Source organism: Pecten maximus, chromosome 7 (genome assembly GCF_902652985.1).
Source record: "Pecten maximus chromosome 7, xPecMax1.1, whole genome shotgun sequence".
In the NCBI taxonomy this organism is placed as follows: Eukaryota; Metazoa; Mollusca; class Bivalvia; order Pectinida; family Pectinidae; genus Pecten; species Pecten maximus.
Genome location: NC_047021.1, coordinates 27,353,957 through 27,421,583, shown reverse-complemented (window position 1 = coordinate 27,421,583; position 67,627 = coordinate 27,353,957). Strand labels below are relative to the sequence as shown.

Below are 67,627 nucleotides of genomic sequence, written 5' to 3'. Positions count from 1 at the left end.
TTGCTCACACGAGTCTAAAGTACAAAATAGGAGCATTGGTTTGACTAGATTTGGCTTTATGATATGTATAAACACGATTTTATTTTGACCTTGAAATGCAAATGGCGGTTGTGAATAATATAACACAATTATGGCATATAAGAAGGTATTTCAAACGTCAAAAATGCCCTTATTAGATACAATAAAGAACTCTAGACATGGCAGGAAGACTGTTTTTAGGAACAAATGTTCATCCGTTGAGTTTGGGGTAAAATATATATATTTCTGAAAAAGGCCCAAAACTCACCAGTTTGACAATTTGTCTTAAAAAGGTCATTCTTACTATAATCAGGTGTCTTAAAAGTATGTTATAGGAGCATTTTTAATGGCTGAAATGCCTCCCTTTATGCCATATTTGTGTAATATCATCCACAGCCGCCATTTGCATTTCAAGGTCAAAACAAAATATGTGTTTATACCTACATAAAGTCAAATCCGGTCAAACAAATGCTCCTACCCTGTGCTATAGACACTTGTGAGCATGACAGCTGGGCTATTTTTCAGGTTTGGTTATTTTTGTGACTTAGAATTATTCCATGCTACAACTTACCACAAAGTAACTCTATAGAAGAAATGGTTAACATCTACATCAAATTATTTGTGATTTTAAGACACTACATGTCCAGACAAACGTTTTGGTATATTATATGACTATTTTTGTGCAAATTTTAAGATATTTATTCATGTTTGAAATTCAACATTATTCTGCTATATAGATGACCCTTAATAATAAAATATTTCAAATCATGAATACCTGAAGAAAACGTAAAAAGTAATGACAAAAGAACAATGAGATTGGGGTATGGGGGATATATTATTGTTATTATATATTACTTGTTTAGTCACTATCGGTCGTGTTATATATCGTATTTAACAGCTTAATTATAATAAACAGGCATGGTCATTTAAAGACGTGGTCTACACGTGCCAGCATTACTTGTATGCGTGCTGCGGATTGTTATATATTAGGAAAGGCACATGTATTCATTAAGGTTAGGAGTGTAACAGGGTGGTCTGTTACATCTACTATCGTTCAACAAGTCATTGGGTTGACAAACATCAAGCACAGGCGCCTACATTGAAAATATTACCTTTAATTTTTGTATCTGTTAGTGTCATAGTTTGTGTCTACGCCAAAATTTAAAGCATTAAGGGCTAACACCAGAAACAGTCGTATATAGTATGCGCCGTGCCAGAGTTAATGCGTTTTTTTAGTCGATTGAGGTGAGATGGGGTGCCGTTTTGTTCGTGACGGAGTTGCCAGCCTTATAGTTTTCACAGTACACATATCCCTGCCATATCATTTTTTTCAATTTAAATTTTCTATACAAGCGCTTGTGACATCAAAGACAAAAACACTTTTCACAAATGGTAAAGATTTGATCTTTGGACAAGATTAGGGTGAATAGATAAATGATTTTGAATGGACTGAATATAGAAGACTTTCAAAGTGTTATTTGTTCACAAAATAAACGACGTTTCAAAGTTTTTTCTTAAAACTATAAATAATAATAACACTATGATTTGGGTAACAATAAGGTAGCATATATCATTCCAAGTCATGTACATTGTGATCAGAATGGATGAGTATCCATTCATCCTTGTCAGAGTCTGAACTATACAGGGGAGGGTTTTTGTTAATTCGTTAGAAATCATATGGACTGACTTGTACAACTGGTAGAATTTGAAAACAAATAGACAACCAACAAAACAGATAGAATAAGAGTTGTGTTGTATACTTACGTAGCATTAGCCTTTCGACCTTCTTTGATACTTTTACCGCCTCGAAAAACCCTAATAGGATGAATAAAATACAACATATCAATTTGTTTCGTTTGTAATGTTAGATAAAAGAAAAATAATCGGTCTAATGTTTTACCGATGTATAGTATATTACATGTTTGCTGATAAGATATTAACAATTATCGCTTTTATAAAATCGGATGTCTCAGCTGAAGTCTATACGAAATAGACTTTTCATGATTTTTAATATTCACAAAATGTTGCTTTTCATCTATTGCATTCAGATAAAGTTACGACGGTAAAACTGGTGTTATATCATTGTAATTTTCTTCGTACAATGATTTGTTTATTTACATACTTCATATTTTATGTTCCTGTAAGTAAAGCCGACGATGTTACCGATAACCATAGAATTTCTAATTAGTGGTCTTTTATGACCGAAATAGCGTCGATGTAAACTTCATTTATTTTACAAAAAACAAGTTATATAAACTTATATCAATCACTCTTGTCGAGTCGGATGGAAGCGCGCGTGGGGTCTTACTGTGGGAGGAAACCGGAGTAACCAGAGAAACGTGGTCGGGCAGGTGACCCCATATCTTTTTACTTCCAATCGGGGAGTCGATCCCAGCCACCTAAGTGAAAGGCAAGTGTGATTCCACTATGGCACCCGACCATGACCACCTCAATGAGTCGGTCATTAATTCAATCACCGTTCCGTTGGATTGATATACTCGTTGCTGTGCTTTCAATGTAAAAATAGGACATGTCCTGTTTCAACGTTGAATACCATATTCATAAAATCGCTAGAAGGAAGAAATACGCCGATATCATTCAGTTGGTTTTGTAGTGCAAACAAATATCAACATGCTGCTAGGTTTCCTCTGTATATTCAATAAGTAATTATAACTAATTCTGCATCTGATTTTAAAACAAAACTGATGAGAATCTAACCAAAATCTACATTGCAAGTACAAGTAAACAGAATTGACTTTCATTTGGATCTATGTTGCTCCAAAGAATGTAACGTTCTGAAATTTAGAACAAAGCCACCTGGCATACTTAAGCCAAGTCGAGATCGTTACATCAAAAAGAGTATTCAATAGCCCCAAAGACACCAAGATACGTATCTTGTACTTCTCAGTCGCGTTTCACTAGAGTTTATTCCTACTGTTTCGAGCTCTCTAAAAACAAATAATTTCATATCTGACAGACTGCTTTCACTTTACCCATTGAAATGAATTGGTGAATATAACACAGGCTATATGATTAAATATCACCACTTTCAAGGAATTTAATTGTATATGACTCTGTTGGTTGCCATCTTAGAAACTGCTCTTTACAAATGGATGGGAGAGAAACACGGTGATACAAACTAGCTCAATGACCACCAACACCACTTTGCTATACAGACAACGAAGTATGACAGATGCAATTCAAAATGTAATCGTTATGCATTGGAAACATGGAATTCATAACAATGTTATAAAAAAGTGAATGCAAGATTCTTAAACATGAAATAAAATAATTGATCTGAATTTGCTACCAAAACTACACAAAAGAAATTCTCAAAATTTATCTTATTTTGTCAATTTAAATTTATTTTATTTTGTCAATTTAAATTTATCTTATTTTGTCAATTTAAATGTATCTTATTTTGTCAATTTACCTTTTAGATAATTTCAATAGTGATCGTGTTGTCTTGACCATTGCCGTGGTATTCGCCGTAAATACCGTAACTGGAAACAAAGTGTCTCTTCTGGGGACATCACATGTCCTGTTCAACCTTATTGGTAGGGGCTCCCTCTCCTCCTGGCCCCAGGCCACGGCCACAAGGCCAACCATCAGATACAGAACCTGTTATGTAAATGTCATTAAAACTACTGCAGACTTACAAACTAGTGATCAAAACGCCATGAACATGAATAGAATAACATATATGTATGCTGTACACCGTTAATAGAGCTGCAGAAGGGCAGAAATAGTATTGCTGTATATCTGGAATTTTCCTTGTTTTAATTGCGGTATCGCTATACTCTCGGTTATTAAACATTGCCAAAAATAAAGTCTTTTGTAAAGAAGCGTTTAAAGCAAAAAGATTACAAAGCGTGTAATTGTATAGCCGAGAACTAGGTCGGACTGGGATAAGCGCTGTGATTCAATAACTATCTTAGCGTGCTCGAATTTTAGCGTAAATGCTAATTAAAACGGACAGGGGCAATGATAAATAAGCGTACCGACAATGCCTGCCATATAAAATATTGAAGATAAACTGCCATTAACGAGATCAAAGTTTAGCGAAATTCTTCTAGTGCGAAAATCGCTAAAATAAGATCACCGCTAAATGTGTACTTTTACAGTATTCAACAACTATAGAGTACTACTTACCATGACTCAACATTGCTATCTAAAGATGGGAAGATACGTCATTGATATTAGTTCCGACTCAAGATTTTAACTCAACAAAATGCTATTACTATTAAGTCCTAATTCAACACTTATTGCTAAAAAATACGGTTAAAGTTCATCCATGCAAGCTCAATTCAAATATATCTACCCATTTTCAGGAATAAAAAAAGAAGACTTGTAAACTTGAGCTTATCTGGAAATTCAACAAAAATATGCTAGTAACAGAATTACGAATTGATACATATTTAACATCTATTCATAGAGATTTTAACAAGGGTAAAATGAAAATTGATACCGTTTGAATTATTACATAGTAATATAAGAACGAATAAACCATGTTTAGCTTCAATATCAATTTCTACTATACATAATGGATCCATGCCATAAGAGGCCCTTTACCTTTAGATGTTGATTTCTCGTTACAAATATATTGACTTTTAAGGCAAATGGCAATATACATCTGCTGACAGTTATGTTAATTCAATCAGCTAAAACGGCTATAAATACTTTGATAAATACATTGATACATTTACTTCACAGATAACGATAAAGTATTTGTTCTCATCCTATATATTCCAGGCGGATATATAAAATCATTTAAGAAACATATATGATTTCTTTATTATACCAGAATATTTTAGTTACTAAGATGAATTATAAATAAATGTGCAACGCACATTTTAGCGAGAATAATAGATTAGCGCTATTCGCGTGGGAAGCATTGCTCTATATCATAATTGCGCTACTTTTTAAGAAGATAGCAAACCAAATAAAAAAGCATGATTCTTATATATGAAGTTCGAGTCTACTTACCAAACCATTCATGTTGCTTTTCATCTCAAAGCGTGGTAAAAAAATACCGTTCCCGTTTATATACAGACACACATCGGATGACTTTTACGATTCATTAACTGAACGATTCAATTTAGCATAAGAGGATTTTTAAGACATTGCTAACGTTCTGGTTGTCAAATCTATCCAGTTCAGTAAACAGAGTGAGGATTTATTCTCTGATTAAGATTATTTCTGTTACCATATGTTGCAGGTCAACGAAATAATGGCTATTTTTAGACTTTTTCAGTTGCTGAAAGGTCTCATTCTTACTGCATTTTATTATCTTCTGTGATAATAAATGGTGTTTTTTGGGTTATAATTAATTAACCCCAATCTTACTAAACTCTTTCCAAAACATATATTAAACGACTAACCCTGTTTTGATAAAGTCTCTCGATCAAATCGTACTATATGTCACTAGACTTTGGGCTATAGCGAGTGTAACAAGTTCAATCTACACTAAACTAACCCGAGTGTTACGTTCTGTGATTGGTTCGATTTATCTAAAACAAGAGGCCCATGGGGCCTGTATCGCTCACCTGGTTGGATTTGACCAACTGTCAAAATAATGTTCAATCCGTTAATACGTAGCTTTATTTGTCAATATCGAACAATGGAATATATGGTTATAGTGTGGGGATCCCAACTGCTTTAAAGAAATAACAAAGTCCAGACTATTTAATTGTATAAGGGTGTGAAAGAAACTAAGTCCCTTAGGGTGGGGGATAGACCATTGGGCCTATTTCTAGATCAGAATTGTGTTTATCCCTTAACATCCAGCGATGCTATACATGGTTATGGGATGGAGGGTCACAGCAACCATTAATGCAAAATCTGTTCCCCTTTCCCAAGAAGGATGCTTCTGACTAAATTGGGTTCAAATCCATTCTTAACTTTATGACAAGTAGGAATTAAAAGAAATTACCTCTATTTCCACTATTGGGCCATGCCCCTTTAGCCCCATTGGGAATCATAATCAACATTTATGCAAAATCTGTTCCCCTTGCCCCAAGGATGTTTCTGAGCAAATTGGGTTCAAATCAATTCATAACTTTATGACTAGTAGCGATTTAAAGGAATTGCATCAATTTCATCGATTGGGCCCCACCCCTCTGGCCCCTTTTGGGGTCAGAATCTTCATTAATGCAAAATCTATTCCCCTTCCCCCAAGGATCTTTCAGACTAAATTTGGTCAAAAGGCAATAAGAACTTTATGACTAGTAGCGATTTAAAAGAAATTACCTCTTTTTCCCCTATTTGACCCCACCCCTCTGGCCCCTTGGTGTTAGAACCGTCATTAATGCAAAATCTACACCCCTTCCCCCAGGATCTTTCAGACGAAATTTTGTTGAAATCCATTCATAACTTTATGACTAGTAGCGATTTAAAAGAAATTACCTCTTTTTCCCCTATTTGACCCCGCCCCTCTGGCCCCTGGGGGTCAGAATCGTCATTAATGCAAAAGCTATTCTCCTTCCCCCAAGGATCTTTAAGACTAAATTCTTTTGAAATCCATTCATAACTTTATGACAAGTAGTGATTTAAAGGAATTGCCTCAATTTCCCCTATTTGGCCCCGCCTCTATGGCCCCTTGGGTGTCAGAATCGCCATTAATGCAAAATATATTCCCCTTCCCCCAAGGATCTTTCAGACTAAATTTTGATGAAATACATTCATAACTTTATGACTAGTAGCGATTTAAATGTTTTGCCTCAATTTCCCCTATTGGGCCCTGCCCCTCTGGCCCCTGGGGGGTCAACGTCACCGTTTATGCAAAAATCTGATCCCCTTCTTCCTAGGATGTTTCTGACCAAATTTGGTCAAAATCCAATCAAAACTTTATGACAAGTAGCGATTTAAAGGAATTGTCTCAATTTTCCCTATTGGGCCCCGCCCCTCTGGCCCCTCGGGGTCAGAGTAACCATTTATGCAAAATCCGATCCCCTTCAGCCAAGGATGTTTCTGATTAAATTTGGTCAAAATCCAAAAAGAACTTTTTGACTAGTAGCGATTTGAAGCAAATGTTGACGGACGACGGACGACGCGCCATGACATAAGCTCACCGGACACTCGGTCCAGGTGAGCTAAAAATGATATATTATTGCAACAATTCTTTTTCAGAATATCAACATTTTATATTTTATTTTTTATTATGGAAGATGATTTATCCCCGGCATTAAACTGTGTTTTATACTTTGTAACTATATACATTTGTACTTGTATAATGTAATTGTGATATATGACACTTAAATAAACAAAATTGATTGATATATCATAACTCTATATGAGTAATTAAGAGTGTAAGTCCCTTAATTTTATTTGTCCATCGGGAAGCGTTACAGAATTTAAGGAAGTTCCTTAACTAAAATTCCCCCTTACATGTGGATATAATAAATCATTTTTCTATGTAATATTTTGAGTAAAAGAGTTTCCTTGAGAACATTGATTAAACTGAGGCTTCTGGAAAAGCATTTCCTTTCCGTAGACATTCAGAATATGACTCGGGTATCACGCTACCGAGATAGAGATGTGGCGTTTATAATACCACAACAGTGTTGTTACACGTGACTACATGGCATGGCCGTGTAATTAGACAACAGTATATCGATGCTACACATATATTTGATTCTACCAGGTCGATGTAACACCTTACTGAATTCACTTTAATTTTTATATTAGATATGAAACTTGTTTGGGAAAATGTGGAATTGCATTTTATTACATTTTTACCAGTGAAATATCAAAAATTATTCATTCTATAAAAGTGATATTTTTCACTAGTGAAGAATATCATATTTTTCACTAGTGAAAAATATCACTTTTGCTGATTTGACCAATCAAATTAATGATTAGAAAATACCACAATAATTGACCAATCAGAAAGCCCGACATATATGTCAGCACCTGGACAGGGGGAACTCCATTTTTTTGTGTGCAAACTTTCGCTGTAGGCCTAGTTAGCATACGGGGTAGGTTTTTCGTTGATAAAAATGTAATAAACAGAATATCTAACAGTGTCTTCAGTAATACCAAATATATTTCACTCGTGTGGCTAATATTTTGATATTTTTCACTCGTGCTGCGCACTCGTGAAAAATATCAAAATATTAGCCCCACTCGTGAAATATATTTGGTATTACTGAAGACACTGTTAGATATCCTCTATATATTTACCTTGAAAAGAAGGAGTTAACACAGGGGAATTCAATGTGACGTCACAATAATTATGACGTCATACACGAAATCTAAACTCAGTGTTTCTGAAAATAGAAACATCGGGATAATATCACAGAATATTAACCTCCACGTGCCCATGTTTAAGTCTACGAAAATTGAGAAATATTTGACTATATCTAATATCTATCATTACAGATTAATAAAGACATAAAAAACAAATCCACATTAATCTATCAGATAATTCTGGCACCATCTCTCAGACCAAATTCGTATTTGTTGCGACGTTGCAAAATGTGGCACCTTGTCCATCAATAATTAAATATTTCATACTTTTCAACATGTCACCGCTAGGTCAGCCTCAAAGCTGCTTACATCTGTTTTTTTATCAAATCAATCACTGTCGTTGTCAATATACATTATTTGCAGCTGCCACCTTATTTACCTTAAAAAAAACCTCGGCGATGTCAAATAGCAAGTGACTCATCTGGTACATGTTCAGTTACAAGTAGGTATTGAGGAATTTCCTTTGAACTAACATTGACGCAATGTATGAATGTTGAAAATTATTAAAATCCATGCATTTACAGAAATAAAATTATAAGAAATAGATGAACCGATAAATGCTTTATATATAGGCAGGGACGTGTATATCATATATAATAAATATATACACGTCTCTGATATAGACCTATGTTTAATAAATGAGTCGTACTCAGACTTCGAATACTATCTAAACCATTTTCTATATTACAACTGTATTATTTTTTTCTGAAAAAAAATGGTATGACCGATGGCTCAAATAAGCTTCATCTAGATATTCAATTGAAAAAAAACCCCAGTTAAATCGGGATTAACGAAAGGCAAATTATGTTATAAAGGTATGGCATTTAATATTTTTATGTATTTTTGTGTATAGTAATACAAAATTCAATATGCAGCTTTGAGCATTATTACATCCGCGAATTTAAACATTTTTCCTGAAGAGTTTAGGTGACAAACTGCTTTATGCAGATCATCACGACACGAGATGTCAGGAATGACAAGAAAAGTAAACGGGACGACAGCCATCTACAAAAATATATAAAGGGCCTGTTTCCAAAATGGCCCCTTCTCTGATTCAAATTTCCTGTTGGTGGTGCATTGCCCATGCCGTTGTGGTCACAAATCTATAAAGTATAAAGATTTAGGTCACTTGGTTTGTTTTTATGGCTCCTCAAAGTTGTACCTTTCAGAAGCTGTCTAAGTGTTGATAAAATGTGCATGTTATGTAAAATATTAATGAAAATCTAATCAAATGATGGTCACCGTAAAAAATACATTCATGGCATGATTGTGACAAAAAATCATGTTTCCATCGCGCTATTTGGCTGTTTTATGGAAGAAACAATCTCAAAAATGCCATTTTCGATGATAACATTTTAGACACAAAAACTGTGTTTTTTTTAGAGAATACACCCTTTTATGGGCGTTGGATGCAAACCAATTTTTATCCTATTAAACAGTACGTAATATGCTATTGATGAGAGGAAAAATCATCAACATGTAAGTGGTGGAACATTTTCAAATCTTGGGTTGAATTAGCCTATGGTTGAATTGCCGATTTTCGACTTTCTTTAGATAATTAACAAAAACACGAGAGTATTTGCTCGGTATGTTGAGAATATGTACACAAATATGAAAAAAAGTGAGAGAAACACTTTTTCATAAAAAAAATCCAAGATGGCTACTTCACAAGTCCCCGTGGTTGAAGACATTGGCTGACAAATAGACAGAACAACAAACAAAACGTGTTCCTTATGATTTTGGTTGGTTTTCGCATTTACTGGAGTGTTCATAGCTACGGGCGATTGTATAATACCTATATTTATAAGTTTGGTTAGTCACATGGTAACGGGGATCTTTCATATCGAGCCCCAAACATACTTTCGACATATGCACTCCGTTGCCGCATGGAAAACTATTTCAAGTTTTGCCGGAATTTCTTCACCTGTGGTTGTAATGGTCCAGGGTTTTCCAGTGCCCTCAAATACCCAAAGTAGTACAAGATACTGGAGATGTGCGCACACATTCCCATCGTTCTCTCTCCAACTGGGCACTGGCAGTACTAGTAGTAGTCCTTTATTGGGGCCTCATCATCGGGTGAAACGGTGAACCGTATCCAAACGTTATATTTCGTTTGGCTTTTGTGTCGAGAATGTATTTGACATCGGAGAAGGTCTGGGGAGTGCTGGTAAAGCCACACCTCATAGTCTCCGTCATCACTTAAATGTTCGGCGATGTAACCAGGAGCCAGAGATATCTGATACGTTCCACACGTAATGGTTCTCAAGTAATCGAGATCGAGACGGGGAAACAGTACGGAAGATGCATCCATCTTGACAAACTCGGACCTTGCCCGTCTAGATAGATCCGGATCTGTCTTGACTCTCTGAGCTAAACCATTCGGTGTTGTCAAACGGTCCTTCATACGTTCAGCCATTAGCCTATCTTTGGCATCTCTCTCTGGAGATCTCTGGTAGATCGGTCCTCTAATACCATTCAGACAGGCTGTGACGGCTCGAAGCAAAGCCTCGATGACATTGATAAAGCTGTTAGACACCAATTGCGTTCGGAAGAACGTCCAGTGTTTCAGACGACCATGATAGGATTCCACAATCCACCTCGATTTGGTGATAGTTCTGTCAAGATTTGCTTGGACGTCAGAATGTTGACTTTGACCGGGTTTCAGGTATGACGGCATGCTAGCATTGAGGCCAGAGGCTTCGAGAACTGGTAGGACATCTCTAAAACCTCGTTCAACGACAACATTGTCATCTGGTTGTAGCGAAGTAACTAGCTTGTCCATGACCTTTTTTGTAATTGTAGCATCATTTTCGCTGCCAGTGAATGGTCCTACTGTGTCCAGAATGTAGCCATCTGGTAAGGCGATGCTCATGAATTTGAGATAGTTTCTCTTCTTCTGGCCACAGTAGGACATTCTCTGGAGCTTGTGGTTGGAGCTTTTCTGGATATAAATATAGGTGCCATCTAATATGGCAGTAGCTTTATCTCCAAAAAATGCTTCTGAAAAGACAGTATTGTGCCCGAGCAACTGTTCTCTTGTCAAGTGATCCGGACCTAGAAATTGTGGGACTATCGATGTGTCTAATGCCTGTACTATGGAGTGGAAATTTTTGGACACACTTGACTTGGAAATTCCAAAAAGAGAAGAACACTGACTCTAGGAAATGTCGGTTTTCAGTTTTACCCAGAACAGTAATAGAGCATCGTGTATAGTCTTGGTATATATACCAGATGAAAGATATGGGGAACAGTGCGAGTGGATTTCGCGGAACTGATCTTTGGACCAACCTGTCCAGGCCATGCATGCCGAGTCATCAAGAGAAGAAAAGCTTATTGCAAACGCAGACTGGTTCTGTGAAAGGACGTGCGACACCTCTAGGAGGTCATTAATGATTTCGGACGACTTTGATGGTAACTGAGATTCCAAGGAACCCCTACCATCAAGGACAACCTCTGTAGACGGATCTAAGTCGTTACCAATAAGGTGAATGGAGCAGACGCGGGATGAAGTGGGACACCACAGTTTGTGTGAATAAATCAGGTGATGTCTTGCACGTTTTGGTAAGACTGGTGATTTTGTTCCATTTATTGCAAAGGTAACAAGACAGAGACAGCATTTTTTGTGTGAAGATGATCCATTCAAAAGATCATGAAGGGTCAGTAACGGCAGGATATGGGACGGGGAGTCGTCTTCTTCCTCTATTTCCTGGTTCTGCTCGGGTTCAGGTTCAGGCTGATTTTTGTTCCGAAGATACTTCATGTAGCACTTCTGGCAAATAAGTGCTTGTTCCTTTGCTGACATCAATCCTTGTTGCACCAGCGTATCTAGGAGCCATTTATATTGTGGACTATTTACATTGCGTGCACTTGTGTTCTTATTGCCACTACGTTTCTTGAAGTATAGTTGACAGCCTTCTCCAACACATTTACCCTCCATCTTGAAACAATAACGATTGGTTTATGAAGCGTCGATAAAGTAACAAAATAGCAAGCCACCGATGATTGCTGTAAACAGCTAATACTTAGTAGTTTGGTACAATTATGCGAAAATGTGTGATAAATAACGAACAACTAATTACACAAAATAACTACACAATATAATAAATCACATTCAATACCTCCAAGAAGCGCAGAATTGATTGATTACTTAGAACAAAATAAAGTATTTCATATGGATAATCTATCTATTCGATGTGGCGTGGTCGGCAGGCACAAAGAAAGTGAGACAAGTCAGGGTCCCAACCCTGACAGAGCCACAACGCTTTGGAGATGGGACAATAAAACAAGGAAAGTGAGACAAGAATAGCTAGCGTCGAGTCAATGATTCCGTAAACGTATAGACAAAGACTAGAAGATACGGATAAATGTACAAGGCCACACGATCAGAAAATTCAAAAGAGGACAACTTGAGATAGAACAGTATTCATGTATCAGGGTGTCCTCAGTGTAAATCTTTATATCGATACTGTTTATTTAGTCGTTAGATATCATAAAACTGTCATGAAAATATCCGCTCTGATATTCAATATAAAATTTTGTATATAATAAGCTATATAATAGGGTTTCAGACAAGGTTGTTACTCATTTCCCATTTTCTTTCAATTTACAACCACATTCAGGCGGCGATATGAGAACGTTCCACCACATGGAATTAGCTGATTTTTGGTACAAGTAAAGCTCTATCCGATTTTGTGATGGAAATTTGCATCCAAAACTATATAACGGGAGAAAATTGCAATTTTATGGCATTTTTCTTCATAAGTGTGTCTCTGCAAGTGCATTTTCATCCGAGAAAATTTTTGTTTTATGTTTTATGAATAAACACGATGTTTTGGAAATATTTATCAAAAGAAATTTATACTATGTTGCGAATTACAATTTCGAGATAACCTTCTTTTATTTACGACCTTATGTCTTTGATGCTCAAAATGACAACTTTATAAAAATACATTTTCACTGACATTATGAAATCTGGGTGTCGGAAAGGTGTAAAATTATTCTTCGGAAAAGAAAAAAACTGTAGTTGAGCTAGATAAGAAATTATACGGGGGCAGGCTCCTATGGAGAATTAACATTACTGGAAATAGGCCCTTTATTTCCCAATCAAATGCATGCATAACGTCATTGTAAGACTTCATCACGAACTCGCATGCCAAAAACGAGTACAATATCACACAATCTGATTAATTAAGAAACCTTCCTTTAATTCTGTGATCCTTTCATATGGAAACTTTTAAGGATTATTGATGAATTTAGTCCCTCAATAAGTTTAATCTGAATACATTTTTTTTAAGTGTTGCATAAACAATATTTGAATAACAAATTTAAATATGTATTTTGTTATTTTGAGTTCATAATTTATTTACATTAAGAAAATTGTATGTCAGGTTATATTATCTCGGCGAATTTCATCTGTGAACCCTTCCATTCTGTTTTAACAACGCAGAACAATATACAAATCTCCAGTACCGTGCTTAAACCATACAAATACCCAAAACAAATTCCGGAAATGAACTCTTTATTTTTCCTTCCATTCTAATGACATTGTGCGTATATCAAATCACATATCTTAAAAGCCGTTCGAGATAGTGAACGAGTGTTCCTATCAGGACAAACACTAGTTACATTTGCTCAATAGCATAATAGAATGATTGGCAAATCAATAAATCAAACTTTTTCTTTTTCTCAAATATTTTGTTTTGGCTTACTTTTGGCGATTACTCCGGACGAGCAGTTCATTCAATATCAAGTAATGCCCGATTTATCAGTTTTCGTAGATAATACCGAGTGAAACGATGGACGCTATATAATACTACAAATCGCTATTTGTTTTGTTTTTTATATTTTGAAAATATTAAGAGTCTTGTTGGAAAAAAAGAGAATTGTAAGAAAAAAATCAAGCCGAATAAAATAAATGCATGTAAATGCGCGTGGAGTAGTCACCAAAAAGTACGCAACTACATGTACAAAGTAAACAGACAGCATGCAACTCAAAATAAACTTTAAAGCGACTATAATTGTAAACATCACCGTTACAGATACAATCTGGCGCAATTTAATAAAAAAAAATAATAAAAGTAAGACTTTACCTTTTTATACGAAAAATTAAAGTGTCTGCAACCATTTGTTGATACTTAAAACAGCGCAAAACCATAACATTACAATTCTGTAGGTCCTACAAGAATGCTTACGATGACGGACTTTTTATTTTATAAGTTGTGAGCCTCGTATTGAAGGAGGTACTCAGGGATGTTCTTTTAGTCCTACTATTCCCTGGCTATATAAAGCCGTGTACCCAAGGACTAGTCTCATTTGGTTTGTTTATATCGATGAGGTAGCACTCTAAAAGTAAACAAAGCAAGCAGCTTTTACAAAAAGTAAAAACTCGGCTAGGTTTAGGGTTAGGGTGAAAGAGTCTGTCATTGCCATGGCTGCCACTCACGATTGTGGCTTTAAATTGATTGAGCATCCGCCTTATTCACCTGATCTCGCTCCATCAGACTTTCATATATTTACAAAACTGAAAACGGCTGTCCCAGGCACCCTAACCCCAGCACTAACCCTAACATGCAGTGGGTGACTTGGGCGACTTTCTGAACAGCCAAGAAAAGAAGTTCTATAAAAGTGGCATTGAGGCCCTTAAACACCTCTGGCAAAAGTGTGTAGATACTGAGGAAGGTTATGTTGAAAAATAATACAATATGTCTGGCAAAATTCAAATCCTTCAATACGAGGCTTACAACTTATCAATCAGCCTCATATATTACCGCTCGTTAGCAGGATGCTGCGCGGACACGCATCCATGTGACTCCATACGTTTTTTTTTTCTTTTTCGTGTAGCATTTTTAACAAACATCAATCGAGATAAACAAAGTTCTAAAACCCGAAAAGATACCCTGAACATGTTAACGGTATTGGCTCGTGTAACGCTATATTCTAAAACTATCTCACTAATCATCAGAAGAAAAAATAGCACGAAATCTACAGTTATAGTCGCTTCAAATGTACACTGGAGAAGAATTTGGAAATGTTGAGCACGCTCAATCTTCTCAACTCGGTAACAAAAACGTGTAGCCTGTACACACACTCACACGTGTACATCACTTACAAGTTTCGTAAATCAAAATAAGCCAGTACAGTATAATAATAAGCATAAACATTGTTTTACAACACACTGAGTAAAATATTTAAAAAAAATACTGTACAAAATAACAAATTTAATGACGTAATGAGAGAAAGAATGATTTGAATCTAAATACTAAGATGTACAATGTAAATGCTAGCTGCACGTGAGTGGAATCGCTGCCTGGTGATAGTGTTAATATGTTTCGATAATATTAACACCTTTGGACTATGTTATTTTATACTGAATAAAAATACCGTGACAATATATTTGGTAAAACGATGTGAAGAAATTAGTTGAATGATGAAAGTAGTTTAACTTCGCTTAGACATGATTTTCTTGCTACCTTTCATAAGACATATTTAAAATAACAAAATCCGAGAGTACTTTACAGGGTATAGACTCTTAGGGTTATCAATATGTTAAGACAATATTATTCTACAATTTAATGAATGCATTACACGAGAAACGCCCGAGGACTAAAATAGGTTTATCCTGACAAGTAATTAAAGGCTTACGCTGTAATTGTAATCGATGGGTCATAAATATAATACCAAGTGCGAATATTACAATTCATAGGTTTTTCATAAGTTTACTTAGAATGTAGCATCAATTACAATGAATATGAATCTAATATATAAATAAATTTTAATGTAGGGATAAGGTCACGTGTAAAAACGCTTTTAAACTCTCAGCATCATCACACTTGAGAGTTCCCCCTTCTAATTCCCTCCTGCCTCAACTACTTATAAAATATGAGAAACAAGAGTTAAATTCACGGGCAAAATCATATTCCATTATGGTATTGCACATATCTGGAATTTAACCGAATACATGGCAGGACAAAATCCAGTCTACATACGGACGGAACCATAATTTCATGGAAGGGGTATATCAGTACATATGCAGACACCATGGTCGTTACATCACAAACTAAAGGGGGAGCGCTTATACGTTACGGGGAGAGATGGTAACAAAGAAATACATGCTTAGATTTTCGTCCGTCATCTTACAGGCAAGTAAATATTAATATTTTTTCTCCAATATGAAATGAAACAATTCTCAATGCAGATGTTATGATTTCTTTCAAAATAAAAACATGATATCAATGATGTGTGCTGTTAAGTATTGATCATCAAATCACACTTTCTCTCTGGTAAATTCAATAAATATATTCATCTTGATATCTGAGATCATAGCGTGATACAAAAACATACAATTTCATAAAGGTTAAAATAACACCATATAATTGTATATAGAGATCTATCAATAAAACCTATAGCTATCAATACAATTCTCCAATACACAATTCTACATTTGGAAGAAAGCAATGTAAAAGCTTGTATCTCTGTTGGAATGGTTTGCACATCAACTGTAATACTTTGATATATAAATAAACCAATCTTTTGTCACAACGCAATCTAACAACAATGAGTATATGAACACATGTCTCCCGTATAGAAGTTACGGATTTGAACAGTAACATTAGTCAGGGCAGACGACAGATACCTCTTAAATTATAACTTAATAAAGACCCATTCTTGTCCATTTTTTTTTTTAAATAAGAAAGCAATAACATCAAAAGGTCCCTGGAAATGAAGATTAAAACAAGACGTTACTATTAAAGTTATCTAATCAATTATAAAATAAACTGTAGTTTTATTTAGATAAATGAAATCAGGAGTATTTGGCTTTTTGCTTTAAAAAATTACCGCCCTTGTTTTACTATTCAAAACCGTATTCGATTATAAGCAATACGTTTCAATGAAGAATAATTTCCAAAGCCATGACATTACACACAAACCTGATCTTAAAGAACTTGTCAATCGATCTACGATTCAAAAACTGCATCCAGTTCATAATCATATCATACATATGATAAAAGTATGTGTCAACACGTGGTTATCCAGGCTTCTTTTCATACTTGTTTACTATTCGAATAACACGTTCATTTAGAGTAACAGATAAAGTATCATTTGCGTAATTTTATTAAAACATTAACATATGCAGATTATATTTGGCAAGACTAATGAGTATATGATGTGTGGTATATCTCTATCCAGATATGTATGGTGACAAAATAAGTGTATGATTTCTTTATGGTGACAGTCTCCATTCCAAAGTGTGTTTTTGTGGTAAGCCTCCGTTGTTAATGAAAAGTATATTTGTTGAAAATGTCCGTTGATAAGGCCACAAAAATAATTAATTAGTTGGTTCTCGGGCCCTCCATCATCTGCTTTGAAGAAGAAAAAAAATGATCTCATTTATTTTTCCTAGTTGAATTAAAAATCCCTCATTATTTCTTGGGAGACGAATGTGTAGAAAAAAGCATCACCAATAACCCTTGCTCCTGTAATATCCATTATTTTCAACCATGAAACTAGAGAACATGTTCATTAATGTGAAACAAAAACAAAGATCTATGAAAATTGTTTGCTATTTTGAAGCAATTTATATGAAAAAGCAAAATGGTTTGGAAAAATAAAAATAAAAACAAAAACAAAAAAAAACATGCCCTCATCTGTTTTTTCAACAATGAAATTATAAATTTAACTCTCCATCTCTTTTAAGCAAAAATGGCCCCAGAAACAAGTAATTACTTTTTATTAAGCTTAATGAAATGTACATTTGTCTCCGGGCATGCAGGCCGTTTGTAAATGTAGGAGTTTTTTTCGTTATCTCCTCTCAAAAGTGTATGATACTTGAACTAAATCTGTCAATTCAAATGTTTATATGTTTGCTAATTTAGTGATATTTTGTCAGGCATGAATTTCATTTATTATTCCTTTCTAAAATAATCATGCATTTATACGAATTTTTTACCAATAAGTTTTCAAGTGTATTTTAAGTAAATAAACAAAGAATTTCATACTAATTTCAAAAAGGTGTGCTAGTAAGAGGAAACATAAAACCCCTTCACATTTCGAGCTGGACACTAACAATGAAAGGGAAAACATGTCATCAGAATGAATCACAAACAATTTCCTACTAATTGATCACTATGGATTCCACAATCCGTCCCACAGTTTAAAAAGATACAATCTATTGTTTGTAATGACTATGCTTGATAAAGTTCTTATATCATGACTTGCAACATAGTGAAAATTAATATCTCAAATTCATTTTTAAAAATCTCTTATGACATCAAATAATATTTCATCTCATCTCGTTGCACACAAAATTGATATAAAATTGTTTGATTGATATTTGGAAGACATAAACGATAAATTAATATTCAATATTTGAACTAAGCATGCTTTGCTTTCAGCAACAAATAAACAATTTCAACTGCAATAATCATTCTCGACATTCATTGACAAAATACTACATACAATATCTTTGTATCAAACTTGTTTTAAGGTTGTAAAAAGAAACAATTCCTACAAACAAGATACACCCGGACAACTAACACGTATTCCAGTTCAACCAAAATATATGTCAACACGTAAAAAGTAATGGACAAGATGTTTATAGCTTTACAAAATTGTTTTCTTTCTTTTTTTGTGATTTTGTTTCATTTTCCTGTTGCAATAAAATTAACATACACGAATGAAATTTCTATTACAATCCAATAAAAAAAATAAATGAAAAATTAAAAAAAAAATTAAAAGGACTTAAAAAGTCCAGCACAAAATCATCAAAGATTTCTATAAAGAAGCACTGTAAATCTTAAACAAGCACTGATACCCTACGTACATATACTTACTTATAATGTCTTAACAGGACAATGAATTATTGACATGGGATTAATAACATATGGCACCAATAGATTTTATGTGAATCCATTTACGACTAGAAAATCTGAAACTTAAAACAATTGCAATCAAAATTTTAAATGGACAACCATTATAGAATACACGAAAATATTTAACATTTCTTATTTACAAACGAAGCACAATCTATGCTTAGAGTCATCAGTTCAACTTCACAAATGACTTTTATATAAACTAAAGGCACTTACAAGAAAAACAGGATTTGCACATTTTTTATTTTTTTTTTGCACAAAATATATAAAATTCGTAACTGATATAAATAGTATATAAATATTATATAAAGTTCATAAAATGCTTCAAAACTGGTGTAGACACCCCACATAAAACATCAGGAATGTTGTGTACACCCCTATGTAAAACATTAGGAATATTCACTCCCACATAAAACGGGAATGTGACATTTGTCAAATACTGAGCAATTCATGTGCGTATTGATGTGTAGTATTCGCACTAACTCCAAAATATAATATAATAATAATAAAAAAAAAAAAAATTCCGTCTCCTTTCCACACAACAGTTTGTTTACAAACTTAACCAACTGTTGTAAATAATTTCTCTATTTCAACCTTTTGAAACAATATCTTAACAATATGTAATAACAGAAATTCCAATCTTGTTTTTAGTTTAACTGTTTCTTTATTTAAATTTAATTCTGATATATATTTTATGTCTAATTTTCATTAATTAGGTAAGTTGCCATTAATAATTGATATCGTTTTATCTATTTCATTGTAATTTGTCAACAATTAAAAATCAATAAAAAAAGTCGCCATACTTAACAAATGAGTGGAATTAGATACTGAAATCGTCAGTTTGTGATTATGATCAATATTTTCTTCTAGATGTTCTATCTTATCTTAAAGTATACATAGTAAGGAAACGAAACAAAAATACCAAAGAGTCAGTCAAAAAAGACTGGTCACATCAGATTTGAATTTAACATGAAATGTTCATTTCAGGTTATCATACTTCAGCTGCCCCCAAAATGGTAAGAACAGAATACAAAATGTAATGCCACTGAATGTCACCATTTCACCGATAACTTTTGAGTTATAGATTTACCATGGCTCCCTAGCTATATACATATCCTCTCAACTGATATTGTATTTTATTTCAACAAATGCATAAGAGGGAGATAACTCTGATTACGACTTCCTCCTATAAATCAAAATACTTTTTTAAAGTATTTATTTCACTAACTCTGGTAAGTCAAACTAGGCATGGCCACTACTTACCTGGAAAACTTGGAACTTTCATTGACCAAATAAGGCATGGTCACTACGTAGTATACTTTATACCTGGAAAACCTGGAACTTTTACATCAGTAGGAGTCTAGAGACTGACAACATTTATGGAATTCAACTCAAAAAAAAAAACAAAAAAAAACCAAACACACGCAATCACATTTTGTGGTGACAAAATTTGAATAAATTATCTGTCTCTAGTTGTTGTATCAAAACGAACAATTTACACATTAATTTGTTTAACCATTAAATGCAATCAGCCCTTCCATTGGGTGCCATAAAGTTTGCTGCCCAGGCTAAAACCCAAGGAATTGGCAGTGATACATGTAGATGAGATCAGATGTCAAATTGTCTTCACATCTGTAATAAAATCAGAAATTTGTCAGATAATGGTTCTGAAAACTGCAAAATTAACAAGCATTCTGTAAGTATTGCTAAACCAATACATGTCCCCTACTGGCGCCCTCAAGTTAAAAAACTTTAGCCAAATTTGAGTAAAAAAGTTTAGCCAAAACTGAAACATGATCATTTTATGAAAATAAGTTCATTCCAAACAATGTGTAAATTCAACTCTATTGGGTTGAATAAACAATGTTTCCTGCCCCTAAAAGATATTCAGGTATTCTTCTGGTATGTCTACTGTACAGAGTGAAACCATGGTTACAGACCATATATGTGATGACTCTTGGATTAGTCCCCAGGATGGAGAGGAAGACTGCTAATTATGACACTATAGTTGTAAAAGATGACCGAATATACAATGTTATACATGTATACTCAATATCTATATTGCCGACAATGGCAGGTGTAGTCTACGATCATGCGAGTGAGGTACATAAATACATCCGTGTACAAGCTAGACCAGGTGTAGACTACGCCGATTGTATATGCATGGCCGAACATCGACATCAGGATAAGGTGACATAAACACCTTCGCTTAGAGAAGTCAGCTCGTCACGTACATCCTCAACACTATGACTATGTTCATATTTCCATACCCAACAAACATTTATATTGTAATCATCTGTTTCCAAATGACACCAAAGCCTCGAGCAGCTGAGGTAATAATGGAGTATTGTGTATTTACCTCTTCATAACTAAAAAATTATATAAGTGATCGAGGTGTGGAAACCTCAACTACTTCATGTTATATCCCATAGTAGCATGAATGTTGTTGTCCCTTCATGTCAAACAATTACTCTTTGATTAAATCATTTCACCAGTTCTGAAGAAGAAGAACTCACATTTATTTCCCCTATATAACTGTATCTGTGGAACAAGAGGCCCAGGGGCCTTAACGGTCATCTGACTCTAAATTACAAGGGCCCAATGGGCCCAAATCGCTCACCTGCAATGCAGTGATCTTTTCATATATGGATGCAAGTTATTTGAAAGCATGCTACAGGACCAATATAATGTCTCTCTGCACTTTGGCTTTTCACTAAAAGTCATTTAAAGATTTAAGCATACTTGATCGACGTGACCTTGAATGTGAGTCAAGGTCATTCATTTGAACAAACTTGGTAGCCCTTCACCCCAGCATGCTACAGGCCAAATATTAGGTCTCTGGGACTCTTGGTTATTGAGAAGAAGTCGTTTAAAGATTTTAGCCTTTTTGACTCCTGTGACCTTGAATGAAGGTCAAGGTCATTTATTTGAACAAACTTGGTAGCCCTTCACCCCAGCATGCTACAGACCCAATATCAACTCCCTGGGACTTTTGGTTATTGAGAAGAAGTCGTTTAAAGATTTTAGCCTTTTTGACCCCTGTGACCTCGAATGAAAGTCAAGGTCATTCATTTGAACAAACTTTGTAGCCCTTCACCCCAGCATGCTACAGACCCAATATCAACTCCCTGGGACTCTTGGTTATTGAGAAGAAGTCGTTTAAAGATTTTAGCCTTTTTGACTCCTGTGACCTTGAATGAAGGTCAAGGTCATTCATTTGAACAAACTGGGTAGCCCTTCACCCCAGCATGCTACAGACCCAATATCAAGTCCCTGGGTCTTTTGGCTATTTAGAAGAAGTCGTCTAATTTTTTTTTAGCATATTTGACCCCTGTGACCTTGAATGAAAGTCAAGGTCATTCATTTGAACAAACTTGGTAGCCCTTCACCCCAGCATGCTACAGACCCAATATCAAGTCCCTGGGACTCTTGGTTATTGAGAAGAAGTTGTTTAAAGATTTTAGCCTTTTTGACCCCTGTGACCTTGAATGAAGGTCAACGTTATTCATTTGAACAAACTTGGTAGCCCTTCACCCCAGCATGCTACAGGCCCAATATTAGGTCTCTGGGCCTTTTGGTTATTGAGAAGAAGTTGCTTGAATGGAAAGTTGACGCCGGACGGACGGCCGGACGGACGACGGACGCCGCGCCACGGCATAAGCTCACTTGCCCTTCGGGCAGGTGAGCTAAAAACCCTTATATTATTGTAGTATGCATTCTCTGTAGCAAGTATATAGTGGCACTGTTGACCATGTTGGCCATCTTGGATATCTGACCGACCCAATAAATAATAACACTTGGTCTGGACCATCTAAGGATCATTTCTGGTAAGTTAGAGCTGAATCCCACCGGTGGAATTTGAGAAGAAGTTTGAAATAGGTGTTGTTCAGGAAAACCATGATTGCGCAATCATGTTACAAAATGGCCGCCATTGCTGCCATGCCAAAGTTTTTACATGGCCGAAAAAATAACAACACTTTGTTGGCACTCCTTCCTTAACATCCTCACCAATTTCGAGCTCAATGGCACCAGTGGAACTGGAGAAGAAGTTTAAAATGTGTTTTTTAAGATGGCGGATATGGCGGCCATCTTACATTTCAGACCAATCTAAAAAATAACAACACTTGGTCGGGATCATCTCAGGAACATTTCAGGCAAGTTTCAGCCCAACAGCACTGGTGGAATTTGAGAAGAAGTTTAAAATGTGTTTTTGAAGATGGTGGTTATGGTGGCCATCTTGGATTTCGGACCGACCCGAAAAATAACATCACTTGGTCGGGATCATATCAGGATCATTTCAGGCAATTTTCAGCTCAATAGCACTGGTGGAACCGGAGAAGAAGTTTAAAATGTGTTTTCAAAATGGCGGCTATGGGGGCCATCTTGGATTTAGGACCGACCCGAAAAATAACAACACCTGGTCGGGATCATATGAGGATCATTTCAGGCAAGTTTCAGTTCAATAGCACTGGTGGAACTTGAGAAGAAGTTTAAAATAAGTTTTTCAAGATGGCGGCTATGGCGGCCATCTTGGATTTCGGACCGACCCGAAAAATAACAACACCTGGTCGGGATCATATCAGGATCATTTCAGGCCAGTTTCAGCTCAATAGCACTGGTGGAACTTGAGAAGAAGTTTAAAATAAATTTTTCAAGATGGCGGCTATGGCGGCCATCTTGGATTTCGGACCGACCCGAAAAATAACAACACTTGGTCGGGATCATATCAGGATCATTTCAGGCAAGTTTCAGCTCAATAGCACTGGTGGAACTTGAGAAGAAGTTTGAAATGTGTTTTTCAAGATGGCGGCTATGGCGGCCATCTTGGATTTCGGACCGACCCGAAAAATAACAACACTTTGTCGGGATCATCTCAGGATCATTTCAGGCAAGTTTCAGCTCAAAAGCACTGGTGGAACTTGAGAAGAAGTTTAAAATGTGTTTTTCAAGATGGCGGCTATGGCGGCCATCTTGGATTTTGGACCGACCCGAAAAATAACAACACTTGGTCGGGATCATCTCAGGATCATTTCTGGCAAGTTTCAGCCCAACAGCACTGGTGGAACTTGAGAAGAAGTTTAAAATGTGTTTTCAAAATGGCGGCTATGGCGGCCATCATGGATTTCGGACTGACCCGAAAAATAACAACACTTGGTCAGGACCATCTCAGGATCATTTCAGGCAAGTTTCAGCTTAATCCCACTGGTGGAACTTGAGAAGAAGATTGAAATGTGAAAAGTTTACGCACGGCGCACGGCGCACGACGACGGACGAAGCATGATGACTATAGGTCATCCTGACCCTTCGGGTCAGATGACCTAAAAATAAGCTTACCCCGGAAAATTACAGCTACTTAAATTTCCTGTGATAATTAATGAGCAGGTGTTAATCGCATATACACATATTGAAATCTTCCTATATTGAGTCAAAATAACATATATACCTCTGATAAGACCAAGGTGTTCATTTTTTGCGCTTCCAGCAGTCAGGATGCATCTTTTTCTGTTTATCGGCCAGCACTTTAGCTTTCTCTGAGTACGCGTTCCTGTCGGCAGTGCTCATTTCTTTCCATCTATCACCCAGGAGAATGCTGATAGACCTGAAACAATCACAGGTAAAGTGCAAGTTTAATGTAGCAGTTATCTTCAGAAACTTTGTGCTTAGAGCATTGGCTAATTAAGGACAGGTTAGTAATTACAGTCTTTGTTTACTGATTCTATGGCAATTAATACTGATGTGCCAATGTGTTACTGATTCTATGGCATTTATAACTGATGTGGCAATGTGTTCCTGAATCTATGGCATTTATAACTGATGTGCCAATGTGTTCCTGATTCTATGGCATTTAATACTGATGTGCCAATGTGTTCCTGATTCTATGGCATTTATAACTGATGTGCCAATGTGTTCCTGATTCTATGGCATTTAATACTGATGTGCAAATGTGTTCCTGATTCTATGGCATTTAATACTGATGTGCCAATGTGTTCCTGATTCTATGGCATTTATAACTGATGTGCCAATGTGTTCCTGATTCTATGGCATTTAATACTGATGTGCCAATGTGTTCCTGATTCTATGGCATTTAATACTGATGTGCCAATGTGTTCCTGATTCTATGGCATTTATAACTGATGTGCCAATGTGTTACTGATTCTATGGCATTTAATACTGATGTGCCAATGTGTTCCTGATTCTATGGCATTTAATACTGATGTGCCAATGTGTTCCTGATTCTATGGCATTTAATACTGATGTGCCAATGTGTTCCTGATTCTATGGCATTTATAACTGATGTGCCAATGTGTTCCTGATTCTATGGCATTTAATACTGATGTGCCAATGTGTTCCTGATTCTATGGCATTTAATACTGATGTGCAAATGTGTTCCCGATTCTATGGCATTTAATACTGATGTGCCAATGTGTTCCTGATTCTATGGCATTTATAACTGATGTGCCAATGTGTTCCTGATTCTATGGCATTTAATACTGATGTGCCAATGTGTTCCTGATTCTATGGCATTTAATACTGATGTGCCAATGTGTTCCTGATTCTATGGCATTTAATACTGATGTGCCAATGTGTTCCTGATTCTATGGCATTTAATACTGATGTGCCAATGTGTTCCTGATTCTATGGCATTTATAACTGATGTGCCAATGTGTTCCCGATTCTATGGCATTTAATACTGATGTGCCAATGTGTTCCTGATTCTATGGCATTTAATACTGATGTGCCAATGTGTTCCTGATTCTATGGCATTTAATACTGATGTGCCAATGTGTTCCTGATTCTATGGCATTTAATACTGATGTGCCAATGTGTTCCTGATTCTATGGCATTTATAACTGATGTGCCAATGTGTTCCTGATTCTATGGCATTTAATACTGATGTGCCAATGTGTTACCGATTCTATGGCATTTATAACTGATGTGCTAATGTGTTACCGATTCTATGGCATTCATAACTGATGTGCTAATGTGTTCCTGATTCTATGGCATTTAATACTGATGTGCTAATGTGTTCCTGATTCTATGGCATTTAATACTGATGTGCCAATGTGTTACTGATTGTATAGCATTTAATACTGATGTGCCAATGTGTTCCTGATTCTATGGCATTTAATACTGATGTGCCAATGTGTTCCTGATTCTATGGCATTTAATACTGATGTGCCAATGTGTTCCTGATTCTATGGCATTTATAACTGATGTGCCAATGTGTTCCTGATTCTATGGCATTTAATACTGATGTGCCAATGTGTTCCTGATTCTATGGCATTTAATACTGATGTGCCAATGTGTTACTGATTCTATGGCGTTAAATACTGATGTGCCAATGTGTTCCTGATTCTATGGCATTTAATACTGATGTGCCAATGTGTTCCTGATTCTATGGCATGTATAACTGATGTGCCAATGTGTTCCTGATTCTATGGCATTTAATACTGATGTGCCAATGTGTTACCGATTCTATGGCATTTATAACTGATGTGCTAATGTGTTACCGATTCTATGGCATTCATAACTGATGTGCTAATGTGTTCCTGATTCTATGGCATTTAATACTGATGTGCCAATGTGTTCCTGATTCTATGGCATTTAATACTGATGTGCCAATGTGTTACTGATTGTATAGCATTTAATACTGATGTGCCAATGTGTTACTGATTCTATGGCATTTAATACTGATGTGCCAATGTGTTACTGATTCTATGGCATTTAATACTGATGTGCCAATGTGTTCCTGATTCTATGGCATTCATAACTGATGTGCCAATGTGTTCCTGATTCTATGGCATTTATAACTGATGTGCCAATGTGTTCCTGATTCTATGGCATTTAATACTGATGTGCCAATGTGTTCCTGATTCTATGGCATTTATAACTGATGTGCCAATGTGTTCCTGATTCTATGGCATTTAATACTGATGTGCCAATGTGTTACCGATTCTATGGCATTCATAACTGATGTGCTAATGTGTTACCGATTCTATGGCATTTATAACTGATGTGCTAATGTGTTCCTGATTCTATGGCATTTAATACTGATGTGCTAATGTGTTCCTGATTCTATGGCATTTAATACTGATGTGCCAATGTGTTCCTGATTCTATGGCATTTAATACTGATGTGCCAATGTGTTACTGATTGTATAGCATTTAGTACTGATGTGCCAATGTGTTCCTGATTCTATGGCATTTAATACTGATGTGCCAATGTGTTCCTGATTCTATGGCATTTAATACTGATGTGCCAATGTGTTCCTGATTCTATGGCATTTAATACTGATGTGCCAATGTGTTCCTGATTCTATGGCATTTATAACTGATGTGCTAATGTGTTCCTGATTCTATGGCATTTAATACTGATGTGGCAATGTGTTCCTGATTCTATGACATTTAATACTGATGTGCTAATGTGTTCCTGATTCTATGGCATTTATAACTGATGTGCTAATGTGTTCCTGATTCTATGGCATTTAATACTGATGTGCCAATGTGTTCCTGATTCTATGGCATTTAATACTGATGTGCCAATGTGTTACTGATTGTATAGCATTTAGTACTGATGTGCCAATGTGTTCCTGATTCTATGGCATTTAATACTGATGTGCCAATGTGTTCCTGATTCTATGGCATTTAATACTGATGTGCCAATGTGTTCCTGATTCTATGGCATTTAATACTGATGTGCCAATGTGTTCCTGATTCTATGGCATTTATAACTGATGTGCCAATGTGTTCCTGATTCTATGGCATTTAATACTGATGTGCTAATGTGTTCCTGATTCTATGACATTTAATACTGATGTGCTAATGTGTTCCTGATTCTATGGCATTTATAACTGATGTGCTAATGTGTTCCTGATTCTATGGCATTTAATACTGATGTGCTAATGTGTTCAATCTTTTTTTTTTATTATTTGAAGGTGTTCTTCTGATATGTGTCTTATTAGGGCACCGAAGTAGTATTCCCACACACCATGACCATCAATATGTATTAGAAACCAATGTAATCAAATAGTCCATGATTTATGCATAACAGACCCAGTATAATGATGACAGATACATGCAAGCAAGTGTTTTTTGTAACTTTTCAAAAATAACAAGTGAGAGTCAAAGAAAAACCATATACTGGCCAGCCAAACTATTACACGAGGGTTGAGATATCCATGCTCGTGGAACAGACTCATGTTTGATTATTTTTCTCACATGTTTGCAAACAAATGCAAGTTTGCAAGTAAATGGATTGCAGGTAGTTACAAGAAAAACTGTGAATCAACAGTTAAAAGAAGTTTTGTTTATAATCAACTACTTTCAGCTAAATAATAGTTATATCAGAAATAATTTGTATCAACAACTATAACTTGAGTTGGTGTTGTGATGTGGTAAAACCACCTACCTGTTGTCCTTGCCTGGGTACTTGTGGGTATACTCCAGACGGTGCTCCTTAGCAAATAACATGAACCCGTTCATTGGTCTCTTGGCTTTAAGTGATTCTGCTTTCACCGACCGTTTCTTGGTGGTTTGACCAGTGGTCTGTTTTGGGCTTACTTCAATCTCTCTCTGGTTCCTCTGCTGTATAAAATATATCAGTATAACAATGACATTAGCATCAGGCCTAAACAGTTCTATCATTAACATCAGGCCTAAACAGTTCTATCATTAACATCAGGCCTAAACACTTGTATCGTTAACATCAGGCCTAAACACTTGTATCAGCATCAAGCCTAAACAGTTCTATCAGCATCAGGCCTAAACACTTGTATCATTAACATCAGGCCTAAACACTTGTATCATTAACATCAGGCCTAAACACTTGTATCAGCATCAGGCCTAAACACTTGTATCATTAACATCAGGCCTAAACACTTGTATCATTAACATCAGGCCTAAACACTTGTATCATTAACATCAGGCCTAAACACTTGTATCAGCATCAGGCCTAAACACTTGTATCATTAACATCAGGCCTAAACACTTGTATCGTTAACATCAGGCCTAAACACTTGTATCAGTGTCAGGCCTAAACACTTGTATCATTAACATCAGGCCTAAACACTTGTATCATTAACATCAGGCCTAAACACTTGTATCAGTGTCAGGCCTAAACACTTGTATCATTAACATCAGGCCTAAACACTTGTATCATTAACATCAGGCCTAAACACTTGTATCATTAACATCAGGCCTAAACACTTGTATCATTAACATCAGGCCTAAACACTTGTATCAGCATCAGGCCTAAACACTTGTATCATTAACATCAGGCCTAAACACTTGTATCATTAACATCAGGCCTAAACACTTGTATCATTAACATCAGGCCTAAACACTTGTATCAGCATCAGGCCTAAACACTTGTATCATTAACATCAGGCCTAAACACTTGTATCGTTAACATCAGGCCTAAACACTTGTATCAGTGTCAGGCCTAAACACTTGTATCAGCATCAGGCCTAAACACTTGTATCAGCGTCAGGCCTAAACACTTGTATCAGTGTCAGGCCTAAACACTTGTATCAGTGTCAGGCCTAAACACTTGTATCAGTGTCAGGCCTAAACACTTGTATCAGCATCAGGCCTAAGCACCTGTATCCTGCCCTTTAGTGGTAAATATTATTATATATATATGCCGTTCAGTGGTATCTGTCCTTTAGTGGCCGGTATATAGTAATTCAGTGGTATCAGTCCTTTAGTGGTATATAGTAATTCAGTGGTATCAGTCCTTTAGTGACTGTGGTATATAGTAATTCAGTGGTATCAGCCCTTTAGTGGTATATAGTAATTCAGTGGTATCAGTCCTTTAGTGGTATATAGTAATTCAGTGGTATCAGTCCTTTAGTGGTATATAGTAATTCAGTGGTATCAGTCCTTTAGTGACTGTGGTATATAGTAATTCAGTGGTATCAGCCCTTTAGTGGTATATAGTAATTCAGTGGTATCAGTCCTTTAGTGGTATATAGTAATTCAGTGGTATCAGCCCTTTAGTGGTATATAGTAATTCAGTGGTATCAGCCCTTTAGTGGTATATAGTAATTCAGTGGTATCAGCCCTTTAGTGGTATATAGTAATTCAGTGGTATCAGTCCTTTAGTGGTATATAGTAATTCAGTGGTATCAGTCCTTTAGTGGTATATAGTAATTCAGTGGTATCAGACCTTTAGTGGTATATAGTAATTCAGTGGTATCAGCCCTTTAGTGGTATATAGTAATTCAGTGGTATCAGCCCTTTAGTAGTATATAGTAATTCAGTGGTATCAACCCTTACCAGATCAGATTATAGATACCAGATATACTAACCTGTGCCATAGTGCTGAGTGTGAATACTGCAGACGTGTAGCTTGGACTAGTTGAGTCACTGCAAATAAAAATCAGACTGTAAGTAGGAAATACACAGTTAATATAGCCGGTGAATTTCTCTTACTTTCTAGTGAAATGGTTTGATTTATATACAAAAGACAGATATCTTCCGAAAACCATGAGCTACCGTGGCAGTAGGATGCCAACACTGGATTACTGATATCATTTATTACCTTTGGAATGAGCCGAATGCTGCGTCTGGATGAGAGGGAGGAAGACACAGGTCGCCTATCTCCAGCTGATTACAAGGAATACCGTAATGCTCTGCTGTCATTGTGTCATTTAGGGATGCCCATCCTGGGGAGAAATGTTGATTGTTTCAAGGTCACCAAAGGTCAGCATTTACAACAATGTCTCGACTTTAATCATTTACATACTGTATATGTGGAAATTTAAAACATCGTAGGTACTGTCTAACAACTATGACTCTGGGATTTTATTGAATTTGAGAAGATTCTTACCACATTTTGCCAATAATTGTCAACATTAACATGTTCAATGTTGACCAATGACCTAAAAAAAAAAAAAAAAAAAAAAATCGACGAAAAAAAACCCACTTGATTTCCAAGTATCATAGGCTCTTTATTGTCCTTGATACTCCAATGGTTGGGATAACAACACCTTGATGCTACAGGGGTTACAATCTTAACGGTAGGGATCGTAATCACTTGAGCATTGACAATGCAAATTTACATGATAACAGTGTATTTATACGAGAAAGAAGCATTCAATCCCAGATACCAGCTGATAAAGTAAGAGGGCCCAGGTTTTTACTGTTTTTGGTAAAAAATAGTCAAGGAAAAAAGTTGATGGACAAACAGACAGACAACGGACACTGCACCATATATATATATATATATATATATATATACCATAAGAACCAAGGCAATATAACTGAATATTCTCCCGACAGTTACTTTTCATATCAATAAAACAATCTATTTTCTCATCATTTATATCAAAAGGAATTTAGACTATATAAACTGTATGATTTGTCTTACCTTTTTCTTTTACAAAGAATGGGTGATCAGTTTTACACTGGACCAGCACATCTGATTGACCTTTGACCTCAGCCGAGAAGAGTAGATTGGTGGTCTCTGGCTGTCTGCATAGTATGTCCTTCAGTAACAGGCCGTTAGGGGCATAGCTGTAAAAAGTAACAAAATGGAATCCAATACCACAACAGAAACGGTCACCAAATCATCAAAGGTCCTGTCTGACAAAGTTGGACAGGAGCATTTGTCAGACAAATACAGGAGTCAACAAAGAAACACAGATATGTCTGTCAGGATAATACAGGTGTGTCTGCCACAGCAACACAGGTATCAATATTGGACAGGTGTGTATGGCATAAAGCAATAGCATACTATAAGTTGTTGTCTATCAGAAAAGTGCAGAAGTCTCCATCTGTTTGTCAGAGAAATGTCAGTTGTGACCTTGAGAGAAATGCCAAATTGCTGCCATGTTGTCGTACCTTGACTTATACTGTGGGAACATCCAACTTACTACCTGATGCGAACAAAGTTACGATGGCAATATTAATCATGCTGCTGTATCAGAGACACTTCTGGATTACGATGTACTATACCATACATTACATTGTATACTATACCTGGGACTTGATCCCTGTCTACAGGCCTGGATTACAATGTATACCATACCTGGGATTTGTTCCATGTCTACAGGCCTGGATTACAATGTATACCATACCTGGGACTTGTTCCCTGTCTACAGGCCTGGATTACAATATAATGTACAGTGGACCCTCGATAATCCGAACACCTTCGTTCCCAGCCCAAACCGTCCGGATTACGAGTTTTCCGGACTACCGAATTTCGTCTACCAGGTCAAAAAAAATTGTTGTGTAAGAGTTATCTCCCTTGACTCTATACAATACGGGACGTTTTAATGACGTTTCATAAACACGTCTAATTGTCAGTCTTTTTAAAAAATAAATATACTTATGTTCTTGATATGATTCTTGTTTTCTTTTATTTTGTAGAAACTAAAAAATAAACAATGTTTTTAAAAGAACATGTGAAGTGAAAGTTGTTTTATTTATAGCGGACATATGTGACCTACAAACAACACACATGGGTTACGTCCCAGAGGTTCACAAACGAGTAGAAATTACATACGTTAAATACCTGAAATGAAAGACCCACTATGTACAATGTACGTTTTTTTACGTAAATTATGAACCTGAAATGAAAGACCCGGTAAATGTACTATGTGTGTAATTAATAACATGCATCTTTCAATGAGTCGTCATTACACGTAACGGTGTTACAAGCCGATATCCTTGTTTACCCAATACAATTGTTAGTGATGTTAATTACCGATAATAAATTTATTACATGCATTTGTGATTGATTAAGTATCGTATCACATACTGTATGTTAGTGAATTAATTATTGCTAACTACGAAATAGCACTATGTAAAATAACTATAATAGATATTGTACGTCAAGTTGATAAAAGCAAGACCAGTCTACACTATAAAACCCTTTAATACTGAAGCATTTAGGTCGATCGTAAAGAAAAGCAATGTACCGTTATAAAAACAGAGCTACATTGTAACACAGGTAAACACCCGGGGCTATGACCTGGCAGCGGTCGCTATGACTACGCACAATGTCAAGCGATAGTCTGTACAGCTGTCGACACGGGTGACTTGCCCGACATTTTTCTCTCCTCGTGGTGAAAAAATCGTCCGGATTATCGGGGGAAATTTACTAATGAAAAGTACTTTCCGTTCCCAAAATGGGCTTCCGGAATCGGAAACCGAATTTCCGGACTGGTGAGTACAAATAACGTTACGGAAATCCGTTCCCGTGCTATTCCGTCCGGACTGCGAGTTTTCCGGACTATCGGCGTCCGGATTATCGCGGGTCCACTGTATACCATACCTGGGATTTGTTCCCTGTCTACAGGCCTGGATTACAATGTATACCATACCTGGGACTTGTTCCCTGTCTACAGGCCTGGATTACAATGTATACCATACCTGGGATTTGGTCCCTGTCTACAGGCCTGGATTACAATGTATACCATACCTGGGACTTGTTCCCTGTCTACAGGCCTGGGTTACTATGTATACCATACCTGGGACTAATGTTCCCTGTCTACAGGCCTGGATTACAATGTATACCATACCTGGGACTTGTTCCCTGTCTACAGGCCTGGATTACAATGTATACCATACCTGGGACTTGTTCCCTGTCTACAGGCCTGGATTACAATGTATACCATACCTGGGACTTGGTCCATGTCTACAGGCCTGGATTACAATGTATACCATACCTGGGACTTGTTCCATGTCTACAGGCCTGGATTACTATGTATACCATACCTGGGATTTGTTCCCTGTCTACAGGCCTGGATTACAATGTATACCATACCTGGGACTTATTCCCTGTCTACAGGCCTGGATTACAATGTATACCATACCTGGGACTTGTTCAATGTCTACAGGCCTGGATTACAATGTATACCATACCTGGGATTTGTTCCCTGTCTACAGGCCTGGATTACTATGTATACCATACCTGGGATTTGTTCCATGTCTACAGGCCTGGATTACTATGTATACCATACCTGGGACTTGTTTACTGTCTACAGGCCTGGATTACTATGTATACCATACCTGGGATTTGTTCCATGTCTACAGGCCTGGATTACTATGTATACCATACCTGGGATTTGTTCCCTGTCTACAGGCCTGGATTACAATGTATACCATACCTGGGACTTGTTCCATGTCTACAGGCCTGGATTACTATGTATACCATACCTGGGACTTGTTCCATGTCTACAGGCCTGGATTACTATGTATACCATACCTGGGACTTGTTCCATGTCTACAGGCCTGGATTACTATGTATACCATACCTGGGACTTGTTCCATGTCTACAGGCCTGGATTACAATGTATACCATACCTGGGATTTGTTCCCTGTCTACAGGCCTGGATTATGTTCCATGTCTACAGGCCTGGATTACTATGTATACCATACCTGGGATTTGTTCCATGTCTACAGGCCTGCTGAGACAACTCTTCATGCCGAGCTAATTCCTCCACACTAGACCAGACTTCCTCTCCATCAACAAAGTGAACAATAGTTCCTACAAACAGAATGTATTGTAACTGCATTGTTTTCACGGAACAAATATTGTACTGACTATCATAAAGTTAATGATCCATTGTTAATCGTCCAAAAAATATCCGTCGTTCATTTCTGGAGTATAGAAAAAAAATTGACTACATATACTATTCTTCTCAGAAAACACTTTAATGGTGCTCAAATTAATAAACAATCATATTTTGCAGAATTTTCTAGTGTTCTGAGTTTAATAAAGATTTGTTTACTCTGATAAAATGGTTTTAAAGGAAACAAAAGCTGTATGTATATCTAGGAGTTTGATAAAAGCTTAACTAATATAACAAGAAATGAAGTCAACATGCTATTTAGTACTAAAGAACCCTCGCCCAAAACAGTTGCTATAGACTGAACCTATGTAAGTTCCTCTTAATCTATATCACTGTAAATACTTCACTTTTAACAAAGAATAATGTCAATTAGAATTGCAAGCCTGATGCAAATTGTTTAACCTCACATAAAATATTACAAAATATACCATAAAACAGCTCTACAGTATATAAGATATCTGAGAAAATATGTCATAAACCAGCTATCATTTCCTAGAGAAAATGTTTGTATAACATGTAAAATGTGATCTAGGGACAGGCCAAGTGCATCAGATTTCATAAATATAGTTCAGATGAAAAGAACAAACATTGCATATCATATAAGAGGCCCAATGGACCTGTATCGCTCACCTGGCATTGATCTGAGGAAAGCGTTTAAGGTCTATATATTAAGATCATTCATTTGAATATCAATCCCTAGGTTGACTTCCATTCATCACACACTGGCCAAATGCCTTCACCCTAAGCCTTTTGAGATTTCAGAAGTTGTTTAATTGTTTTAGACATTTGACCTCTGTGATCCTGGATATAAGTGAAGGTCATTCAACATGTAACATGTCCAACATAAGGCCTCTGGCCTCGCCTCTTGGTATTGAGAAGACGTTGTTGGAAATAGGTCAAGGTCATTTATACAAATTGATCAACTTTGGTAGCACTTCAGTCCAACATATTTCAGGCCCAATACCAGGTCCCTGGCCGGCCCTCTTGAATATTAGGAAGATGTTGCTTTTAGCCCTGCAGGCAAACAAACTTGGTAGCAATTTACCACAGCATGCTACTGGCACCATGCTTGGTCCCTGGGCCTCTTGGTTATGGTACGTATTGAGAAAAAGTTGTTTCAAGATTTTAGCATATTTGACCCCTATGAACTTAAATGTAGGTCAAGGTCATTCCTTTTATCAAACTTGGTAGCACTTTACTCCAGCATGCTACAGGCCTAAAGTCGCGTTCCTATCTAGCCTATTGAGAAGATGTCTAAAGATTTAAGCACATTTTTACCCCTGGGACCTTGAATGTAGGTCAAGGTCTTTCACTGGTGACCTTCCACCCTAGCACACTACAGTCCCAATATCAGGTCCTTGAGTCTCTCGGTTCATTGAAAGAAGTTGTTTAAAGATTTTAGTCTATTTGACCCATGTGACCATGAATAAAGGTCAAGGACATTCATGTTAACAAAGTTGATAGGCCTACACCCCAGCATGCTACAGGCCCAATAGCAGGTGCCTTGACCTTTTGGTTCTTGAGAAAAAGGATAGACAGCATATCATAAGCTCATGACAGATGTCTATTGTTTCATGAAAATTGGTTGAAGGAGTATAAGCAACATTACACCAAACAAACTCTAAGTAAGCAAACCATCAAAGGCACATCCTAATAAAAACAACATATAAACATTAATCTAAATGTGAAATTAATCACAGGTAGTGGTACCAATTTTCAAAAGAATTACTTTAGAAAATCAACGAGTCGTTCTCGGCAAACTTTATATAAGAATACCACAATTCACTTAAATACCATATTTGGGCTTTTATTACCTGCTGGGTTGAATACAAATTTGATTCTTCTTGTGTGGCAGAGAATATGCTAAGGCAGTTATGACTCATCAGATAGAAAATTTAGAATGTGATAAATTAATGATGCGAACATTCTTAGTAGTGTGAAGCAATTAAAATAATATTACGGATCATCATGTACCACAAAAATTAACACATAGCAACAGCAGACTGCATGTGTCACACAACACCTAGGGTGCATATACTTACATTTCCTACCCGATGGAAAGATCAGAAAGAAAATAATATTTATCTAAATTCATTTGACAAATTGATGAATTACACCAAAACTAGATCTTAAACTTTAAAACATCTATATTGCACTGTTGCTGTTTTGTGGGTATATAACTTCCAAAAAGTTGTTCATGAACCATGGATAAGAAATTCTTGTAAATTCTGAAACTCACATGTAAAAAATATACATGTACATTGTATGTGTGGTAATTGGTTTCATTTATAGTTTTGTCATGTCTACTATGTCATGTTGTCCATGCATAAAGTCAGATACGTCTCCTCTCAGCAGGAAATTGTCAAAAAATCAATAATTTGGAAGTTTCAATATAGAACTATCAATAACTCACCTTTGACAAAACACTGCCAGACAGCTGTAGGCCATTTGTGGGACCAGTCCCCATCAGCAGAGTTGGATGCTGGGAAGGGTGAGGAGGAAGTTACGCGGGGGTCACTGCCATCCTCACTATGATCCCTACAACAAAATCATTAGAGGATCAAATACCAACATGACCAAAGATTTATAAGGTCAGTACACACACAGTATACAATTCGTAAGGTCAGTAGGTACACAGTATACAATTCGTAAGGTCAGTAGGTACAGTGTATACAATTTGTAAGGTCAGTAGGTACAGAGTATACAATTCGTAAGGTCAGTAGGTACACAGTATACAATTCGTAAGGTCAGTAGGTACAGTGTATACAATTTGTAAGGTCAGTAGGTACACAGTATAAAATTTGTAAGGTCAGTAGCTACAGAGTATACAATTCGTAAGGTCAGTAGGTACAGTGTATACAATTCGTAAGGTCAGTAGGTACAGAGAATACCATTCCTAAGGTCAGTAGGTACAGTGTATACAATTTGTAAGGTCAGTAGGTACAGTGTATATAATTCGTAAGGTCAGTAGGTACACAGTATAAAATTTGTAAGGTCAGTAGCTACAGAGTATACAGTTCGTAAGGTCAGTAGGTACACAGTATACAATTCGTAAGGTCAGTAGGTACACAGTATACAATTCGTAAGGTCAGTAGGTACAGAATATACAATTCGTAAGGTCAGTAGGTACACAGTATACCATTCGTAAGGTCAGTAGGTACACAGTATACCATTCGTAAGGTCAGTAGGTACAGAGCATACAATTCGTAAGGTCAGTAGGTACAGAGTATACAATTCGTAAGGTCAGTACGTACAGTGTATATGATTCGTAAGGTCAGTAGGTACAGAGTATACAATTCGTAAGGTCAGTAGGTACAGTGTATACAATTCATAAGGTATACAATTTGTAAGGTCAGTAGTATAGGTACAGTGTATACAATTCGTAAGGTCAGTAGGTACAGTGTATACAATTCGTAAGGTCAGTAGGTACAGTGTATACAATTCGTAAGGTCAGTAGGTACACAGTATACAATTTGTAAGGTCAGTAGGTACAGTGCATACAATTCGTAAGGTCAGTAGGTACACAGTATAAAATTCGTAAGGTCAGTAGGTACAGAGTATACAGTTCGTAAGGTCAGTACGTACAGTGTATATAATTCGTAAGGTCAGTAGGTACACAGTATAAAATTTGTAAGGTCAGTAGCTACAGAGTATACAATTCGTAAGGTCAGTAGGTACAGTGTATACAATTCGTAAGGTCAGTAGGTACAGAGAATACCATTCGTAAGGTCAGTAGGTACAGTGTATACAATTTGTAAGGTCAGTAGGTACAGTGTATATAATTCGTAAGGTCAGTAGGTACACAGTATAAAATTTGTAAGGTCAGTAGCTACAGAGTATACAGTTCGTAAGGTCAGTAGGTACAGTGTATACAATTCGTAAGGTCAGTAGGTACAGAGAATACCATTCGTAAGGTCAGTAGGTACAGTGTATACAATTTGTAAGGTCAGTAGGTACAGTGTATACAATTCGTAAGGTCAGTAGGTACAGAGTATACAATTCACACTAAAATAGCATTGAAAATTACTGAAAACAGTTGCACTAAAATAGCATTGAAAATTAAGTGAAAACAGTTATACTAAGACAAGGGCCGAGTTATGTGGAATACCCCACACAACACACAGGTTTTATCTTTATTGTTACCTGCCCCAAAATGACCTTAAACTTTGACTCTTGACTCTATCAAAAAATAGAAGTCATATCTTCTCATAAAGGAGGATGTTTAATACAGCTGTACTACCAAGAACAATTTTTAGTCCTCCTTGTCTCTGAGTTGTCCTGACAACCAATGAATCTCACATGTGCTCTACAAAGAAAGAATTCTCCCAAAATCAAAATTTGTCTGTAATCAAAATGAACCTTGAACTAACCTTGATTCAAAATTAATAGAGGTAATACTCTCATGAAAACAATAAAAAATAGATAGTGTCCATACAATTTTTTATATTATAGTATAAGACATTTACTTGTAATGAAAGTTTCCTCTGTCTTGTTGAGAGGTTGGGTCATTCATCAGGTTTCTGCCTGTGTATCCAGTGTTCCCATGGTAACCTGCCCACTGTTCCTCTCTCATCATCTGATCCTCTGTCCCCATAGATCTGTGCATCAATATACAATCTCACAATTCCTTTCGTGTGACACAAACAACAATATCATGCATCACTATAATGGAAATTGTCATTCCATACATGTTTTTTTGTTATAATAAAAGTTTGATCTTTGAGATGAAGTTTCAAAACACAAGTATGTGAATATAAGCTGGAAATGTGATTCAAATACTGTAATACCATGCAAGGTAATTAATTGTCATAAGTATATTAATGTAATTCCTACCGATTCAGCATGCTAATTATTAAGAATACTAAAATCTGCTACTTGTATCTTTGTATTAATATAATAATGTATATAAATGTATTTCTCCTTTTTTGATGATAAACACAATGAACTTGAGCATAAATGAAAATATAAACATACTGTACATGTAGTTTTAGTCAAATTCACAAGACCTTGAAAAAACTTATTTGACTTAATGAAATATAATTGTAATTAAATTTCATATTTAAGGCTGTTAAAAAAATCTGAACTGTCAACAAACAAAGCCTACTTAGATTTGTCAGTTTCGATGTGTTTGTCCCAGCAGAAGGGCTGAGCAGTCTGCATGAGGGGACTCTGGTTGCTGGTGGCGATGATTGCAAACTCTTTCAATTTTCCGTCATCAGCTTTTATTTCTGTAGGAGTTATGTCCCTTGAAGCCTGTGTTTCTGTCCTGGACTGTAGACAGGTCTCCCCAAATCCCCATTGCTGCATTTTGTGTGTATCCTTCATAGTATGATCCTCTTCCATAAGTTGAAGAGGAGGGGGTACTTTCTTTCCAAATTCTTAAATTATATCAAATACATTTTTATTGTATATTGTTCTTTCACAATGTCTTTTAATATGTCCTAGTTAGCAGCACTATATACAGATCATACAAAAGTCTCAAAATTGTTAATTTTTCAATATACAATAAAAATGTAATATTTATTTCATTGACAACATGTACAATATGGGTCAATAACATCTTCTCTACCTTGACTATAACAACCTGTCATTAGCCTTGGTAGCTTAACACATTGCCATGCTAACTAAGTGCTATATCATCTCAACTAAAGTTACACTCCTGCTTTGTGGTAAGTACAGTCCCAAACCTGACAATAATGATCATTAAAATCATCATCTCACTTGTTTAAGTGAATTACTGTCTGTCAAAGGCCATCTCAGCTCTGACCATTGGTCATTCATTCATCTTCTTACCTCAATTATAGCTAATATAGCAGTTGTCATACCATAATACTTACAGATCAGTCGCAAATTTCATGATATTGGTCTGTCTCCATTGATAGCATCTGACCTAGTACATACTTTATACATTACTCATCTCAAACTCCATCATACTGGTCATTCCATCCTCTTACCTTGTACAATATAATACAGTACTTAGAGATCAGTCTCAAACTCCATCATACTGGTCATTCCATTGTCTTACCTTGTACAATATAATACAGTACTCAGAGATCAGTTTCACACTCCATCATACTGGTCATTCCATTACCTTTCCTGTAGCTGTTGTCTGTTCATGGACAATTAAGCCATGTCACCATACTATGGTCACTCAAAATCTCTACATTTTTGTGTTGTACTCCAATTAAAACACCTGCCATGACCACAATGGTGAACTATAACCTCGTACCTGTAGTACCACAATGATGAACTATAACCTTGTACCTGTAGTACCACAATGATGAATTATAACCTCGTACCTGTAGTACCACAATGGTGAATTATAACCTCGTACCTGTAGTACCACAATGGTGAACTATAACCTCGTACCTGTAGTACCACAATGGTGAATTATAACCCCGTACCTGTAGTACCACAATGGTGAACTATAACCTCGTACCTGTAGTACCACAATGGTGAACTATAACCTAGTACCTGTAGTACCACAATGGTGAATTATAACCCTGACCTGTAGTACCACAATGGTGAACTATAACCTCGTACCTGTAGTACAACAATGGTGAACTATAACCTCGTACCTGTAGTACCACAATGGTGAACTTTATCCTCGTGGTTGATTTTTTGTTTGTGGTCAGTTCAATCACCAATAACATTGGTCACTCCATATCCTTTAACCGTTAAGATGTACAGTCTGTAATGTCTAGACGTCTGGTTCTAACTAAACTGGTCTTAACTCCAACGTACATACCCCTCGGTATACTCAGTATACATATATATATATCAGACAGAAGTTATTACACAGGAAAACCCTAAAGATCTATCTATACAATCTGTGCCCTTCCTATACAGTCAATAAGTATACACGTTTTTGTCGAACCACGTCTGTTTCCGTCGAACCACGTCTGTATCAAGCGTCCAATACGGCTCTTGAAGGGCATTATAAATGGTGACTAAGAGGTACAGTCTTAAAATAACAATGATGCAATAATGAGCAGGAAATACACTATTTTTGCTGTGGGTTTATATAACATACATGCACACTGTAGCAGACATTACACAACAGATGCACATTTACTTGAATGTTGTAAAGAACTTGCATCTATTTCTTAACTGGTGGAAACGCTTATAACATTCATTACTGTTGTCAATATATATATTTACATGTTTTGATATTTCTATTGAAATCCATCCTCTTACCTCTTTAGAAAATCCTGTATGTAGATGGTTCACGTGTAGTTTCCCTCGACCAAATTGTTCACTCTCCTCTCTAATTACTGCCAATATATGACCATTCTTTTGCAGCCAATATAATAATTAGTTTCACTAGCAGTACCTAAAGTTATATCAATTTTATTCCGGTGTATATGTCACTCACTCACTAAACTGATCACATCGACCAATGATCCTAGCTTGGACTATTGATCAGAGTGACTAACGTAGCCATCTCCCTACCTTTAGTTTCTGCCTATAGAGGTCACACTCAAAGCCAGTCACATTTGTCATTCCTTGCCCTAACCTTTATTTTTTACCTGTAGAGGTCACCTTCAATGCTAACCACATTGGTCATTTTATGCCCTAACCTCAAGTTTTATTTTCTACATGTAGAGGTCACCCTCAATGCTGACCACATTGGTCACTTTATGCCCTAACCTTAAGTTTTATTTTCTACCTGTAGAGTTCCCTCTCAATGTCAACCAAATTGCTCACTTCATCTGGAGAGGTGACTCTATGCCCTTACCTGTAGTTCCTACCTATAGAGGTTACTTTATGTCCCTACCTGTAGTTCCTTCCAATAGAGGTGACTCTATTCCCTACCTGTAGTTCCTACCTATAGAGGTCACTCTATTCCCTACCTGTAGTTCCTTCCAATAGAGGTGACTCTATTCCCTACCTGTAGTTCCTACCTATAGAGGTGACTCTATTCCCTACCTGTAGTTCCTACCTATAGAGGTCACTCTATGTCCCTACCTGTAGTTCCTACCTATAGAGGTGACTCTATGTCCCTACCTGTAGTTCCTACCTATAGAGGTCACTCTATGTCCCTACCTGTAGTTCCTACCTATAGAGGTCACTCTATTCCCTACCTGTAGTTCCTACCTATAGAGGTCACTCTAGCTATGTCCCTACCTGTAGTTCCTACCTATAGAGGTCACTCTATTCCCTACCTGTAGTTCCTACCTATAGAGGTCACTCTATGTCCCTACCTGTAGTTCCTACCTATAGAGGTCACTCTATGCCCTTACCTGTAGTTCCTACCTATAGAGGTGACTCTATGCCCTTACCTGTAGTTCCTACCTATAGAGGTGACTCTATGTCCTACCTGTAGTTCCTACCTATAGAGGTGACTCTATGTCCCTACCTGTAGTTCCTACCTATAGAGGTCACTCTATTCCCTACCTGTAGTTCCTACCTATAGAGGTCACTCTATGTCCCTACCTGTAGTTCCTACCTATAGAGGTCACTCTATTCCCTACCTGTAGTTCCTACCTATAGAGGTGACTCTATGTCCCTACCTGTAGTTCCTACCTATAGAGGTGACTCTATGTCCCTACCTGTAGTTCCTACCTATAAAGGTCACTCTATGTCCCTACCTGTAGTTCCTACCTATAGAGGTCAATCTATTCCCTACCTGTAGTTCCTACCTATAGAGGTCACTCTATGTCCCTACCTGTAGTTCCTACCTATAGAGGTCAATCTATTCCCTACCCGTCGTTCCTACCTATAGAGGTCACTCTATTCCCTACCCGTCGTTCCTACCTGTAGAGGTCACTCTATTCCCTACCTGTAGTTCCTACCTATAGAGGTCACTCTCTTCCCTACCTGTAGTTCCTACCTATAGAGGTCAATCTATTCCCTACCTGTAGTTCCTACCTATAGAGGTCACTCTATGTCCCTACCTGTAGTTCCTACCTATAGAGGTCAATCTATTCCCTACCTGTAGTTCCTACCTATAGAGGTCACTATATTCCCTACCTGTAGTTCCTACCTATAGAGGTCACTCTATGTCCCTACCTGTAGTTCCTACCTATAGAGGTCAATCTATTCCCTACCTGTAGTTCCTACCTATAGAGGTCACTCTATGTCCCTACCTGTAGTTCCTACCTATAGAGGTCACTCTATGTCCCTACCTGTAGTTCCTACCTATAGAGGTCACTCTATTCCCTACCTGTAGTTCCTACCTATAGAGGTCACTCTATGCCCTACCAGTAGTTCCTACCTATAGAGGTGACTCTCTTCCCTACCTGTAGTTTCTACCTATAGAGGTGACTCTATGCCCCTACCTTTAGTTCCTACCTGTAGAGTTCATTATATGCCCTTACCTTTATTTTCGATGTGTCTACAGTCAGTTCCACCCCTTTGTGTATCTGCGAGTCCTGTGCAGCACGAAATATTCCTCTCCTGGACACTGTCCTCTACATTAATGTAGTCAGTCCTATCTGTTTGGCCATCACCCTCACTATCCGAGACCCCAGACTGATGTCCAGTGGTGGTGTCTGCCTCAACCTCTGGACAACAGGAGCATGACTTTTGTGCCCCAACCTCCTCGTGACACTTTGCCTTTTTACTTTCTATGTGGTACTTTAGACCATTAGCACTGCAGACAAATATATACACTGTATGTTAGGTACTAGGTTGTACAGAAATACATTATAGTGTACAGTAAAAGAAAATGCCCTAACTAGCAAAACTGGGGCTACTCCATGATTTTAGGGGGATTCAACTTTAACCCAAAGTTTACCATGGGATTCAGCTTGCCTTGGTAATGTTTCTTTTAAATGGTGGCATTTGCCAGGGGTTTTCCTACAATTTTTCAACTGGGTCCAGGGTCCATTGAATTGGTAATTTCTACGCGACAAAATGTGACATTGGCAAAAAAACAGTGAAATTCATACAAATTTCAGTTTTTCTTTGATGAATATTGCCTTTATATTATTTTTTATATCATTTTGTTATCTGCAACTGTGTTTTATTTTTCAAAAATGCCTTGGGAATTTTCACAAGATTTTTTAAGGGGAACGGGTCCTTTTAACGGACCCTGTTTCTATTGTAGGAAAATCCCTGTTCACATAAACTAAATGAGTTTGGGGTGTTTGACTTATGACCCTAACAAACTAATACATTCCCAGTCCTATCCCTGGATCAACCACTGCAATGCATACATGTATTAAACACAGGGGCTTGACACGTTCCTATGACCAAGAATATAATATCTAATCCCATGGTCCTAACTCCAGATCACTTATAGGAATGTGTCAAGCCCCTGCATGATATTAAATGTGATAGGTACTGCAGGTTTATATTCACCATTCTTCATATGGTGTTATAGGAATATTCAACCTAATAAGTGCACTGTGTGCTCACAACAAGATGTCCAATTGGCCTGTATCGCTCACCTGCTTCTACAGCAACTTTTAATTTGTTCTAGGTCATTTCTACAGATATGCTGATTACCACTATATTCAAATATCAGAGCAGGCTAGGTTTATTCATGTTAGTAAATTTTGTAAACCTTCTGCATGGTACAGATCTTATATGAACTCTCTGGGCTTCTTCTTTTAAAGATTTCAACTTATTTGACCCCTGTGATATTGAATGGAGGTCAAGGTCATTTATTTGAACGCACTTGGTAGCCCTTCATGCAAGTATGCCACAGGCCCAATAGATTCAGGTCTCTGTGCCTCAAGGTTATTGATGAGAAGTTATTTAAAGGAAAAAGTTTACGGCAGACGAATGGAAGGACAGACAGACGATAGACACCATACCACAGTTTTCCTGAAAAAGGACGAGTGCAATTATTGGGTGCGCTCATTATAGGTAAAATACTGTAAACAGGTATTAACACATAACAAAACGGAAGACAATCACAAGGTGTCACAGTAAATCTTCTCTGACAGTGGGGCTGTAAATTAACAACAGTGACAGGTGTTGGTATCTAGGCATCCTCAGGGTTAATAGATAAAAAGGTGAAAATTCACAAGAACAATATACAGGTGAGACTACTCGTGTACATGAATGTATATCATGGACTTAGATTTACATTGACTTATTTATTTTAAATTGATCTTATATGACCATGCATATAAATGGGGCTTAATATGTAGGGTCAAAATGTAACTTAGCCTATACAAAAGGACTCAACTATCATGTAGGCAAAATAACAACAATGTAGTACAGAACAACAATGTATATCATACATAGCCAACAATGTATAACATACAGTAACAACAATGTATATCATACATAACCAACAATGTATATTGTACAGTAACAACAATGTATATCATACTGATATACATTGTTGTTACTGTACAATATACATTGTTGGTTATGTATGATATACATTGTTGTTCTGTACTCCATTGTTGTTATTTTGCCGAGTCCTTTTGTAATTTCATACAGTAACAACAATGTACATCATACAGTAACAACAATGTACATCATACAGTAACAACAATGTATATCATACAGTAACAACAATGTAAAACACACAGTAACAACAAGAGGCCCAATGGGCCTGTATCGCTCACCTGGCTCTACAGCAACTTTGAAGTTGATTGAGGTCATTTCCTCAGATACTATGCTGATTACATCTTTATTCAAATATCAGAGTAGGATAGGCTAATTCATACCAATACATCTTCTAGTCCTTCACCCGAGCATACTATTGGCCTAATATCCGGTCTCGGACACTCTTGACTATCGCAAAATTATTGTTTACAGATTTAAGCCGATTTCACGCCAGTGACCCTGAATGTAGATCAAGGTCGTTCATTTGAACAAACTTGGTAGCCCTTCACCACAGCATGCTACAAGCCTAATATCAAGTCCCTTGCCCTCTTGGTTATTGAAAAGAAGTTGGTTGAAGATTATAGCCTATTTGACCCATGTGACCTTGAATGAAGGTAAAAGTTATTTATTTGAACAAAGATGGTAGCCCTTTACCCCAGCATGCTACAGGCCTCAATATCAAGTCCCTGGGCCTCTGGGTTATTGAGAAGAAGTCGTTTGAATATGATAGCCTATCTGACCCATGTGACCTTGAATAAAGGTCAATGTCATTCATTTGAACAAACTTGGTAGCCCTTCAATCCAGGATGCTACAGGCCTAATATCAAGTCCCTGGGCCTCTTGGTTATTGAGAAGAAGTCGTTTGAAGATGATAGCCTATTTGACAATGTGACCTTGAATGAAGGTCAAGGTCATTTATTTTAACAAACTTGGTAGCCCTTCACCCCAGCATGCTACAGGCCAAATATCAATTCCTCAGGCCTCTTGGTTATTAAGAAGAAGTCGTTTGAAGATTATAGCCTATTTGACCCATGTGACCTTTAATGAAGGTCAAGGTCATTCATTGGAAAAAATCTTGGTTACCCTTCACCCCAGCATTCTACAGGTCCAATATCAAGTCCCTGGACCTCTTAGTTATTGAGAAGAAGTCAGTTGAAGATTATAGCCTATTTTACCCATGTGACTTTGAATGAAGGTCAAGGTCATTTATTTGAACAAACTTGGTAGCCCTTCACCCCAGCATTCTATGGGCCCAATATCAAGTCCTTGGGCCTCTTGGTTTTTGAGAAGAAATTGTTTAAATGAAAAAGTTGACGCCGGAGGCCGGACCACAGCATAAGCTCACTTGCCCTTCGGGCAGGTGAGCTAATAATAGTGTAGTTTTTTTTTAAGTATTAAACTTCACTCTCAATAAATTTAATGTTTATGTGTTTTCAATGTTGTAGTCAATTTAAAACTCTCAATTAAATTTAAAGTTGATGAGTGATTATTGTTATAGCAAATTTTAAACTCTCAAATTTTTTTTAATTGGTTAATGTTTATTGTTGTAGTATATTTGCTGATTATAAATATAATTGGACATAGGTGCTCTAAACCTATTTCTCACAATTTCAAACTAAAGCACGACCTTACGTATGAAATATCTACATTGTAGACTGGAAATAAATAAATTATATAAAGGTAAACTTCATGATTAATTGACTCTGGGTCATTATTTCTGATCTTCAATAACAATTGAATTTTTGTTTTACCTTTTGAATGAGTTATGACACATGTGACAGTGGAACTGTTGATGGACATGACTGTGACAGGTGTTCATGTGGTACTTGAGTCCAGGAAGACTAGAGAAGGTTTTATCACAGCCTTTGGTCTCACAACGGTGCTGCTTCTGGGCTGACACATCACCATGGGAACGCTGTTTAAACTGTTGCATTCGTTGTGTCACTATTGGGGTCCTTTTGGAGTGGGATGGCCCCTTGGCCTAAAATAAATCATAAAATGGTGTGGATAAATGATTAATAATAAGCTACATGTTATAAACTATAAAACTATTGACAAACTAGAAAAAATATCTGTAAGACAAATGCCTCCTCTGCCACTTGACACCCAAAAACCTCAGTAGTTCCTGAGATAAGCTACCAGGGGGTAGTTACATTGCATCAGGATGGGACATGACAAGATGCGATGGGAGATGGGTTACAATATTTGCTCCCCTCACCCCCATTTCATTGCGGGAGCATAAAAAAACAATGAAAATATATCCTGAATAGAGAACAAATAACAACACATTGATTATATATTCAGAATTCATGATTAAAACCATATATTTGTACTCTGATTGCTCAATCCAATTTTTTATTTTTTCATTTGTTTTTTTGAAAATTGATCTAAACTTTGGATTTAAATTAAGGGGTATGGCTGGGGGGAAGGAAAGCAGTGACCACGTAGACCATAACCTTGGCTATCTAGTATGACCTTGAATGCAGAATTTGGAGGTCCATGGTTCAAATTGAATCCCATTTTTCATTTACTCTGCCAAAGACCTATAGTATACATCTAGGTCTAGATAATCTTCATTTGGTTTGTAATAAAAACATTTATCTTCTCTTCGTCACATCTGATGTCTAACAGAAGATACATGCCTGATATATATCATATACATGTAGACTGATTCTGTAGAAGAAGGATTTAAAACAAACTGTTGGACTTAAAGCATCCATAAAGAAAATCCTTATTGGCCTAATCGAAGTATAGCTGACAAATAATCGGATTTCTACATTTATTCTTAATCGGATAATGAGGTACATTATCAAACACTCGTTAAATAAATGAAACAATAATATCAAGTTCTAAACGTATAAACGTAAATCTGGTGACAAATAGACAACTTATGTAACCAGACAAGAATCCCTTCCGGTGGCCTCTCAACGATTTCACCTCAGCAGGACGCGCGCGACAGTGCAAAGTAAAACGTGCCAAATTACGTTCGGTTGGATTGTCGGCACAGCCGTTTCAAAACTATTATCGAATGCAAGGTCGTATGTCTATGATTAAGCAATTCTGCATTCGTATGCCTTCCAAATAAATAGTAAAGAGAACTTATTTGCAAGTGTCATGTTTAAAAATCACCTGTTTACCAAAGTTGAAGTAAATAAACAACTTTTACGGTGACCCCGAAACCAGTGGAGGGGTGTCAGTGTCAGTCCGTGATGTTTCGGTTGAATTTACAGACGGCGGTGAGCTAACAGTACGTTTTGATCACCTTTCCGCCATCTACATCATGCTAGTGCTCTACAGTGAACTTTAAAAGTATAAATTTCATATTAAAAACATCTTAAAATCCTCGTAGTAAACTTGTCTAATTTGTACTCACTCCAATCGACGCCATCTCTTCTGGGGCAGATGGATTGACCTGTAGTAGATTTTGATTGGTTGGTTCATAAAGGTCGCACGGTTTGATTGGACGATGTGAATTACTTATGAATATTAATGAGATTTGATTATCTCATTATCTAGGAGCGTGACGGACCCACAGGTAAGGGTGATGACAGGCCATAGCTACTTGCACCATACCGGCGAATGACACCGGCCTGCAACTCTTCATGCACGTGTTTTTCAAACTAAATACCATACTTTAAGACAGTAGTCGATATCTTTAAAAGAGACCCAGTCAATAACACTAAGTTTGAACAACGCTTAGATGTGAACCTAGTCAGCTGTTGAAAAAAATTAAAAGGCGGATAAGTTACCGTTAGGGGCACAATTGGGAGATCTTTGACGGAAAAACACGTTCATACCGCCAAAGATACCAACAATCAAGTGTTTCACTTCCTTTAAATGTTTATAGACGATTTAAGATACATACGTGACGACTGAAGTTTTTGGTAAATAGTCCTATAATATAATTGCTTAAAATTAAAATACAAAGATTTCTCGATTTGCAGACTACACAAGAAGTTTAATTTGAAAAGGGAAATACGATTTACCTCCCTTCCACCGTACACCATACATACATGTTGCAGGCAACACTCATTCGAACTGGTTTCATTTTTTGTTGTTGTTTTAAGAGCCATGCATGCTCTTTCTATGCGGCCAAGATTATGAAAAAAATGCAACTGAAAAAAAAAAAAAAAAATGCGCCTCAATCGAGAGGACTCTATTTTAGGCCATGAATTATCGATCTTGAAACCCATCTCATTTCGCAAATGTTCGGGGGTATGAGAATTTGGGAGAGCTATATATGTCTATTCTTAATGATGTACGCTGTTACCTTGCTTTTATTATTTGTCTAATCTGCTAGCGACTTGCGCGAAATTGGATAACTATGCTCAAACTTGATTTTTTATGATAATTAGAATTTCAGAAATTATATATCTTGCTGTATTATGTATTATATAATACATATCTATTTTAAATCCGACATTTCCTTTTTTATGTTTCAAAACATTGTCTAATTAAGGGCGGAGATTGTCTTATTTTGCTCTGTATTCTAAATGTAAGTTGCAATCGAATTGTTACAACAATTCAGGTTGATATAATACCGATAAAAAGAGTCTTGAATTATATGTATCTTTAGCCCGACTTTCCTCTGGTCCTACACCAGACTTAGCAATTCTGACGATTAGATGTCTACACCGAACATCTATCTGTCAAAATGGCTACGTCTGGTGTCAGGACCAGAGGAAACTCGGGCTAGTAAAGTTTTAGATATTGAAACGATATATAACTTTTGCAAAAGGATACCAAATGTTAAAAGATCTATGCAATATTAATATGTGCGTACATTTCAAACATTTGTATTGTACTTGTAACTGTTTCATAATTATAAACTCTAATAACTATACTCGAAAATCGCATCTGCAGGTATACACACTTTTGTTAAATTTACTCTCTAGTGAAATTAATTTAACATTGTGTCATTTATATAAGCATTTAGTCAATTATATTGGTTTACAACTGTATTGTATTACTGAGTACATGTGGCCGTGTACCATGTGACACAATTTCCATTATGTAATGAGTTGATACACGGATGAGTTTTAATGTTATCGTCATATTAATATACTGTACTAAGTAGTCTAGGAAGACGGTTCTTCCGAGTTCCCACGGATTCAGGAATAACGATATATAAATATATAACATAGAAACACAAATGACGAAGGAAGACAACTTTATGACTCGTGCTCTGACCGGGCCTCGAACTCACGATCTACGGCACCAAATCGCCTAGACAGAAATACCCGCAGCTTATACCACTGCGCCACATCGGCGTTCTTAAAAAGAACGTTTCAATGGCGCAGTGATGGTCGGCCCGATACCCTGACATGATCATTGTAGAAGTCGTCTATTAGATGATATGATTACACGGATCGCAATGTATTTTCATTCATGGATACGAATTGTACGTATATTATATGTATTTCTCTCGGTACAACTTCGACAGGAAATTCAAATCTGTATCTTCGGATCACCAACACATAGTGTATATGATACATTGTGCTAATAAATAGATATGTAACATAGAAACACAAATGACGAAGGAAGACAACTTTATGACTCGTGCCCTGACCGGGCCTCGAACTAACGTATATTAAATACATATGCATTTGTACATGTAGTAGATGCTTCCTCGCTAGAGTACATTAGTAATATCATTATGCATCTTATCTCAAGGGCACGCGCTATGTTTACCGAGTACCTGTGAACCTTAGGAATGGAGGCCCTTTAAGTAAGGTTTAGGGTATAGCTACACAATCTACCTTGCTTGCCGCGGAGTTCTGTTGAGGTCAGCTAAATCCGGGGAGTACTGCTGGGACATGGCGGAAGTACCGTACGAAAGTCGTGGTAGCCTCACGTTTAAGAATGGAGACTTTATACTTGACCAGAAACCTCTCCGCATCCTTAGTGGCACCATGCACTACTTCCGGGTGGTGCCCGAATACTGGGAGGATCGCCTCCTCAAAATGAAAGCCTGTGGACTAAACACCGTGGAGACGTAAGTACGACTAAATACCACACGTGTCATGATCGCGTGGTGTTGCTACTGACACGACTAGAGATCATTTCTCTTCAGCTTCTCCGCTTCAGATTTGCATATATACTATATCAATTAAATATGCGTTGTAATCACACACGTAATAAACTGTTCATAGTGTATTACATGGTTGTTGACTAGACATTTCCATTGACATTTGCTTGGAAACACACCATTTTTCAAGTATACATCGAGAACATGATACAAATTATACTTTTGTAGAATATTAACAATGTCAGGAACAAATCCTCTGCTAAAGTGACACAAATTGAATTAAAAAAGACGCTTAATAAGAATCTCGCGTTGACCATTGACCCTTGATGTGTGATATAAATTGTTAAATAATGACAATTTGAACGAAGTACTGACCATCTATGTTGCAGCTATGTAGCGTGGAATAAGCACGAAGAATATCCGGGCAAGTTTGATTTCGAGGGTATACTGGACGTCAGGTAGGTATAAACCGAGACAAAGCTACGAGGGCTGATTGATAAGTTGTGAGCCTCGTATTGAAGGAGGTACTCAAGGATATTCTTTTTAAGTCCTACTATTCCCTGACTATATAGGGCCATGTACCCAAGGAATGGTCTCATTTGGTTAGTTTATATCAACGAGGTAGCACTCTGAAGTAAACAAAGACAAGCGGCTTTTGCAAAATGGACAAAATCGGTTAGGGTTAGGGTGAAAGAGTCTGTCATTGCCATGGTTGCCTTTCACGATTGTGGCTTTAAATTGATTGAGCATCCGCCTTATTCACCTGATCTCGCTCCATCAGACTTTCATCTATTTTCAAAATTGAAAACAGCTATTTCAGGCACCCTAACCCTAATATGCAGTGGATGGCTTTCTGAACAGCCAAAAAAAGGAGCTCTATAAAACTGGCATTGAGGCCCTTAAACACCACTGGCAAAAGTGTATATATATATTATTACTGAAGGGGATTATGTTGAAAAATAATACAATATGTCCGGCAAGATTCAAATCCTTCAATATGAGGCTCACACCTTATCAATCAGCCCTCGTAGGTTCATAATCGGTCATAACCTGATTTGTGCCCGAAGAGGCCCGGGTTTCGTGAATTCGAGAAAGAACATGTAGCCATTTATATACAGTGTATTAAGATGTTAATACCCCAAAAAACAACATAACACGTTCCATGATTAGGTGAGGAAGAAAAATGCCCATTTTCCAAAAGAGCAGTTTGAAATGTGTCATCCTACAAATCTTACTCTGCAGGATGAGAGGTTTTGACTCGTGGCTTCCTGTATTCAGACACAGTTTAACAGTAAAATATTTATAAAATGCATATGAAACGCTGCAAGAAGAAGTTGGCGGTTAAGAATCCGATACAGGCGCTGTGATTAACATTGTAAAGAATGAATGTTACAAAGTAAATTCCACACTGTGACTTACACTGTATCAAATTAATGTTACAAAGTATATCCCACTGTTATTTACACTGTAAGTAATTTCCACGGGGCCATCTTCAAAATGGCGGTAAATGATTGAGTGTTCAATGGTTCCAGCAATACCTGACACAAGCTGTGTGGTGTCTTCTCAGAAAGCGGTGGTGATTGCTCCAGTTAACGTGTATGTACTGCATATGGTGGGATAGTGAAATGTATATATCCTTGGTGTTCCAGGAAGTTTGTACAGGTCGCCCAGAAAGTTGGACTATACGTAATTTTCCGTCCCGGTCCGTACATATGTGCCGAGTGGGACTTCGGTGGACTACCAAGGTAACCCGGTTATTCCTTCAACAATATTGAAAATATAAAATGCATTGTTTAGACTGCGGTTCAATTGGTTACCAAGGAAATCTTTATTGTAACATAAAATATGCTCCCGGGTTGATCAAAAGGACAATGAATATTATATGGTTGACAAACTTTATCAAAACATCTTAGTCTTGTGTATCGTATCATACTAATAGTATGGGAAATTGAAAGTTAGTATCGCGCCAAAAATCAAAACTTTTTAAACAAAAAGTTTCCCCGAGTTCAATGCGTTTTATCATGTATACCGATTTGTTGTAATATTCAATATTAATAGTTTGTGTTGATTATGATAACACATACACGTATTTGGTTCAGCAATCTTTCTCGCATGCAACCTTGCATTAAAATTGCACTGTTTATTTGTCTCCCCTGATATGTTTGATGGTCCATAGCGAGAACCGGCTCTCACGAGAAAAACTTTGATGGTCCCGGCTCGATCTCGTTCTATGGGGAGTTCACTATTTTGTTTTGTGATGTCTGAGAAAGTTGATGTATTAAGGTTAACTAATCAGACAATGGTCGAAATTCCTCAAATATTCAAATGTACTTGTTGAGTTCTGATATAATTTTGTGCTGTTTGTATGATGAAACTGTGTGTAGTTCTGATATAATGTTGTGCTGTTTGTATGATGAAACCGTGTGTGTAGTTCTGATATAATTTTGTGCTGTTTGTATGATGAAACCGTGTGTAGTTTTACAAACAAAACATTGCCAATATGTCCGTTATAATAGTAGTAAGGTTTTCCTTCCCTGTTTCATGAATACCTAGTTGTTTGTTATCTCATCCACTCCTTTTTGTGTCCCAATTATTTGTTAGGGTAAAATATTAGAGTATTGATAAAACATAATTAATTTATTGATTAATTAGTTTCATATTACAATCGCCTAAACGTAATTTATTAGTTTTAAATCATTCTTAACTGGAAAACCGCTGAATTTGTGTCCATTATTGCAAAAAAGGGAAGAACACTACTATTACCGATAACACTGTTGTGTGGTAGTGTCAATATAGTTGTCCACGTGTGGAAACGACTTTCGCTTGTTTCTTTACCTCAGCTGGCTGTTGGCTGATGAGAACATGAAAGTCCGCAGTAACTACAAACCTTATCAAGATGCCGTGGATCGATTTTTTGCTAGACTTTTACCTTTAGTGACCGATTTACAGGTAAGTTTGTTAAAGTCCGTCATAATCCACTACAGCTGATCATAATGATATATTTAAATCTAAAGGTCCATTAGCGAGTTTCCAGAATTAGTCTTGCGTTAAAGTTCTAGCCGAGTAATGATATGCTTCCGAGAATTGAAAGCCTTTTTCAAACCAGAACTATGCTCACATACAGGTAGATCTCGAACACTGAAATTTTAATACACATACCCGTCAATTTGTCATTAAACATTCATTTGTCATATACATGTGTAATACAACTCTAACTAACGAAGGTTGTTATCCAACTGTAGTATGATATATTCACTTCCTCGCCTACCTTTCGGAGGAAAGTACAGTTGATTTGTAGATGATTGTGCGAAAGACAAGATAAAAGCACCTTCAAATTGAGACATATACAGTAGATAACTACACCATACAGCTGTTTTGTCCTTCTAGGACTCGTCAGTGATGATAGGGACATCATACAGCTGTTTTGCCATTCTAGGACTCGTTAATGATGTTAGGGACACCATACAGCTGTTTCGTCCTTCTATGACTCGCCAATGATGTTAGGGACATCATACAGCTGTTCCGTCCTTCTAGGACTCGTCAGTGATGTTAGGGATATCATACAGCTGTTCCGTCCTTCTAGGACCCGTCAGTGATGTTAGGGACATCATACAGCTGTTTCGTCCTTCTAGGACTCGTCAGTGATTCTAAGAGCCAAACATGTTGATCTTGAACCGATAAAAATATCCAAACCCTAATTGGAAGGTGCAAAAGACCTATGATTCAATAAATTTCATAATGTTTGATATTGGATTTCATAGAACGTTAATGTGTATATTCTAAACCGTGTAACTATACACAGGAATTAAAACGGGCCAAGCAGGTTACGATAAACTTCGTTGACTGAAAAGTCCACGAGCTGTGTTAATTACAAGACAAAATACAAGATTTTTCCGACATACTATAGCATTTAGGTTAATAATGAAGTAGTGATGATTTTGTTTGTTTCAGCATTCTAAAGGAGGGCCTATAATTGCCGTCCAGGTAGAAAACGAATATGGATCTTACAGCGACGAAGTCGAGCATCTCATGTTCGTGAAAGAGGTAAGATATTGCTATTAAGTTCTGCATGTACATGTACAAATAATATGTATTATAATTTTCATGCTATGCAATCTTATATACAGCTTAAAGAAAATTGTTTTTGATCATTTTGACATCAAGAAAATTGCGATATTTTATTTGTTTCTAGTACGTGTTACTGTTATCATAGTATGCGCTCATAAGAATTATGTATTTATCAATTTGATTGGCCATATTTGAACGATCTATCAATACTATAAGTTCATATCGAACCAAAACAAAAACTTCATGGCGACATCTTAAAGATGTACATTAATGTATTAAATTCGGTTAAGAAGATCAGGAATGGATCTTCTTGATTCTTTACTATTATAGCATGAACATCCGCGATACTCCAGGAAGTACTCTGTAGATAGCGACAGTGGATGGTATCGGAACCCTGGAGTATCGAGATAGCGAAAGAAGATCGTAGCTGCTGGGGTATCGCGGATGGAGCATGTATATGTAGTTGTCTTCCGTTTTCGTACACAGGTACAACAAGACTTTTCCTCCGAAACACTTGAGACATCATTCTCTTGAACACACACTGGAACCAAAATTTAAATAATCTTTTTGATCGAGTATTTTATTATTGGTTCAAGTATTCATAGCTAAATCACCTTAAAGGTACAGATACTTCTTTGCTGTTCCAGTTGTTGCTGAAGTATGGGACACAAGAACTGCTCCTCACGTCAGAAAATATATTCGGGCTGAAGAGAGCGGCTTTTTATCAACGTAAGATCTTGAAATCAAAATGAAATAATTGTATCCTCTAATTATTAAGTTTCAATCATAAATGATGTTTCGATAAATAACAACACTTTGAAATCTGTAAATGTTAATCTTGCTAGAGTGCTTCGCAGTGTCTTGTGGGCAAACTTCTTTTTTGAAAGTAAATGGGAAATATGGAATAACATCTTCCAGAATGTCTGAATAACTACATTGCGATATTGACAATATCATTCAGTAATGGAATGCCACATACAATTTGGACACCAGTGTGCATGAAAATAAATAAACTGATCAATCTCGGCTATTTAACACACAAAGCGTGATTGTTCTAGATGCACTGCCGACGGCAAATTTTCCGGAAATGGGAGACGGTCAAAAACTTTTTGATATGATCCGAGAATGGAGTCCCGATTTCCCTCTGATGGTTATGGAGTTTTGGCCAGGATGGTTTGACCACTGGGGACAAGGTCACAAAGGACTGGCGATGCCATGTAAGTGACATTGAATTCTTCTAAACGTATACTGAAATAAGACCAATGCTTATACCATTCCACCTTTTGCTTATATGATAATTTTTTCAACCAGAAGTATATCACGTGATAAAGGAAGAGGATTAGTTTCTATGCTACAGCCCTTGGATACTGTTGTCTTATCAGTAGATTTAGTGTATTATTTACGATGTAAGATCACTGTTTGACTGATTTACTTTATTACTGTCAGGATTCTGAATATGTTTGTAGAATATAGACTATTTCTATCACAACAGTGTTTCACTTCACATCGTATTTATTACATATGGAGGTCATTATAAATCTTCCAGTTGTAGTATTCATGAGGTCTAAAGCATATCTTGTATCTCATTCTTCTTCATTTTGGTTTTGAAGTGTTCGAGAACTGTCTGACAGGAATATTATTACATATGGAGGTCATTATAAATCTTCCAGTTGTAGTATTCATGAGGTCTAAAGCATATCTTGTATCTCATTCTTCTTCATTTTGGTTTTGAAGTGTTCGAGAACTGTCTGACAGGAATATTAGACGCAGGGGGTTCTTTCAACATGTACATGTTTCACGGCGGAACAAACTTTGGATTCATGGCCGGAGCAAACTACTTCGCGAATTCAACGTACAAACCCGACATCACAAGCTATGGTAAACACCGTTATTGACCAATCCATCATATAACAATATTTCAAACTTTCCCATTTTAACATTATACCATCATATACAAGGGAATTAAGTTATCAACCTTATATTAGCCCTTTCACAGATTGTTATCACTACGTTGTCTTTTATAAGACAGGATACTAGTATTTATGTAACAGTTCAATTGAGTATAAAACCTACCATACCTAACAATATCGCTAATGTAAATTTAAAATTAGAAGTAAATAATCAAAGTCGGACTAAACGAACTCAACATTCGGTTATGTATCTGTCTCACTCTTTTTATACATCTGCAGTTGCTAAAAGATAATATTGAATTCTATTTTTAGATTATGACGCACCTCTAAGCGAAGCTGGCGACATAACCCCAAAGTTCCTCAGAGCCAGAGAAATTGTTTTCGAAAAGGTCCTGAAGCCATCTGGTAAATATTAATGGCAATGAAGATTACTTTTATACAAGAACGAATATGTAATGAAAATACACGCATATTTTATTATTAATTATCTGATGAATTATCTGTATACATTTCGTGTTTTGTTTGCGTTCCATGTGAAAACAATGCATGTGTAATTACGTTTGACTGTCACGTTGATCGTCCTTGACTTCTTCCCCTTACTCTACATAGGTATCTCCAAGTTGCCTGACCTTCCCCCGAATACACCAAAAGCTAATTATGGTGAGTTGGTGAAGTGGTGAATATCTCAGTAATTGATATGAGAGGAAATGCTTTATAGGGAATAATTCACTTAGAAGTATTTCTCAGTGTTGTTTTTCTGATACTACAGATGCTATAAAATGTGGTTTTGTATATTTTGACGCTATCGAAAGTCTATTTTGAACGAAAAATGAGGCGATATGTGTCGTAAATATCCTTGAAGGGGTTTGACGAAAGACATAATCAGATGAGAGGCACTTTTTATGGTATTTGTTAGATATACAGTACATATGCCTAAAAATGATTAAAACATACAGCTGTTTCGTCCAGTGTGCTCAGAGGTAACTGGGAAAGTCATTTACGAAGTAAGGTACAATAACACCATTATGTCATCGTTTTGAAACTATTTGATATTCAGAAGAGGAAATATCAATGGTATTTGATGAACTTTAACTGGTAAATAATTACACAATAGATGTTATATTTTATATTCGCACAGAAAGTGTTACGTATTGCATTTGATTTATTTTCCTTTCTAGGAAAGGTGCCCTGTACACATACGATGAGCTTCAATCAAATGCTAGCTTATGTAAAGGTTTGAAGTTTTTGTTTACATTCATTTCTATTAAACAATAACATGTACAGTGAATCCTGACTTTACCGACGTATTGTGGAACCGAGTCAATGAATCGGATACAATGAAATCTGACTTTACCGACATACTGTGGGGCCTAGTCGATGTGTTGGATACAGTGAACCCTGACTTTACCGACATACTGTGGGGGCCGAGTCATTGTGTCGGGTACAGTAAAATCTGACTTTACCGACATACTGTGGGGCCGAGTCAATGTGTCGGATACAGTGAACCCTGACTTTACCGACATACTGTGGACCGAGTCAATGTGTCGGATACAGTGAACCCTGACTTTACCGACATACTGTGGGGCCTAGTCAATGTGTCGGGTACAGTAAAATCTGACTTTACCGACATACTGTGGGGCCTAGTCAATGTGTCGGGTACAGTAAACCCTGACTTTACCGACATACTGTGGGGCCTAGTCAATGTGTCGGGTACAGTAAACCCTGACTTTACCGACATACTGTGGGGCCTAGTCGATGTGTTGGATATGACAATGTGTCGATAAAGTCAATGTCGGCAAAAACGTATGGCTGATGAAAAATTTGGCAATGCAAAAAAAGTGTAATAACAGTTTATTTCGTAAAAAACGTAATTATAGTCTCGCAGTACTTGTAAGTATATGTACAACGTTACCCAAATTCACAATCTTAGTGAATCATTAACATGTATGTTGACAGGGTATGGCGTTTTTCTGTAAAATAAATCAATTTGTCATATTGGCAGATCCATAATACAAACATGTACTTCATATTGATAGACCACGCATTTACTAATAAAGGATGCGATCAAAACGTTTTTTATCATAAAATATGTTAAAATAAATATTCGGCCATCCAAGAGACGGGCCATATTATGCCAATACTTTTCTCTGACTACACAGACCTTACTGTCTTGTTAGGAGCTGTTATGGTTATAAATACATATAGAAATGCAATGTAAAAGTAACAGTTCTGCGACTTTTAAAACTGCTAACGTAAATGATGATTTGTGTTGACAAATTTTGAAATAAGATAATGTGTTTTTAATGCTCTCTGACAATTCTGTCCAGAATAACATCGAATGTCCCTCGCCAATCCCAATGGAACACCTCAAGATACACGGTGGGTATGGCCAGAACTATGGCTATATCGTGTACCGTACAACTCTTCCAGCAGGGAAACGCCTACAGTTTTCCTCGCTTCCTCAGGATAGGGCACAGGTATGTATGTAGGTTTACATTTACAATTTGTGTGTGAAGACAACCTGTATTTGTACATTTTTTAAAAAGTTTTCGGAAGACAAGTTTTATACTTTTTAGTGTGCCATTTGGTATAAATAGACATTCATTAAACGACGTAACAGATAACAGTTGTATAGTTATTCAGCTTACTAATACAGAATACGATACTGTAGGTACGAAATGGGTAGTGTTTCCCAGACACTGTATATTTGTTGTTTTGTTAAAATGATACAACTTATATATCTAATATAGTACACTGTAATAAAAATGTAATTTATAAGTGCAGTTGAAATTATGAACCAGACGAAACATGAACAACCGAGATAACTGTTTGTTTTAGATCTTTATCAATGGAACTTTTATTCACGTGATTGATTGGCGAAATCCTGATTTAGGAATAAACGTCGACTGTACACAGGTATGTCAGCGAATTCATGAATGTCAACGCACCGTTAGATAATTTTGTTTGGAGTTAAGAAAACATCATTTTCGTATCGGTTGAAAAATGGCATTTTCATCCTTTAATATATTTTCTACAGACAGACAACAAGTCAAAAATAAAATAAATATGGTTTGAATAAAGATTGTAAATATTGTAACCAATAATGGTTACAATTATTAAATGAAAAAGTACACATTCCGAGACTTTCATATTACGTAAATGTTAAATTGTTGTAATTACGTTTACGACCTGTAGCTTCAGCAATAAAGTATAACCTACATTAATATTGTATATGGCTGTGTAAGAATGTGTATTGCATGCGTACCATACGTGTGGCAGAATTATTAATGTATTTATAGACAAAATAGATTAATTTGTCGATTTTTAAATCTAATAAGCTACTCGGTGATAACTGTAGCGTAGTGTAGTGCAATCATAGTCAATATACATTATATTGTGTTCACAGGATACAAACACACTGGAGATACTGGTAGAAAACCACGGGCGTGTCAATTATGTCGAATTTGGCCTTAATCTACTGAATGAACATAGGAAAGGTAGTCATAAGTATAAAATATCTCATTACATATGTAAGGAATTATCTCAGCCTTATTTGCAAACAATTCATCATTTGTGCGTCATATAATTATTATGTTTGATAATGGTCCTACTTAAATTGCGTTTGGCTTTTACTGCAACAGTTCTCAGGTTGCTGCTACCTTCTTTTCGCGGTAACCTTATTTTTCTTACCTTTTTTGTGTGTCAAGCTACCCTAACTATCATGCAGTATATGTTTTCGCGGTAACCTTATTTTTCTTACCGTTTTTGTATGTCAAGTTACCCTAACTATCATACAGTATATGTTTTCGCGGTAACCTTATTTTTCTTACCGTTTTTGTATGTCAAGCTACCCTAACCCTCATGCAGTATATGTTTTCGCGGTAACCTTATTTTTCTTACCGTTTTTGTATGTCAAGCTACCCTAACTATCATACAGTATATGTTTTCGCGGTAACCTTATTTTTCTTACCGTTTTTGTATGTCAAGCTACCTTAACTATCATGCAGTATATGTTTTCGCGGTGAGCTTATTTTTCTTACCGTTTTTGTATGTCAAGTTACCAAACTATCATACAGTATATGTTTTCGCGGTAACCTTATTTTTCTTACCGTTTTTGTATGTCAAGCTACCCTAACTATCATGCAGTATATGTTTTCGCGGTAACTTTATTTTTCTTACCGTTTTTGTATGTCAAGCTACCCTAACTATCATACAGTATATGTTTTCGTGGTAACCTTATTTTTCTTACCGTTTTTGTATGTCAAGTTACCCTAACTATCATGTAGTATATGTTTTCGCGGTAACCTTATTTTTCTTACCGTTTTTGTATGTCAAGCTACCCTAACTATCATGCAGTATATGTTTTCGCGGTAACCTTATTTTTCTTACCGTTTTTGTATGTCAAGCTACCTTAACTATCATGCAGTATATGTTTTCGCGGTAAGCTTATTTTTCTTACCGTTTTTGTATGTCAAGTTACCAAACTATCATACAGTATGTTTTCGCGGTAACCTTATTTTTCTTACCGTTTTTGTATGTCAAGCTACCCTAACTATCATGCAGTATATGTTTTCGCGGTAACTTTATTTTTCTTACCGTTTTTGTATGTCAAGCTACCCTAACTATCATACAGTATATGTTTTCGCGGTAACCTTATTTTTCTTACCGTTTTTGTATGTCAAGCTACCCTAACTATCATGCAGTATATGTTTTCGCGGTAACCTTATTTTTCTTACCGTTTTTGTATGTCAAGCTACCCTAACTATCATGCAGTATATGTTTTCGCGGTAGCCTTATTTTTCTTACCGATTTTGTATGTCAAGCTACCCTAACTATCATGCAGTATATGTTTTCGCGGTAACCTTATTTTTCTTACCGTTTTTGTATGTCAAGCTACCCTAACTATCATGCAGTATATGTTTTCGCGGTAACCCTATTTTTCTTACCGTTTTTGTATGTCAAGCTACCCTAACTATCATGCAGTATATGTTTTCGCGGTAACTTTATTTTTCTTACCGTTTTTGTATGTCAAGCTACCCTAACTATCATACAGTATATGTTTTCGTGGTAACCTTATTTTTCTTACCGTTTTTGTATGTCAAGTTACCCTAACTATCATGTAGTATATGTTTTCGCGGTAACCTTATTTTTCTTACCGTTTTTGTATGTCAAGCTACCCTAACTATCATGCAGTATATGTTTTCGCGGTAACCTTATTTTTCTTACCGTTTTTGTATGTCAAGCTACCTTAACTATCATGCAGTATATGTTTTCGCGGTAAGCTTATTTTTCTTACCGTTTTTGTATGTCAAGTTACCAAACTATCATACAGTATGTTTTCGCGGTAACCTTATTTTTCTTACCGTTTTTGTATGTCAAGCTACCCTAACTATCATGCAGTATATGTTTTCGCGGTAACCTTATTTTTCTTACCGTTTTTGTATGTCAAGCTACCCTAACTATCATACAGTATATGTTTTCGCGGTAACCTTATTTTTCTTACCGTTTTTGTATGTCAAGCTACCCTAACTATCATGCAGTATATGTTTTCGCGGTAACCTTATTTTTCTTACCGTTTTTGTATGTCAAGCTACCCTAACTATCATGCAGTATATGTTTTCGCGGTAGCCTTATTTTTCTTACCGATTTTGTATGTCAAGCTACCCTAACTATCATGCAGTATATGTTTTCGCGGTAACCTTATTTTTCTTACCGTTTTTGTATGTCAAGTTACCAAACTATCATACAGTATGTTTTCGCGGTAACCTTATTTTTCTTACCGTTTTTGTATGTCAAGCTACCCTAACTATCATGCAGTATATGTTTTCGCGGTAACTTTATTTTTCTTACCGTTTTTGTATGTCAAGCTACCCTAACTATCATACAGTATATGTTTTCGCGGTAACCTTATTTTTCTTACCGTTTTTGTATGTCAAGCTACCCTAACTATCATGCAGTATATGTTTTCGCGGTAACCTTATTTTTCTTACCGTTTTTGTATGTCAAGCTACCCTAACTATCATGCAGTATATGTTTTCGCGGTAGCCTTATTTTTCTTACCGATTTTGTATGTCAAGCTACCCTAACTATCATGCAGTATATGTTTTCGCGGTAACCTTATTTTTCTTACCGTTTTTGTATGTCAAGCTACCCTAACTATCATGCAGTATATGTTTTCGCGGTAACCCTATTTTTCTTACCGTTTTTGTATGTCAAGCTACCCTAACTATCATGCAGTATATGTTTTCGCGGTAACCTTATTTTTCTTACCGTTTTTGTATGTCAAGCTACCCTAACTATCATACAGTATATGTGTACGCTACGTTAGTTATATTTGTAATGCAGGTTTGACCGGAGATGTCTCAATAGACGGCAAGAAACTGGAATCGTGGAATATAATTCCACTGGAATTCGACAAGGAATTTGTAAAAAGGTAAGGAATGATATTCTCATATTGTGCAAACAATGAAATGTTTCAACACAGGCGTTCTCGTGTGTTCCTTTGTAAATAATGGCTTTAAACATCTACGTCATAATAACACATTAACACATTGTAATATCTTGGATACACATTAATTTTCAGTGATAAGACATTGTATCGTGTGGTGGTCTGTCCTACTTCAATGCATTTGCGCTATTGCAAGTTCATTTCTTTGCATCTCTTATCAGAAAGTATAAATAAAAATGTCACGTTTGAGGATACGTCGTATAGATTCAAATGTATGTGTTGTTGTTTATAGAATTTTTTTTCAGTCAATCATAAGAATACTTCAGCCGAGTTGATCAATTTAGAGATGCCAGTTTTGGCGACTTCATTTTCTAACGGATTTTAAATTATATTTAATACAATGAATATACAGACACAAAGTAATGTAAACTAGAAAAAAATACTGCAGTTACCCCAACATAGATTTCACTTTGACTCCGAAATATACAGATATACCTTATTTCATAGGGCCCCACGGATGTTCTGTCATATGTCCCTACCGTCGTGTAATACAAGGCCATTCAATATATTTACGCCCATTTTAATTTTTGTCTTACATTCATTGTATTAGATATAATGTAAAGGCTTCCTTATAAGAAGTGATCCTTCATCGATGTTTCACTTAGCATTTGTCAATGTCAAGCTTTATATAAATATATTAATATGTGTGATGACCAGTAGGAATATAAATGGTTTATATATGGCTTCCAATTAAAATATCTGCCTCTTATCTCCACCTCTAGTGTATGTCAGTGTGACAAATGGGTGGCCACTTCTCCGTCGACCTGTTGTTACCCAGCATTGTTCAAGGCCACACTGACAATCACTGACGCACCGAAAGATACTTTCCTATGTACAAAGGTAAAACTTTATATGTTACCAGTTGGTAACGTTTGTCGTAATTTTAATAGACAGACCACGTGTGATGACGTACATGTATAGTGTATCCCTTGTACTAAGTGCATGTTATATGTATTCAATTTCATTAAACATATTCAGTTAACATTTAAAATCATAGCGCATCTAAAAGTTGTTTACGGATATATTGTAATCAAAGCAAATAACATTATGAATAAATTGCTCGAAGCGAAAGAGTGAAGTTATAGGTCACTGTTGTCATAATATGCGTGTATTCCTTTATTTCTAGGGATGGGGGAAGGGCATTGTTTTCCTGAACGGTTTTAACCTTGGTAGGTTCTGGTGTGTCGGCCCCCAGCAGACACTCTACGTCCCAGCGCCACTCTTACAACAAGGAGACAATCAGGTAATGTTTTACTTCAAAATATTATTTCACATCGTATAATTCTTCTTCCCCTCATTATGTGATATTTCACTAATTAATAGCTTATAACTGTATCATTATAACTCGATAGAATTGTACAAAAAACCGATATTAAGCCCCTCTCAAATCAAAAGAGTTAAAATAAAAGGGAGCCGAAACGAATTGAGCTGGGTTTTACAGCTGGTTCGTCCTTATAAGACTCGTCAGTAATGCTATAAATCGTATAAACTACCCATTTGTCATATTGAGGATGGCAGAGATTATTTCCAGTTTTTACAATCAAAATGAAATATCACATAATTAATGGGAAGGCGTCGTTATTTGTTGTCTTTATGTAACACGGAGTGAGAATGAGATCCGAAATTACAAAGGATACGATTTTTCACTGCGTATTTTTATTGTTTGCAGATTTTGATATTTGAACAAGAAAATCCAGGGATGTCCATCGAGTTCCTTGACGCTCCAATATTGGATGAAACTGACAAAAGCAATGTGGAGGAAGCCGACAAGGAATACCCGACCGGTTCATAAATTTTAAAATCGGAATTTGTTTATCAGATAATCAAACTGCCTCCAGCAATACCGGTTTATCTTTGAAGCATCGTAGAACGGACATACAAATTATTCGGAAGCTCGTTAGAGTGTCTGAAAAGATTTACTGCCATTTCACAATAAATGTGTCATTTTGTAATGCTGATGCCTTGTATTAATCTCTACACCAAAAGTTGTACGGCATTTCAATACAAGCGTTATTTCCCATATCGAATATAAATATGGAAACAGTTCATGTAGTGTTTGTGAAATGTGTCATGTTGTCCTGGTTGTGTTCTGCTGGGTGGAAAATTATTGTTCAAAGTATTTGTTTTATCTGTAACAAAATAAAATATATTTGAATACGAGTAGAGTTGTCATTTTTACCTAATGATAGTCTAACACACACCTCAGCCCCCGTCCTCAAATGTTAAATAACGTTAGATACATTTTAACCAATCATCAGGTTGAGGGCTATAATGCCTATTTAATTCCCCCTTTGTAAACAATCCTCGTTACAGCTGTCCACTTTTGAAGTCATTTTGTTTTCGCACTAAGTTTCAATATTAAAATTTCACAGCTAGTTACTAAGGGGAACCTATCTATGGGAGTCTTAAAACTATCCTTTCGTACTTCTCGAGATACGTAGCGATAGAAATCTTCACCATTCAAAATCCAAGATGGCTGCTCATCGGCCATTCTGTTTTACCGATCAAACTCAACATTGATCTTACACGACTGGAAACTAAGGGGAGCCTTCATATGAAGTTTGAGAAATGGCCTTCCCGTACTTCTCAGAAAATATTGATAACAATATTTAACGGTAAAATCCCAAAAGATATTCGCCTATCGGTGATTTTGTTTTCACAGTCGGACTCGAAATCGCATGGTCACAACTTGGGAACAAGGAGAAGCCTATATTTATCATTAAGTGTGAAGTTATATAAATATCCGTCTAGTACTTCTCAAGAAATAGTGATGACAGGAACTGTTTACGGGCGGACGGACGAATTGAATAGTTCACCATCTGATGATGGTGGGATAAAAAGTAGAGAAAATCTCAATGTTGCATAGAATCAACTAAAACTGTAAGCCAGTGACCAACTTATTTAATACTACCCGCTACCCATCATTGCGACCATGGCAACCAAATGACATTTGTTGTTTTGGAAAATAGCACCGTTGTATTTTATATCTCTCAAAGAAACTATATACAAACTTTTAGCTTAATGAAATATTTCAATTTTGACCAATCAGAAGCCTCTATAGATCTCAATTGTAAACTTCTGGAAATGCCATATGTTTTAATAGGGATCGACAAG

The 67,627-nt window shown here is 36.5% G+C and overlaps 2 protein-coding genes across 2 annotated transcripts; one reads left to right on the top strand and one right to left on the bottom strand.

Moving 5' to 3' along the window:
- Nucleotides 1-13,766: 13,766 nt before the first annotated feature.
- LOC117330427 (HMG box-containing protein 1-like) lies at nucleotides 13,767-49,388 on the bottom strand. Its single transcript, XM_033888702.1, has 13 exons — nucleotides 49,373-49,388; nucleotides 47,751-47,980; nucleotides 44,031-44,305; nucleotides 39,815-40,088; nucleotides 39,177-39,308; nucleotides 37,124-37,248; nucleotides 34,517-34,625; nucleotides 31,503-31,648; nucleotides 30,675-30,798; nucleotides 30,442-30,499; nucleotides 28,542-28,717; nucleotides 24,577-24,732; nucleotides 13,767-20,765 (listed from the first exon to the last, which is right to left on the bottom strand). The coding sequence occupies exons 1-12, from the start codon at nucleotides 49,385-49,387 to the stop codon at nucleotides 24,597-24,599; spliced, it is 1,800 nt and encodes a 599-aa protein (XP_033744593.1). The 5' UTR covers nucleotide 49,388; the 3' UTR covers nucleotides 13,767-20,765; nucleotides 24,577-24,596.
- A 2,240-nt stretch (nucleotides 49,389-51,628) lies between these two features.
- Nucleotides 51,629-66,467, top strand: LOC117330426 (beta-galactosidase-1-like protein 2). The gene is made up of 18 exons (XM_033888701.1): nucleotides 51,629-51,994; nucleotides 52,417-52,485; nucleotides 53,677-53,772; nucleotides 54,868-54,976; nucleotides 55,979-56,071; nucleotides 56,743-56,824; nucleotides 57,154-57,312; nucleotides 57,830-57,973; nucleotides 58,318-58,410; nucleotides 58,615-58,665; nucleotides 59,184-59,239; nucleotides 60,333-60,482; nucleotides 60,844-60,921; nucleotides 61,412-61,502; nucleotides 64,351-64,438; nucleotides 65,236-65,353; nucleotides 65,640-65,756; nucleotides 66,183-66,467. Exons 1-18 carry the CDS (start codon nucleotides 51,816-51,818, stop codon nucleotides 66,303-66,305), a joined length of 1,896 nt encoding a protein of 631 aa, XP_033744592.1. The 5' UTR covers nucleotides 51,629-51,815; the 3' UTR covers nucleotides 66,306-66,467.
- Nucleotides 66,468-67,627: the final 1,160 nt, after the last annotated feature.

What these genes read in the sequence shown, in the direction of transcription:
- LOC117330427 (XM_033888702.1), bottom strand. An exon ending in AGACATGGAACAAATCCCAG is followed by an intron (nt 31,649 to 34,516) that starts GTATGGTATACA and finishes TACTTTTTACAG; the next exon opens with CTATGCCCCTAACGGCCTGT. An exon ending in TACCCAGGCAAGGACAACAG is followed by an intron (nt 24,733 to 28,541) that starts GTAGGTGGTTTT and finishes TGATTGTTTCAG; the next exon opens with GTCTATCAGCATTCTCCTGG.
- LOC117330426 (XM_033888701.1), top strand. Translation starts at nt 51,816, where the DNA reads ATGGCGGAAGTACCGTACGAAAGTCGTGGTAGCCTCACGTTTAAGAAT. An exon ending in CTTTAGTGACCGATTTACAG is followed by an intron (nt 54,977 to 55,978) that starts GTAAGTTTGTTA and finishes TGTTTGTTTCAG; the next exon opens with CATTCTAAAGGAGGGCCTAT. An exon ending in TTCCTCAGGATAGGGCACAG is followed by an intron (nt 60,483 to 60,843) that starts GTATGTATGTAG and finishes TGTTTGTTTTAG; the next exon opens with ATCTTTATCAATGGAACTTT.